This window comes from Sinohyriopsis cumingii, chromosome 17 (assembly GCF_028554795.1).
Source record: "Sinohyriopsis cumingii isolate HCF-2022 chromosome 17, ASM2855479v2, whole genome shotgun sequence".
In the NCBI taxonomy this organism is placed as follows: Eukaryota; Metazoa; Mollusca; class Bivalvia; order Unionida; family Unionidae; genus Sinohyriopsis; species Sinohyriopsis cumingii.
The window spans coordinates 32,202,260-32,274,348 of NC_142977.1; the positions used below are offsets into that span (position 1 = coordinate 32,202,260).

A 72,089-nucleotide genomic window follows, 5' to 3' on the forward strand; every position below is an offset into this window, starting at 1 on the left:
TAATAAAGTCATGTGAATAAGAACGTACCATATGTGCATTACATTGTAATTATATGACTTGATATGAAGGATCAAGGACTCTGATCCACGTTATTTTTGTGAACCATTCGAATGCAGCAACAGTGATAATGCATATCTTTTATCAACATTCCTGGATAATTATTTGTAAAACACGGGCCTTAAAAATACACAGGTTCAAATAAATCATCATCATCATCATCATCAGCATCATCATCGAGTTCGCATGCATGAGTGACGTGTAAGGCTAACTTTATCGATTGTAAACTTATTTTCTCTCTCTCTATGTCTCTATCTGTCTGTCTGTCTCTCTCTGTCTGTCTGTCTGTCTCCCTCTCTGTCTCTCTCTCTGTCTCTCTCTCTCTCTCTCTCTTTGTCTCTGTCTCTCTCTGCCTCTCACTCTGTCTGTCTGTCTGTCTCTATGTCTGTCGGTCTGTCTGTCTGTCTGTCTCTCTTTTGCAAAGGACTGGCACATTCGTTGCGATTGATTTAAATGATTGTTTTTATTTCCAAGCAAATGTCAAGCTGTTTAAGCAATGTCATATAAACAAGAACAACTTGGTCTGAAATGATTCATTTCTGATGTCTGCTGTAATGTGCCCACGACTGGATTAAGTCATACAATTTGGTTCCCGGACATGAAGTTTCGTTCACGTCACGGTGTCCATGGAGGATATAGGTGCTGGAGATTTTGTGATTAGCCACACCACATGCAATAAGCTGCTTCACTGCGTTTAGGGCGGCGTCATTTGGCACGTGATCCATAAAGTTCCCAATGATGCAAATTCCTGAAGAAAATGACATGGAATTAAAATTATACTTGCTGGTAGACAAGTAAACCAATAAACAGCTAGTACAGAATATTATACATAAATAACCTACGTTTGGTTGAACAACTGTAGATTTTGTAATATAAATTTAACTTTGTGATTAAAGTTGTCCACCTTTCGAAAGCGAAAAAACGACCTTGCTCTAAAACTGGTGTATTTGCGTCCTCCAGATGGCAAAATGAAAATAAAGCGGTATTTTACATCATTTAAATGCTAGTATTGATAGATTTAGTGGACGTTATTGCAAAAAGCAACACGATAGACCTAACAACTCCAGGAATAGATGTTGTACACGGTGATAGTTTCAATAGCCAGCATCACCATAGTCTATAATATTCAGAGGTGGGCAAACTTTCCAGTGCAAGTGCCGCATACACAAATTTACACCTTGTCGCGGGCCGCATAGTTCATTAAGTAAAATAATTAATATTTGAAATAGCAAAAACAAAAGGTTTTTCTAAATAACATCATAATTAATTTTCAGTTGTTAATATGTTGTTACTATTTGAAAACTTAAACTTCAAAAGAAGCACATTTATTTGATAAACGGAGTAACATAAACAGAGTCAGTGCGAATGATGACTTGTTCCTTGGCCGCATGAAAACCCTTGGCGGACCGCATGAAAGCCCTGGGCCTGGTCTATATTGACTATATTGTCTTCCTATAGTCTGACTATACATCCCATTTTGTTTGTACCCCCCCCACCTTCCGATTTCAATAATGAAAAGGTTTAACGTGATAAAAGTGCACAGTACTAAGTCAACTGAATAACTGATTTATAATTTATAACCTGAGTGTGACCAGAATGGCACAATTACGGACATCTCCTGCACCTATCATGTTTAACGGACTTTCCATAATATCACGGCACCATATTGCATACACTATGGGATAGTTTATATCCATCAGACAACATAATAACGTGATTTATACTGTTCGGTAACTGTCGGATAATTCCGTAAATTACATAACGTTAAGATAAAAATTAAATGGCTTGTTAAATCCACGTGAAAGGCAAATTTGTTGTTGTCATTCTTTTCCTTTGCTTGATTCGACATTGTAAATATCGGAAGCAGATGACTTATGTATGTACAGCTGTAGCTGTGCACACACCCCTTTGCTGAACATGGACTTGTCCAGGAACTGAAAATGGATCTCGAGTACGTCCGTCTATTATATTGAAAACTTCCGTTAAGTATGAAACGCGTAGGTGTTACGGTGTTATGGACACTATACTTATAGTCACGGTCGAAATTGCAAATCAATGAGTGAATTGACTAAGTTTTTCGCATTTTTTTTATCACATTAAAGGATTCCGTTATTGAAATCGATAGGCGGGTACAAACAAACTGGTTCGTATAGTCAGACTTTAGTATGCTGGTTACCTCAGTGGTGATTGCAAAGTTTCTGGTGGTGGTCATGCTGAAAGTGATGTAGGTTATAGTAGTAGTAATATTAGCAATCAAAATAACTTCTTTAACGGGAGTAACCATTTGGCTGCATTAGTATAATAATAATAATAATAATAATAATAATAATAATTATATTAATAATAATGATAATAATAATTATTATTATTTTTTATTATTACTGTTATTGTTGTTGTTGTTGTTGTTATTGTTGTTGTTAATGCCTAATGTAACACTCATTTCAGTTGTCTAGTTCCCAGGATTTTTAACATTTTTACTAAGTTCTTAAACTTGTATTACACAGTAGTAGCACTGATAAACGGGGGTAACTGAACTAGTTCTGAACATATATGACAGGTCTTAAGTTTCAGGATAAATATTCACGTTTCTAGCATTACATTGCTGGAATCAGTTGTAGCTAAGTCAGAGGATGGCACGGTTATTTAGGTTTATTTTGTTCATTTTCTTGTCGGCAGTACATTAAAAAATCAAACAGACGTGCACAATAATAGTTTCCAAGGAGGAAATGAAAATAAGATTTGGAACATTACTAACACATCGTATCTAAGAACAGTGGTACGTCTGCGGAAATGACCGCATACAATTAAAAGATATACCTAAGCCTTTATAGTAAACAACACATGATATCACGGCTGCTTGTCATGTTTGTAGATTTAATTTCTTGATTTGCTGGAATTAAACATTTGTAAATAAACATCAGTGTCTTGCAGGACATACGTTTGTCAAGCATTTTAATATTGTGAAAACTTTTTGCATCAAACTTCCTGAAATGAACTAATGAAAAACACTTAGACCAGACTGTCATGATGACTTTAACGTTATTAGAGAGTGATCTCATGCAAATAAATGATGTTAAAGTCATAATAATATCATATCTTTTACGTCACTAAGCGTCCTCTACTACAGGTAGGAGAACGTTACCTCGGTGGCAATAAGAAGGAAAAAGTACCTAAACGAAAATCGGCGATTGTGTTGTATTATTTTAGTCACATGGTGATCATTGAGTTGATCTTCGTGTAACGTGTTGTAGTATTGTGAAAGCTTTTTAACATGAAAGAAGCTGAAGATCACTTCTGCCACATAATCAAAGGATACCTTACCTAGACCGACACTGTTGTAGTTCAATGTATGTGCACCTATTTCATCCCAGCCTCTACCTTCGTACACATTACCATCCTCCCCGACGATGAAGCTGTAACCGATGTCAGGCCATTCTGTAACGGAAATTAATGTTTATTATCATATGTATGTATATATATATATATATATATATATATATATATATATATATATATATATATATATATATATATATATATATGCAATGATACATTTGTACCCATGGTACTTCACTTGTTAAAGATCTTCATGTTGTTGTTAGAGTTTACGAAAAGGATGAGACCAGTTCCAGTTGGTTGGGCAGTTGATAGACAGTACAATTACATCAGCAGATTGTAACCTATGTGTATTCTTCATGTTTTGATATAAATATTGATTTGCGAAACGTACTTATATCAACTGATATATACTGTGATTCGTACATTTACTTTTCGGAAGTATGGAAAATTGCAATTGTGTATCTGTGCATATCACATTTTCCCATCTCTAGTGGATATTCTGAAGTATTCAGGTGTCAAATTGAAAGCAGTCAAGTTCGGATTCATGTAACATGATTGTTATGCATCTTCTTTATTGGATAAACGTACTTGAATATATCCCGCGAATCAGTGGCGTCACTAGGGTTGGTGTCACCCAGTGCAGTAACTCATGGTGTCACCCACCTGGACCTCCTTCCTGCATAAAAATTCAAATATTTTATAGACAGTCATTTTGGTTTCACCTCCTCTGATGGTGTCACCCGGTGTGGTCCTCACCCCCGCACCCCCCTAGTGACGCAACTGTCGCGAATAAAGTGTTTTGGGATCTTTGATCAGTGAAGTTAGTAGTATCGGAAGTTTGATGCTTTCCTTCTTGTTGCATTTTGTATAAAAAGATATTTACAAATGGTGACGGTTTATTTTGCAAACACAGGTGTATATTTCATGTCTTAAAGGTAAATTTAGTAATAAACATTACTTATGACTATGATACTTGAAAAAAAAAGAAAGAAAAATAATTGACCTTTGTTGATACATTGAAAAGTAAAGAATATTCTGAATACTGTCCCTTGACCGGGTATAAACATTCGGTTTCTGCAAATGTTTCATTATGGGCATACTAAACTTTAAAGTCATTCTTAGGCATGTTCAGAATACTTTAACTTGTAACATAATGCCCTATATTTTAATAGGTCGCAAACAAACACTTTAGAGGCGCTACAGTGTAATGTTACTGGTAAAGTTAACACAATTATTTGATTGTTTGTTACCAGAGATGAGTTGGTTATGATATGCTTATGAATGAAGAACTGGTTCTAGCCAGTGTATCAAGTCACCCTCCGAAAGAACAAGGTTACTGTTAATGGACTGTGTGATTCATGTATTTGACTTTTTTAAGTATAGACAACTCGTTGTATAAGAAACTTGTAAATATGACCGTGATAACAAATAAATCTTGTAAAATTTGAAATTGTAAGATGTATATACTTCTAATTCAACTGAAGTAATTTTAATCATGTAGTTTAAACACTTGTTCAATATGATTAGTAGTCAGTGTGTATCAAACAACGTGCTACTTATTAAAGATTCTACAATAAGGAACAGCATTGCAAGTAAATGACAAGGGTAATGCTGTTAGGAATTTCTTGTCATATCATCCGCTCCAAGAAAAAGCAACATATTTTTGGAGGTTGAAACTGATTTCACAACAAATTCCGATTCTGGTGGGGATAGGTGTAATTGGTCATGAATTAATAAAGTTGATGTTGTTAAAACTTAGTAAAGCGTGCATTCCTGTCCATTACGATATTTAAAAGCTGCAAGTTTTTTTTTTGCTGGACTATGCATTCCAATACGGAGCATATCACCGACTTTAGTAAAAAGCATAAGCAATATTCAGAATTGACATACAGCTTAAACAACCTGCAAAATCAAACACGTGCCGTCAGGGGTGGATTAAGGCTCATTGGTGCCCTAAGCACTGACAAATCTTGGTGTCCCCCTACTTTCCACGTTCACCTGGGAAGATAACCCTAGGGTGCACCATGATCAAGAAACAGAACATTATGATCAATTTGCACTAGTTTTATCATTTTTTTTTACAAATCTTCATTTGTTTTTTTTTCTTTTCACCCTTTTCTCAACTTTATGGTGCCCCCTTTGGCACTGGTGCCTTAAGCACGTGCTTAGTCTGCTTAATGGTTAATACGCCCCTGCGTGCCGTCAAAAACAAGGGCAGCATTCAATACCAAAGGCAATTTTCATTATAGACTTTCATACGATATTTTAAGTTTGCACATTTTAAACTTACGCTCATGAAGATGGGAATTTGTCTTTATTGACAGTATTTTCATTGACTGCATACATGGATGCATACTTACGGTGAGTGTCCATATGATAATTTTGGTAGGACCTTAATACTCCCATGCATTCAGCCTTGGTGTGACAACCGGGCGAGGCCCCGTGATGTATGAAGACATATTTAGGGGTCCCTGGAAGGTGTGCTATGTGGACTGATGGAGCGCGTGCTCCCCATTCAGAACGGGTTACGATGTGAGGACATCCACTGAGCTGCACGCCACTATGTGCTCCAGAAGCTTGGAAATCATGACAAAAAAATGCATAAGATTAATACAAATGAGAAGAAGATGTATAATGTTTCTATAAGTTGCTTTAAAAATAAACTTTATTTAAAAAATACTGCATTATCTTAATAATATTGAGTAGTGTGAGACAAAAATTACCCCTCTTCATGTCCAAAGTAAATAGGCCGGTTCAATGTCCACTTACTTCGAGACAAATGGAAACGACTAAAGAAAGAGTCATATTATACTTGGACATTTTAAACAATATATTAAAGGCATTCCTGAGGGGGAAAGGTTAAGCACCGTCACTTTTTGAACTTTGCATTTTTGGGTTCGAGGCTTAGAATCAGAGCGAAATCAAATTAGTTGTCAGAATTCGTGGTTTCGACAGGTTCTAAATATTCTTCAACTACACATAAAACCTTTAACAAAAACGTGACTGTATTTAAAATTCATTATTCTAGTTAAATATTTTTTTTTTAAAAAACAAAACAATTTAAATAGAAAAAGTTGAAATTAAATTTAAAACTCAGACAGGTTCTTCCTAATCTAGAGTGTCCATAGCTATTGAGTAGTTCTGATATTTGAATTTGTTTCGAATGACTACAAAAGTACTGATCTTTGTCCTATTCGGACAGCTCTTTGTCTTCATTCGGCTCCTCCTGTGACAGGGTAAAATAAAACTAGTTTTTCAGGCACTACATTGTTTGTAGTTATTTCTGTAGTTTAGACATATTGTTCAGGATGAGAACGATAGAAAATGACTTACAACCAGTGCTGTCTCCAGTTGAACATGCTCCAATCGTAACAAAAGGCTGGGCCATCCAGGCATCCTGCAATTGAAGAGTATCGGTGCAGAACACTCACGCTTGAAACGACTCCATTTATTATCTTCACAAATCAATTTATATTGTAAACAACAAACAGTGATATATATTTGAAGCTAAAACTTCTCACATATAGTTTGCTCAAGGTATATATTTTTACGACTTGGTGTTTGACCAAGAAACGTATGTAAAAAATTGTGCAAAATATTAAGAACTTTTGTAAGCAAGGGACATCAATCTTTGCTTGCAGAGGCAATATATTTATAGTAGTAGTTTTTCTCAAAGTAGATTATCTCAATTCTATTATCGGTTTCCCTGCTAGTGTCATGTTTTTTTCTAGCTTAAATATGTTAATTTCGATTCTAATATGGCTGGAATGCTCACATTGGGTTGAAATTTTAAAAAAATTAAATTTGAAAAAGCAGAAGAAGAAAGAAAAGCCCACACACAAGCATTTAGATCAAAATGACCGAGACCGAATGTTCGAATTCTTATATTTAAAGTATGCTTGGGACTTAATGTAATGCTAAAGTTACAAAACTGTCACAGACCTAATGGGCGATGGAAACAAAATCGGGACAAATGTAAAAGGTTTGGCTTAGACAAAACGGGAGCAATAAAAATTCTGAAACTGTCATAGACTTGGATAAAGACAAAAACAATACTTAGGATACACGTAAATTCTTTGGTTAAGACTAATACATATTGCTCAAATTCCCAAAAATTTAAAAATTATTCAGTAGACTAATAGTTGTAATAAAACCACCATACTGCAATATACCTTTGCTGGGAATAAACAATATACCGAATAAAATAAAAATTAAGGCCTAAACTGTCACTACATTTCAGAAACTAATACTGAATTTAATGTAGAATGAAAAATCCTGGCCAAAACTTTTGAATTTGGATGATAATTAAAGAAGGGGCCTCGAATGGCCTAGTGGTCTAAGTTGCTTGTCTTTACAGATCACCAATATCTCACCTCTGTCCACGTGGGTTGAAATTTCGCTGTCTGCCAGGATGTGCATGTGAGAAAACTTGTCAGTAGCTTCCAGTGGGTTCAATAGTTCTTCCCTGGGTTCTTTAAGGTTGCTTCTGAGCCAGATACACTAGCTACCATGTATAGCCTATCATGTGCTGAAAAATGTCGGTGTCCCCAAAACAGCAACAACAACAACAACCATAGCAGACTAAAAGTAATACCAATATTCCTAAACTAATTGGAATTTTACAGAAACTAAAATCAATTTTAGAAACAATGCAAAAATTGTAAATATAAATTTTGTCCAAATTGTAAAAATATAGTTGTTAAAATTTACAAATATATACTTTTTAAAAATTAAAAAGTACAATTTAACAAATAAAAGAAATATACTAATATTAGCGGAAAGTGAAAAGAAAAACGGTATTAAAAACTGCCAAAATCAGTTTTAAAATGGTAAAGTAAATCGTTATTTTTAAATGTTGCGACTGAATGGTCATAAATTAAGTAACAGAAAAGAAGCAAAACCAACAAGATATGAAAAACGTAACAAACAGTTTAATTATCAATGTTATATATGAACGTCTGAGTAGAAAGTACAGTATTGTGAATCGAATCCAAAACAATCCTGAAAAAGTTATATTAAAGTCAAAAAGAATGATATGCTCCGTATACGTTTTAGAACCGGAAGTGTACTGGTCCACCAAGAATCGTAACGTTGTCAAAATGGCGATGTCCAAGAACTTCTTCGAACAATCCACACTAGTTTCTGAATGAAATTATAGTCCAAATAATGCGTACTATTTCCACACTATTGACAAACAAACACGCATTCTTGCAATAAAACACACATTTAAAAATAATTGCAGTGGAGTGAACAGGAGTCAGGGAGGGTCAGATACACGTACTTACAAAGAAACACACATTTATTATCTAATAACACAAACGTACGTGAAACAGGATATAAGTAATGCATTTAAGAAGTAGTATCACACATAGTTACAATCCACTAAACATTATTTACTTTCCAACACCCGTACACTTACATGTAAACGAATGTAAAGGGTATGTATAATATTTAATGGACAGGATCAAAGACAATCAAATACATATTTGTTATTATCCAACGCTCACCCTTACAATCAAAACAAAATGGGTTAGGGAACTGGTGTATGTGGTTATTACTAACGCACGCTCTTACAAACATATAATCAAACAAACGAACATAGAGGAAGCGGTGGACTCAGACGAAAAAACGATTTAAGACAGCTAATGGTGAAAAATCCATGATTATGCTTTGAAAATGTTTTTCCAAAGCAGTTGCATTTTTCAGGATTACCCATAAGTCTTCAGAAAACTGGATACTACTTATTCACAGATGCATCCTAAAAATCATATAAGAAAGTGTACGTAATACCAGTACTACTAGTACTAAAAATAAACAAATCAAGCAAAGTTTGATTTTCAATTACGTTTAGTATTTTCTCTTGAATAAAAATCGTAATAAAATTTCAGCCAAATTTACAAAGGTTCGTTTTTCTTGTCAGTGTCTTGCATTGAATTTTGTGCAAGAAATGATCTCTTCTTATATTCTTTTGAAAGTTCTTAGGTTATCACGTCTAATTTCTTCAGTTTCCTTGGCATTAAGGTATGGAACTATTTTCTCTTTCCTTAAAATGAGAGGTTCCTTCTCTTTGTCTTTGTGGACATTCTTGGATCCAATGCCGTTTTTTCTCGATACATATAACGGGTATCTTCACTTTTATTTTATTGGAGCCGTTGTGTTATTGTGGGTCAAAAACAACTCTTCTCCTCATTGGGACAACACATTCTTTTATCTTTCAATAATACAGGAAACTGTTGTCAAACCATGCAACCCTTGGGAGACAGTAGGTTTCAAGACTGGTGTAACGGAAAGAAAAATTGACTTGAACACACTACTAAACCCATATCCTAATTGTGTAACTTCTTATAAGTAGACTGGATACATGAGTTAAATGTCAGTTAAAAATCGTTTGCAAAATATAGTTGCACAAGAAATGTTCTTATAAATTAAATGAAATTCTTCAACGGACAAGCTGTGATGCCCAATATTTTTTTTCGATTACTTCGAAGTACACAGGCATCATATTGAGTCATTCATTCAGTTAGATAGGATATCGAAACTACGAGAAGAAAGCTTTGAGTTTGTAGAGTGCAAGTTGAGTTTCAACCCAGAATAGCAAACAAGCTAGGAGAAATATGTTGGATAGCGATTCGCTGTTGGAAAAATCCATTCTTGAACGATGGTTAAATGCTACCTTTATGTTGATTTTCAAGTGCTTTTTTAAACTGATCGATGAAGACATTCCATATCTTACCTTACGGGTGTCGAACATTAAATGAACATCATACAGTAAGTTTCAAATCATACTTAATGGGAAATGGACTGCACCTAGTGTTCTATTTTCGTAATAGCTAGTGAGATTTGAGACTTGAGTTGGATGAATAAAAGTTTTGAGAAAGTCATTTCAAAACAATGTTCGTGGTCCAGTTGTATTGCTTGCGGAACATATGCCCTGAAACGCTACGATGTCATGTAGGAATACGCATTCCAAGAACATTCACTAGATAATGTAAATGAAATAAACAAGTCCAATTCAATTGTGTTTGTCTCCAGAGAAGAAAAGACAAAATCCCAACGGTTCCAAAGGGCTGTTTTGACTTTATTTATTCTGGTTTGGACTACTATTTCTGCCGTAGCCCTTGCTACTCTCGGTGTCTTCTCGCAAAGGATTTGGAAAAAGATCACGAATCCAAGTGTTGAGTAGCATAATTTACAATTAAGTATCGTCTTGCTGCAAATTTCAAGTCTGCGATAGATGGTAGAATGGTAATATAAAATCACAACGGTGAGACAAGAAAAGACAACAATCTCTTATTATGTTCGTTGATGTGGCTCTTAGAAATGAAATAACAGGAGACGACAAAGTGCTTAAGGTACAAGTTGACAATTTGTTCTTCTTTCTGTAGGGTAATGGCTCGCAATTGTATAATATAAGATTCAAAATTGGCTAGATAGTTTGACTTCCTGGATACAAAATATTTCAACTTTTTGCATGTTCTTTGATCGAGAATGATTTCGCTATCGTATGCACCGTCTCACATCGTGAACACTCGTTGCAACTCAGATTCGTAAAAGGTTTCTTTTTTATATTTCTCCGTTTATATCTTCATGTTTATAGACAGGCGAGTGACATTCACTAATCCATCCAGTAACACGAAATAATTATCATATCCCGTTGGGAATATATGCTTCGTTATAAGTACGTTTTGTTTTTCCGATGTGAATGCAATCTCCATTTTACTGGTATGCGTTGATGCTGGTCAGTAAAACAGTGCACAATTTAGAAAGTGTGGACATATGCTAGAAGATGTGGATGCTGGTAAGTTAGGCAGTGATGGTCAGTAAGTGTGGGTGATGATCAGTAAATTTGTGGACCCTGGTCAGAAGGTGTATTTGCTGATTAGTTGATGGGATGCTGGTCAGTAACACTGTTTATTGGTTAGTAAGTACGAAAAGTGGTTAGATGATGTGGGTTTAGGTCAGTAAAGATATGTGTTTTTCAGTTGGTGTTGGTGATGTCAGTAAAACTGCATTCGTAAGATAGCATTGTTACGGACATCTATATCACATACATTTTTTTATAATAATGTTTTCATCTAAGCAATTTATTTAACGGCAATATTCGTATTATTGGCATTCTAACACTATAACACGCGCTTTAAAGGTGAGATCATGTCCGGTAGTAGTGGAATGTATATATTTAAGTGATATCCAAGTTCGTCAACAACAAACGGTCCAAATAGGCCATAATTGTAGAATGGACGTCAAAATAGCATCGGGTGATCCTAGGATAACATCTGTACTTTAGATATGGCATGACAGCCCTAGCTGATGATTGGTTAAATTACAAAATAGTCAAATGTTGTGCCTTTTAGATATTTTGCGATATGAAATAATGTAAACACCTGGAATCTTTTCTAGTGATTCCGATCTGTTTATTTGCTGAGTATGTAACGATTATATAAATGAATTTTGATACACAGTGTTATTATTCAGCTGTATAAGTCTGATAACTAATGAGATGAATTATATTTATTTGTTTATTGTTCTATGAACTTGCAGAGTGAAACATTCATTCTAAACAGACAGCACCTTACTAGCTTATTGTGAAATTATTCAAGGACTTGGATATATCTCAATTTCGTTAGAATACCGAGAAACATCTAGGGACATTTGTGACATTCAATTTTCATTGGATTTGCCTTGAAGTAGAAACTTTCGGCTATTATAACAGCGTTACTCTTTGGTGCTAGCACATAAGCACATTACTTCATTCATCGGGAATACTTCTGAAGCGTTTCCGGATTACTGTGAAATTGATAGTACATGTAGGAAATAATAGAAATGTATACCATACTGAAAATTATTTTTCATTTTTCACTTTGGTTGATTTATAGTTTAGGGAAATAAGTCCTTTATTTTGTATTGCATAATGTTTGTTGGGTTTTACCTTTTGTCATTACATAATTTAAACCCATAGGACGTAATTGCATGGATACCGGGTAATAACACTAAGTACTATATTAGTATGAGTGGGTGCTGGTTAGCAGGTGTGGGTGCTGGTCAGTTAAACTGTGTATGGATTAACAAGAGTGGATACTGGTCAGTAACACTGCATATCAGTTAATAAGCTTGCATGACTGTTTGTGATATGGTTGTTGGTCCGTAAAGACAGCGTTCGCCAGTATATGTGGCTGATAACCAGTAGGTCAGTGCGAAATGATAAGTCAGGCAGAGATTAGTTTGTTGGTGTGATTTAAACATTATGTTTCTCTTTATCCACAGATGGTTTATAGTGATGTTAAACCTACTGACAATGTTATATTTCCATACCTCAAGTGTTATTTTTAAAAGTGGACGTGTACCACAAGTGTCATATTTGAAAGTGAACGTGTACCACAAGTGTCATATTTGAAAGTGGACGTGTACCACAAGTGTCATATTTGAAAGTGGACGTGTACCACGAGTGTCATATTTGAAAGTGGACACGTGCCACAGGTGTCATATTTGTACCCTGAGCATCATCGTATCTTGTTACTGATAAACACCTACCTGTCCATGATAGTCCACGTTAACCCACGTGTAACCATCTCCTGCTTGTATGTGTTCTTTGTACGTCAGACATTCATGGATTGGTAACGTCGTAAGTATTGGGGCGTGTAAACTTGATCCAGACCTTACGTTCACAGCATCTGTTGTGCATGCGCATTGTTTAGAATGTGCCTCTTTCACGCATGATAATATGAGCAGAGATGCCAGAATTCGCGGATTCATCTGACAGATACAAAAAAGATTAAACCTGAAGCAAAACATGTTAGTATCACTTCTGTCGTCTATTGGTCCGTCTTCACACACGTTCGATAAGAATATGATGACTATTATATGAACTATCTCTTGCTTGCTAATTGTTTTTGTCAAATTAGATTTCTGATAGTTTATCACTTTAAGTTGTGTGGTGAATTAATCTGCAGTATTCTCAGCTGTTGTATCTTTTCATAACTATACCCACATGTACTTAACACAATACTCCTCTATCTATATATTTTGCCACCTTCACGTTCAACTTGTGTTTTCTTAAATGTAATAGCTATATACCTCTAAATAATGATCGAATTAATTTACGTTTATTTATTTATATTTGCTAACATACAGAGAATGTCTTTGCATTAGGATTTGCTTATTTGAATTTTCACTAACTTTGTTTATTTTTTATATAAGTTTGAATACTTTCAAAATCGTACAATAACTTTTAGAGTACTGATGTGTGTCACAAATACGCCTATATCTATCTATCTATCTATCTATCTATCTATCTCTCTCTCTCTCTCTCTCTCTCTCTCTCTCTCTCTCTCTCTCTCTCTATATATATATATATATATAGAGAGAGAGAGAGAGAGAGAGAGAGAGAAGTACTATCTTAGGTTTCTACAGGAGGGTATTTGATAAAATTAACATAATTTCTAAATATAAAAAAAACAATTAGCTAACAGTTTAGATAATATTTAATTCCTACTCGACGACTACTCGAACCCGGGTCTACGGGTTACTGCAGCCATATCCTTGCCTGCACGCACCAACCATCATACCATTTAGGCCAATTACACATCACCAAAAAATTATTCTACAAAGTCGGTGGTATATTATTCGTCCTGAAGGGTCAAGGGGTTGTACTTGTTTGTCGTATATTTGTAATTCTATACTGACCTCTATATACAAGTACGAATTAAAAATGTGTCTTTGTAACTGTCTGCGTACTATTACTGACTAGAGTAGGGCAGAGTTGAGTGGAGTTTGATTTGGTGTTGGACGGCACAGCAACAAAAGTGGGTTATTTAGTGATTAGCCAATTCTGATAAAATGACTTTCTCTAGGACATACCATTGTACCAGAGCTGGGCTAATACGATGATATGATTCGAACCCGCACGTTCTGGGTCATAAGACCAGCACGCTACCCACTTATCCACCGCAGTTCCGAACACCATTATTAGCTTTTTACGACACGCAGAAGGGTGTATCGGTCTGTTCTATATCCCAGAGCCCACTGATAGTTTGGGTTGGTTTCCTGGAGTTAGATAGACGGACGGGCAGATATTGGACTGCTGAATAGACAGTTGTTGTTGTTGTCGCTGTTGTTGTAGGGTTTAACGCCATTTTTCAGCCCACGAGAGGCTATGCATGGTGGCCAGTATTAATGGTGGATGAAGAACCCAGGAAAACCCCGGAAAGAACCACCGACCCACTAGAACCTACTGGCAAGCTTTCTCACATACCCACATTAGCCGAATCCGAGACTCGAACCCACGCAGACAGAGGTGAGACGGCAGTGATCTGTAACGGACAGCGTTTTAGACCACTCGACCACTCGGGGCCCCTCTGAATAGACAGAGTAGAAGCTTTATTTTCATAAATTAATGTATATCATATTCTGCAAACATAATGATTGTAGCCCAATTTGAATAACGTGTGAAATATTGCAGGAACATATTACGAAAGTATTAACGTTTATGTCCAGAATCGAGCGCAAATTATGTAGTATGTTATAATTCAGCGTCGTATGCTTCAACAGGTTCATACAGTTGAGGTATGGTGTATACTCTCTATTGCGCCGACAACAACAGCAACTGCACACTACACGTAGACCTGCCCTCGCATGATGCGCCGTTAGTACTGAATCTATGCAGTTTGCTACGAGTAATCCTGTAGAACAAACAAAACCCGGATCTACTGGCGCATTATGCGACGGTATAGCCGGGTCGATGTTTGTTGCTGTGGGACGAAATTAGTACGCGAGAATATACCTGCAACCATATTGTCTGCATTTTGACCCCATTTATACGCGAGTACCTATGGTAAACTTTGAAACGCAATACTCAACTTTAACTTTTGATACGAAATGTATTAATGGATTTTGCCAATATCGATATAAAATTCCATTCATTATCATGATAGTTTATATTTATGCGATGCATTTAGTTACTAATATGTGTCAGATAAAAAATAAATAATGAAATGCTGAAACACAAAAGTGAGCAGACTATCCGTAAGTAATTATCGTATTTTAATATCTCTGAGAGGACATTTGCACTTTCATTTGTATTGCTTTTTGTTTCAAGTTTATCTGTTTAGCCTGTTTAAAGTTGTCCAGAAAACAAACATGTGTATACTTTCTATCATATTGCTTACCTCTTCAGCTATCGTGTCCTATATGCTATACTTAGGAAATGTTCGCCTCAAGCTTATCTACATTTAGAAGTCACCGTTCTTACAAACATATCACGAAAATGGCCTTAGTAACAATACAACAATGAATATCAGACACGAATTGTCGATATGAGGAGCAAAACGGAGGAAAGGTCAATACGATACCACTTATCAACAAAATAACAAGAAGAACAAGACGTATGATACTACTGCTACTACTACTAGTAGTAGTAGTAGTAGTTGTAATAATGATAATAATAATAATAATAATAATAGTAATAATAATAATGGTGATGTGGACTTAGTACACGCTTGACAATATTAGATAAAGCATAAAAGATATACAATAATAAGAGTACAAAACAAACACCATTTAAAAACAAATCAAAAACATGCTGACAATAACTAAGGAAGTAAACATCATTGAAGTCTATTCTTGTGGTCGAAACAGGTGAGTTTTAAGAGCATGATGATGATGATGATGATGATGACGACGACGACGATGATCATGTTCACCACCACCACCATCATCATCATCATCTTCATCATCATCATCATCATCATCATCATCATCATGAACATAGCATAGACAACCAGGATGAAAAAGGCGAGTGGAAGAAGAGGAGAGATGAGGCTGAGAGAAGACTCACTTACACATCCAGTGTAATTTTTCTGTCAGAGCTTCAACATAAGCAGCTAACGTTTATTACCACTGTAGTCTAAAGTGACTCGTTTTGACCTATGCACTATTATTATTACTCTCAATGGCAAAATTTTCGATGCGATTTTCCTTTTTACGTTATACTAGTCTGTAAGAAAAACAAACAATCAACTTTAAATGAGGACAGTCTCTATCAAAGTAAATATTTATGCCGATTCAGTGATTGTAAACATTAAATATTTATTTAAAACTATGAAAACTTTCATCGAATACCAACCATTAGCCTTATTCATATGGCGAAAACAAAATTTATTCAGAAAGGTTCCGGGTAAATAACGAAGCTTTTGATTGGTCGGTAAAGGGCCATGTGTTACATGGGAAATATTTAGCAGTTTGCCTTTCAACACATAAAAAATTAAACAAGATATTTGGTATAATACTAGACTCTGTATATTGATATCTTTTGACAGGTTATAACTCATCTACAGATTTGGGAACGGGTCAAAAAAGCCTATGACGCGCTAATTTATGATCTGTAAATAAGCATAACAGCCTTACACCCCGGGTTCTGTGTTTGCATTGAACCTCTCTCTTTGAGAAACTCTTACAAGAACGAAGTATTGTGTTTACAGGGTGTAGCGTTTTCGTGACGCACTGTATGGGTTTTCGGGAGGGTGGGGGATCGAGCAGAAAGCTTACTCGTGCTGAATGAATGAGCAGATAGAAAATTACTTGAGTGTGGTTCGCAAAACCAAGAATGTAAAATTAGATAAGAGAAAATAAACGACGGAAAGAGATTTTGTGGTTTTCTTGCTCAGGTTCAGAGGGGTAAAATAGATAATATTACAGACGAAATGGATATTGAAATATCATAAACTAGCATGAATTCTTCACTAAAATAACTGCAGATTCTTATTTATGAAAAACGAAAATGACTTACTATGCACATATAAAATTTCAGGTACAATTAAAGTTCTAGAATATTATGTCTCTGTATGAATTATTTGTAAAGATACATATGATAATACACTCAGATAAAATTCAGTGTGTTTAGAAATTATAAAAATGTTGGAAATATCATGAAAAAAGTCTTGAGCAATTGGTTTATATATATTACCATAATGCCGTCATGTTGATCATTTAGCAAAACGTAATGTTACAACTAAATTTTGATGTATTGTTTGATAAAACAAAATGTATATATTGACCGATTAGAACATGTTGTTGCCTCCAGTGTACAAGAATGATGAACAAACCCCTCTCTTCCCTTGTGTATATAAGTTAGGGAAAGATAGCACATGTTAGCACAACGCTAAGCCTCCCCCCCCCCCGCTTTCTTTTTGTCAATTGCGGACAATTAACATGTGTTAATTTAAAGAAAGACAATCAGCCGACTTTCTACTGTTTTCTCTTATGTCATTCAACTTCATATTACGTCTGATACGTGACGTAAGAGAAGTGTTGGAGCTATCCTGGGATATTGTTCTTGTTCCAAGCATAAACCTAGGAACATGCAGAATATTAGCATCTTGGCTGGTGCCATGGGTTACGCTTCTTGACCCTTTTGCACCGTATATTTCGTTAAAGTTCTCATATTCCGGACACGTAATTCTGTACAAGCGGTTCTCGGGTGGCAGACCTAAGCTTAATTGTGTATGCAATCATGATAGTTTCCTTTTCTACTGTGCATGTATGATATAATCTTATTCTTTGTAAATTCTAGATTTTGCCAATTTGTTCTTTGTAGATTTTTAATTCATTGTACATGTGCAATGCCTTCATAACAAAGTCATTGTAGTGATCGTTGTTTTGATGTTCTATCTGATTTTGATTCTTTTTTCTTTAGCCTGAAAATCGCAAAACACGTGGTACCACGGGTTGTTCTATCTTTCTTGCAAACGCATACCTACTATCTAAATACAATTACAAATAGTCGTATTTCATTCTTATTAATTTGGTCATTATTGTTTGTGATTATGGAATTAGTTTTTTATTGTAAAAGTTTTCGCTACCAACATGGCTGTATACAACAATTACTTTTGGAAATTAATTCTTCGCATGTCGAAAGTTGAAATGTATCGATATATTTTGGTTAATTGATTATTTTATTTGTTTTAGAAATTTTATATAATATTTTAAATAAAGGAGTTCTGGAAAGATATTAAATAGGTAGTCCTGATTTGATTTTTAGTACAAGAGAATCATTCTTATTGTTTTCATATGTAGTTTATGGCACAGAATGTTGCTTTGATTTCATAAAGCATTCATGTGTGTACATTCTTGGTCGTCTATTCGTTAAGGATAGTATCGAATACGGACACCTCTTGCATCCATGCCAAATGTAACACCCTACTCTGACTCTTTACAGATTCTTGAATAACAGTAATAAATTGGATTATCCATACATACTATTTTCATCAAATTAAATGCGGACTGTATATGTCAAAGATAGACATCAGCTTTCTAGCAGAACTTTGATCGGTCATGATAGATTTCTTGCCCGGTACTATCCCTATTTTAATTTAATGTGAAGATTACTTTACTCGGCTTAACTTTAGAAACACATTAACAAATAAATAAAATATATGTACTGATCAGTTCATCCACATTACCCTAATAGTTTCCTGCATGTAATGATATAAAACTGTGAAACATTGCATTCATGTGCTATAAAAAGAGGGTAGAAAGGGTATCGTCCTGTAGGGCGGCTATTGTTATTGCTGATGATTTTCTAGGAAGTTATACTGTTAATTAATTAATTAACTACTCCACTTCGGTCTAGAAAACAAGCACCTCGTGGTCTTCGTTTTATAAGTTGTTGTTGTTGTTGTGGGGTTTAACGCCATATTTCAGCACACGATAGTCTATGCATGGCGGCCAGTATTAATGGTGGAGGAAGAACCTACCCACGAGAAGCTACTGGCAAGCTTTCTCACATACCCACGTTAGCCGAATCCTAGACTCGAACCCACGCAGACAGAGGTGAGATGGCAGTGATACGTAACGGAGAGCGCCTTAGACCACTAGGCCACTTGGGGTAAATGTACGACTCAAGAACTATTGAACACCCTTGTAAAAAATAACTTATTTTACAAACCGTAAGATGATTATTACTTAATAAAATGTATTTTTAGTTTAGATCAAAGCTTGAATAACCAATCAAACAAACATGTTCAGATATTAGGCAGCGAAAACTGCTATTCAAATTACAGGTTGAAGAAAACGTTCTAATTGTAACTAATGTCCTATTAAAATAATAGTTGGAACAAAATTTCAAATTCAAATAATATCTGAAACAAAATGTCATATTCAGATAACAAGTATAATAAATTAACAGCCTCTGTTTGGATCCATTTCTTCCCGTCACCTCACATGCGAATATACGAAGAAGCCTAATCGCATCTAGATGGAATCAATCGGTACATCTGGCACTCTTGTGATGAAGTACAGAAGTCAAACCTAATCGCATCTAGATGGAATCAATCGTTATATCTGGCACTCTTGTGATGAAGTACAGAAGTCAAACCTAATCGCATCTAGATGGAATCAATCGGTATATCTGGCACTCTTGTGATGAAGTACAGAAGTCAAACCTAATCGCATCTAGATGGAATCAATCGGTATATCTTGTGATGAAGTACAGAAGCCAAACCTAATCGCATCTAGATGGAATCAATCGGTATATCTGGCACTCTTGTGATGAAGTACAGAAGTCAAACCTAATCGCATCTAGATGGAATCAATGGGTACATCTGGCACTCTTGTGATGAAGTACAGAAGCCAAACCACAGCATTAAAGTGCTCAATCAAAACAGTGCGCTGTACTCATCTGTTCAACATCAGTATCGCAATGTTATATTTAACTGACATAGCGACAACCTGTGAAAATCACCAATCAGTCAATAAAATTCATATACACTACATACCTTATATACTCTTTAGAAAATGACAAGAATTTGTTTTAGGGAATGGAGCTTTACCTCCCAAAATGAATTTTCACGAATTCAAGATAAGACAAATTCGTTTTAGCATGCTTACTGTTGAAACCATCTCCGATTATCTTGAGCGACAATATTCTCAAATTAGCTACTGTGGCAGCCATATTGGATGCAAGATCCGCATCCTTTTCAGTTAGGGCACACAATACACGATCAGAAAACATTTAGTGAAAATCCGATGTCGATGTTGATTTTCTAAGTGGTCTTGTGGCGATAACCGAATGCCGATGTGCTATTCTGTTCAATAGCAATTTAAAGTGAAAACCCCATGCTGTTATTACAATCAATTTAGGAAGTACATCAAAACATTTTCAAGATAACTGCCGTATGTATGTATTTTTGGATTTTGTTTTACTTAGCTTTAACAATTTTAGTCATATCGTTACAATGCCTGTAGTGTGACAATTTATAGTGATGTCTAGTACTGGGGCATCAAACTGCAGACATGTAAGCATGATGTCCCACCCAGTCACATTTTTCTGACACCAGTCCAACCAGTCCTAATACTAACGTATTAACGCTGAGCGCCAAGCGCGGCAGAGGTTAGTACCATTGTTATAAGTCTTTGGTATGACATGGCCGGGGTTCGAACCAGCGACTACCCACATTAGAGGCGGACGCTCTAACCACGGACCCTTTTCATTTAAAACCAAATAGAATTTGGGACCAGTTGTGTGTTCGAGCGTGTGAGTGTTCGTCTGTAAAGTTTAATGACACTCCGAGTAGTTTAGGAGTGGCAGCGATACGGTCTGACAGACGTAATATGTTGGACCACGGACATCGGTCGAACTATAATAGCACATGACATTAGCTCTAATAATCTGCGACCAGTTGAGCTCTGTGTGTGTGTGTGTGTGTGTGATTAGGATTGTTACGTAGCTTTAACAATTTTTCAGTCATATCGCTACGATGTCTGCAGTGTGGCAGTTTATAGTGATGTGTAGCAATGGGGCATCATGCACTGGGGCATCAGACATGTAACATGATGTCCCACCCAGTCACATTATCCTGACACCAGGCCGGCCAGTCCTAACGCTGACCTCTTAATGCTAAACGCCTAGCGAGGCAACTGTTAGTACCATTTTTGTCAGTCATTGGTATGACTCGGCCCGGGTTCGAATCCACGACCTCCCGCTTCCGAGGCGGACGCTCTAACAACTTGGCCACCGGAGCTGTCGACCAGTTGAACTAAAGATATTTATAAATGTACTGGAGATGGGACAAGAGACGTCCCAAACAGGGTAAACTAAATGCGTTGTGATTTGCGCATCTGCTGAATATAACAGCTCTTTAATACCCGTTAAAATCACAAATGAGTGTCAAACATTAAGCGTGAAAAGATATGTAAACTGCATTCACTAATGGCAGAATAAAACGAAGTCAGCAAATATAAAAAGCTAGAAGCGTATACTTATAGGTCATTACGACCTTGCGAAATGAAGTATTTTGCAGAGATAAACGAGTTCGTAATTTCCGATACAAATGCAGAAACCTTGTTTTATATGTTCATTTTGTTTAACTACCTAAGGCTTAACAATGAAAGACGTTACAAGAAACAATATCATTGAACTGATGCTTTATTTCAAAATTAATTTACAACCGTAAATTTATCAATAAACGGTAATAATATTCATGCGAACATAACTCCGCCCTGCGACCTTTTAACTAAGTCGCTCGCTCCACATCAGTTTAAAAAAAAAGAATTGCCGTTTGGTCTACTTAAAATCGGCATATTGTGAATTAATGCGCATTGATTTTATTTCTTTGTAGATTCAACTCATTGTTACTTTTCTTATTATGTGGGCGTGATTGTTGGGTCTATTCAGCGAAATAAGGTTAATGGATTGCAGCTAGAAATGTAGGCTACTGGAAATTCAAGTATAGCTTCTGTTTGTATCAGGTTTTGCAGGACATGTCTGTCGGATTTGAATAACTAACTAAGAAAGTGCAATTTGAGGAAATTCAAGATGTATACATGTAAGTATATTTATTACCATTCTTATTAACAGCTAAAGAAAACATGCTTATGCCATGACACTTGCATCTCGCTGTTGAAAGAACCCCAGCTATGACCTGTATCTTACAGTGTCATCTATCGCTAGCCTAACATTGTATAAAAATAGTTACACGTGAAAAATTGAAAAGTAGCTTATGTTTGAAACTCCATTTACCGCAGCATAAATAATACTTTTTCGTCGTTTAGGATTATTGGCTCTGAGTCTCTATGTTTCCTATTAAAACCTTCATTTTCACTATTTTCTAGTATTTTGACAGGCTTGTAAAACGGTACGTCTCTGATAGATATACATGCTTTTCTATGCTATATTGTTTTGACCCTAGAAAGCACTCGTCATAGTCTTAATAGTCTCAACCATTCTATTTGCGAAAAGGTATAAATAGCTGTCTCAATGATCAGAATGGTATTTTAAATCATTGCATTTCTCACTTTTGTTGTTGTCATAGCGAATATCACGTTTATTCGTTTGCTTCTTTGAACGTTTCGTTTCTGATTATTTGAACTCGTCCATATCATTAGCTTTATCATCTATACTTTCACACGGACGAAACAGCTTCTTTAGTTCTTTCACAAACAACAATTAATCAACCAGAACCTAGAGCGTCTATTTTACGAGTAGACATGATTTGTTTACGTAGTAGTATCTATTACACTATTCTATATTTAGGCACACCTGTCGTGTAGGTGCGTGCAACATGAAGTTTTTCAATATCGTAAAATACAGCACAATTTTGACAATATAAAGTGAGCGGAGACAAAAAAAGTGACATATAATAAGACGTAAAATCGTCATTTGTGACGTCATGAGCTGTTATTACATTATTTCAAATTTTAGATGTAAAATGGGTAACGATTTAATATTGAATTTACGAAAGGAGCTGAATAATATACAGCTTTTGCGAGCCTTGTCGAGCAAAAGCTGGACATTATTTAACGAGTGTCATAAATTTAATATTAAATCATTATCCATTTTAGGTTCTTTTATCACATAGACATCCAACCTAACCTAGCAATTTGCTTACCTCCTACCGCAGAACAACTCGATAACTGTCTGCGTTCATTGCTTGACAAACATGCCCCAGCTACCAAGTGCAGAGTATCAATTCAAAAGTGTTCTCCATGGTATAACAGTGTTAGGGACCAGCTTCGCACTGCTAAAAGAGACCGCCGTAAAGCTGAGAGGCTCTGGCTTTCCACCAGACTCACTATTCATAAGCAAATCTATGAAGTCGCTAAGAAGAATGTCACAAATATAGTCCATGCAGCGAAATCAGCCCATTACACTATCAAGATCATGGAAAGTTCCAGCTGCAAAGAGCTCTTCGAGATTACTAACAAGCTAATGTCAGGAACAAATCAACACCACTTCCAACTACCTTCTCTCCAGTCGTCCTTCCGGATATGTTTACAAATTTCTTCCGTGACAAAGTACAAACCATTAGAGATAAGCTTGACAACACAATTTCAGTTGACTCGTCGTCACCATACAGTTGGGATACACAATTTGAGGGTAACCATTAGCAGCATTTGAACCTGTCTCTATGGATTTTGTACGTACAATCGTGATGAAGAGTGCACCAAAGTCATGTGAACTTGATCCAATTCCAACATCACTGCTGCTCGAGTGCTTAGAACCAGTATTGCCTTCACTAATTGATGTTATTAATACCTCTCTCTCATCAGGGAAATTCCCATCATTTTTCAAAACTGCCATTGTAAAGCCTCTGCTGAAAAAACCAACACTAGACCATAACGATTTAAAGAACTACTGCCCAGTTTCTAATCCCCCATTCATATAAACAGTCTTAGAAAAGGTTGTTCTATCCCAGCTTGTATCTCATCTAAATTCAAGCAGTCTTTTTAGCAATGTACAATCTGTATATCGCCCTTGCCACAGTACTGAAATTACTCTTCTAAAAGTAGTTAATGACATTCTCTCTGCGTTGGATAGCGGAAAGATTACAGTCCTCACCCTCCTTGATTTATCTGCAGCATTTGACACAATAGACCATGATATATTACTTCACCGTCTCCAGCATGTATTTGGAATTCATGATACAGCCTTACTGTGGTTCAAGTCCTACTTGGTCAACAGGACACAAATTGTATCGGCAAATGGAATACACTCCAGCCCAGTTGATCTATGTTGTGGTGTTCCACAAGGGTCTGTTCTTGGACCTGTTCTCTTCATTCTGTACACCCAGCGGCTCGCAAGTGTCATAGATCGTCACCCAGTGTCTGACCAATTGTACGCTGATGACAGCCAAATATACAAATCTAGCCACCCAACTGAAGTTGATGCTACCATCCAAGGTGTAGAGAGGTGCAGTTCTGATGTGAAATCATGGATGACATGTAACAAGCTGCAGGTGAATGATGATAAAACTCAGGCCATTCTGATCACGACACAACGACTTTCTCGTTCACATCCTTTACCTCAAACAACAAATATCAGCAACACCAACATTAAATTCACACAATCAGTACGAAACCTAGGTGTTACTCTGGACAGTACTCTCACATTGCACCAACATGTCATGAACATATGCAAGGCTGCATATCTTGAGCTGAGACGCATCAGCTCAGTTCGCAAATATCTGTCAGTTGATGCCACTACAACACTTGTGTGTTCATTGATACTTTCAAGACTGGACTATTGTAACTCAATTCTGTCTGGTTCATCTCAATATCTGCTCCAGAAACTTCAAAAAGTTCAAAACACAGCTGCTCGGATCATACCACGATCAGAGCACCCTCCCCGCTGCTCTGTACCCTACACTGGCTATCCATTCGATCCAGAATCAAACACAAAATTTGTTCTCTGTGCTACGTTTCACTGTCGGAGTCTAGTCCAACATACCTATCCGATCTCACCCACGTGAACACACCAGCAAGATAGTTACGCTCCTCCTCTGACAATCGCATACTCATTATTCCCACTATGAAAACAAAGTCATATGGACAGCGTTCTTTTGCATACCAGGGCCCAGCAACGTGGAATGAATTGCCCACTGAACTTAGACACAAAGACACAGCCATCACATTCAAGAGGGCTCTCAAAGCTCACTTATTTCGACTGCAAGAACAAACTTAAAAGACCTAATAATGTTTCCTACCTTAAATATTCTCAGCATGTTTTTTAATGTTTTTCTAATTTCATGGTGTTTGTTTTTTGTAATCATATTATACGTTTTTTTATCTTATAGGTGTTGTCTAATGTTGTAAAGTGCTTAGAGCTTCTGAAGATTAGGCGCTATACAAAGTCCTCATTATTATTATTATTATTATTATTATTATTATATAATGTGTGACACAGAATATCGTATATTAACAAGTAATGTAGATTCATTTATTGACAGTTTGCATGCGTCATGTGGAAAATTAATTATAAACGAAGTTAATACATAAAATGACCCTTAAATAGTGTTCGATTATTAATTCTTCTCAAATAACTATGTTATCAATGATATGTATCAACTTATCCTAATGCCACATCCATTAAACAAATTTTCACCTTTGTTTAGCTACCATTTTTTAGATTTATTTTATTAATACTGTTTCCTACCTGAAATATTCTCAGCATGTTTTTTTTATTTTTTAATGTTTTTTTCTAATTTCATGGTGTTTATTTTTGTAATAATATTATTATATGTTTTATTTATCTAATAGATGTTGTCTAATGTTGTAAAGCGCTTAGAGCTTCTAAAGATTAGGCGCTATACAAAGTCCTCATTATTATTATTATTATTATTATTTATTTCAGTAGAAAATATTTTGACAGAAATAAGAACGAATTATTTCGTTCATTCTGACAGAAGCTGTACCTTTCATTTGTTGTGGGTAAAAAATAGTCCCAAGCAAAGTTGAAATAGCAAAAGTATATTATACATTTTTGATAATTATAAAGTAACGAATAAGCGTGCATCCTAATAAACAAAACATTTTACAAAAGACAAACATTTGTCAACACAAAATGTCCAATGCGTGTAATGTCACAATATTTGATAGGGTGCACAGTACCAGTTTGAATTGGCCTACACAACACAGTGACAGTGTCTGAAATTCCACATCATAGCTAAACATTGCATTGCTGCTATAGTTTGTGAAAAGAAGATTACTGAATGCAGAAAGGCACATATTTACTGTAATATATTTGTGACCTGATATTTGAATTATTTGATTTGGAAAATTATATTGTAAAGAAGACGTAAACAAATTTGTTTTTGAGTCGGACTTGCATCACCACGTAAATATGCTGTAGTTGGATAAACTTCTGTCAGTAGGGGAGACCGGTTTATGTCTACATTGTCTGTGAACAAAGGCGAATTTATTTAATTCAGTAAGTTTACATTTAAACCAAGCTTGGATACAGATATACCACCCATCCATCCCCACCCCTAACCTCGTTATCATCTAAGCAATACCGGTAGTGTTACTTGTTGTTATGGTTCTTGTCTTGGGGTTGTACCATTTTTATATGATATGTTATATATGACATAACAAACCCCTGTGGGGGTAAATTGGCAATATTGAAACAAAAGAGACCTTTTTTTTCCAAATTCCCTTTCGCAAGTCGAATAAAAAATGGCATTCTAAAATGTTCAATGAAAACAATAAATTCCAGAAGGCGGAGTTTAAAAAGTTTTCCCATGATCACAGCCAATCAGCAAAGAGAATACTGCACAATAATTTCACGGGCTTATTTAGACCAATCAGAATCACATAAAGTGATATGTTTACATGTAGAATATAAAAAATATGAAAATGCACACACTGTAGGCAAAGTGTACCGACTATGTGATAAATTATTATAAATATGTTAAGTGGACTAATACAGCAGTAATGTGACACAAACAAATTGTGTATAGTATAAATTCCATTAAATAACTGTTTAATATGAAATAGACACAGCGTAAGTATAGCGGGCACATATAATTACTTACTGTGTAATAATGGGAATGCTAACATCGCGATAACATGGAGATTTCTCACAGTGTGTTGGTTTGTGCGCATTCTAAACTCCTGTAAAAGAAACTATGCTACAATGCACATATCATCTTGGACTTTTAAAACAATTAACGTCCTGTTTTTCACATAACATATTTATTTGATAATTCCAAGCTGTTTAACTGGTAACTGTTTAGCAGAAGAACGAAAATCAAGAATACCCAACTGATCAAAAATTTTTGGGCGTTCTCAAAAGCTCAACTCCTTTCCAATTTTTTTACAGCTTTCAGTTGACAATAATGTTCTAAAAACTAAATACCTTGAAAAGGAATGCAGTAATTCACGTTGATATGAGCTCTCTTTACGAGCAGAAATGTATCAGCCCTAGTAGACTGGACACGCGTTGAAAGTTCGTTCTTGATTCTTTCATAAACAAAATAAATCTGTTCATTTTCCGACAGAAGGAAGTAGAACATATCAAAACATCTTTGTTTTGCAATGGAAGAGGCAAAGAATAGTTCAAAACGTATGAATTCTCTGAGCAAACTAGAACCATCTGATTGTTCAACTTCTGTACCTGACACTTAAAGACATTTGTGGTGGAAATTTATGGGTTAAGCTGCGTTCAGATTAATGTAGCCAACAAAACCATAGAGAACATTAATATTGCTGCATCTTACACTGATATATGCTGTATTTGTTTAGAAATTCAACATGTATACGTCTTGCAGGGATATCGTTTATTACGATTGCAAACAATCGCTGATACGGTTTACTTCTGTGCGAGAAGCGGCTTACTGCGTTTTATGATTAGGTTAACAGCACTTCCAGATACCATATTCGTTGACCCGAATTTCATACCTTGTGTTAGACATGTTTAAAAAGCTATAAATTGTTTTTATTATCTGATATGCAAGAAACTATCTTAACAGGAGACATAATGTGCTCAAATCTTAGCTGAGGTCGTGTCACTGTCAATGGGATACAAATTTTGTTGCTGTTGTTGCAGTGAGCACTGGACAAATTGGCGGTCACTCGCACAGAATCATGCAGGACAACAAAATGAGCATGGGTCTGGAATATGAATTATCTACATGCGTGTACATTATACTGGTTCTTGCATCTAGATATCTGAGAGCAACTGTACCATTCTGCTAACTCGGAATAATTGCAACTTTTCATACAATCAATACAAATGAACATACAAACATGGTTCGGCTGAAGTAAGACTTCAAGCTATAGATTTAAATTTCGTAAAATGTTTCTTAGTGTCAGCTAAGTAATATGCAATATTGTAATTTTCCTTAACATACTTTTGGGAAGTGAGCGTGATCAGCCTCATCTTACGTCCATACCGAAGACTTTTTCAGCAATATATGGGTAGCTTATGACATTGTGGGATTAACATAATTTTAAAGCAGTTTAGATCATGAAATTATTCATTTAAAGGTAAACAGCAATTAGAAGCCACGGGAAAAATTCTGAAGTCTGAATGTAATCTTTTACGTTACATTTCCTCAAAATCGTGATAAAATGTTTTAAAGAAGTGGCAACTAAGTGACACAATTCATTGTCTTGCTAATGCCTCATGAAAAATTCTGCTGAGGGAACAACCATTTTCGAAGCTTGGAAAATAACGTTAAATTAATTACGGATTCAACATTACCTATCAGTGAAAAAAAATACATAAGCTAAAGAACAAAGATTGCGATTGCAATAAGATTGCATATACATATATTTGGATAATTACATTTATGTATGACATTTATATGCATTGTAAATGTTCTATATGGGAGATCCTCTTTACCTACCCTTAGGTTAATGGTTTCAAACATCATATGGTATGCTCTAAGGAGCTGAGAAACAGTTTAGTGTATGATATATCGTTTAGTGTATGATATATCGTTTCAAAATACTTTCTTGCTGGGCTGGTTTGTTGTTCAAAATGTTAACTTTCCTTCATCTTATCTCATTAAGGACATAATTCTATTTCAAATAGGGATAATTTCGTTGCAATCGCGGTAGTATCAATTCAAATTTTGTCTTTCTATTATGAACTAAAAGTGCGTGGGTACATTTAGAGGACGCACAAAGTCATAAGAAAAAGTAAATATATGCGGCAGATTGGACTAGCAGTATTTTTTTGTGTTGTTTTTTTGTTTTGTTTATAAAAATAACATGTCAAAGTAATTTTATGAACTACCAAAACATAACAATAAACAATCAAAGCGTATCATTAAACTGGATAACAGTGTATGTTATACTGTGGTAATCCGCAACATATATCTATGACAACCTCACGGATGATAAAAGTGAACAAAACGTTATATAAGTCGTTATATCCACTTTTATACTTACACATGCGGATGTACAATTATGATTGGATATGATTTTTTAATATTCAGCATACGAGGCCCACAAAAGAGTAAAATAAAGATTAGACATCAGTGTTATAATCAGTATACTTTGATAGTTTGTACAGCATTTCTTACTAAAAAATAACCAGGATAAATGTTTGAAACGGAAACGGTAAAATGTCATTGGGCCAGGTTCAGTAAAATCATTTTAAGATAGTAGGAAACCGTATTATATCCGAATTTACTGAGTTTCACTTATCCAGTTTTATAAGGGTATTCCCGTGTCTTGTGCCCCTTTAAACAATACACAATTTTTAGTTGTTAATACAAGGGCATGAAGTTATTGGAGGATAACAATTAAATTTGAAGGTCAAAATTGGCATTGTGTTACTCACTCAAAATGTAAATAAAAAGTGAGTAGAGTGGCACACTACTGCAGCTTTTAAGATTCTAAAGTGTTATTGAAGCGGCGAGTGACAGAGTGCTACCATCACTTGCAATAATCTCTCTTTTGCAAAGTACAAGTGATTCATTCAATTAAATACATTTTTATTGATTTCTTATAGTCCGTACTTTTATAAAGAAACCATTAAACAGGTAAAGATCACTTTTTGCGTAAATTATGCCTGATGTTTGCTGTAATGCGGCCATGATTGGATAAGGTCATACAGTTTTGTCCCCGGACATGCTGTCTGGCCCACGTCACGGTGTCCATGAAGAATATAACTGCTGGATATTTTGTGATTAGCCACACCACATGCAATCAGCTGTTTCACTGCATTTAATGCAGCGTCATTTGGCACGTGATCCATGAAGTTCCCTAAGAAACAAACCGCTGAAAGAGATGGATTAGACTGTAAATAGTACATTTCATTTCAAAGCAGACGACCACCCTATACCTTACCATCCGTGTGTGTGTGTGTGTGTGTGTGTGTGTGCTAACTGGTGGAGCTGATGGTGAGTGATCTTGTAGAAGTACCAGTCAAACTATGCGAAACATCAACAATGCTAATAACACCATAGAATCGTTATCATCGGAATTATCAAATAACTTATCAGGCACTGTTGGCTAAATTCCTTTTCATCAATTATTTTTTTAAACAAAGTTCAATTCTGCAGATACGTGTTTTAGATGCCATTTTTTCAAATCTCAAGTACATCTACTTTAGGCAGAGTTGACTTTATTCCACATCTTGTAACGTAACGTTCTATTAATGGTGACAGAAATAACGATCACTCCAGAAAACTGTAAACTATGACACATTTTCTAGAATATTGAATCAATGCTTTTTCCAGGCGTTTTATTGATAGTATTAATAGCTGAAGTAGTAATAGTAGCAGCAGTAGGAGTAGTAGTATTTATTGTCGTTATTTCAATGTCCTTTTCACTGAAAATTTCAAGAGTGTTACGGTATAACGATTTTCGCGCACACACTTCTTTAGTCAATATCAACGTAAGTCATTAATATCGCAAAGTCACTATTATTGAAATCCCAGTACAATATGAAGGCCTATAGGTAAAGTACCAACAAGGTAACGTCGCCATATTGTTTAGTGTCCGAATGTTGCCAACCTGTTTAGTGCATTTCTGTAATCAGCAAAAGGAATTTGAGAAATCGTTACATACTTACCTGATGATATTATTAAGAATATTTAGCATGAAAGATAAGAAATAACATCATTGTATAATAAGGGTGTGAAATGTTACCCAGGCCGACACTATTATAGTGCAACGTATGTCCACCAACATAGTCCCATCCTCTACCTTCGTAAATATTACCATCCTCTCCCACCAGAAAATTGTAACCAACATCCGAATATTCTGTAATGAAAAGTTTGAGATAATATAAATACGTAGTGTTTCTGTTGAAATTTATTTTCCTTGTTGGCTCGATACAGACCTGTTCTTTAGAAATCTTAAATGGCATTTTGTTTTCGTCTCCTACTCCACTTTGGCAATGTGAAATCGAACTTATACACATTAAAAACAGGAACTTTGAATATTGGTTAGTTACTTTTGTTGGTCATAAATTATTTCGTAGCCATCTGTATGGGACTATTCCTGAAATACTAAGGGGTGCATTAATTACGGTAAATAAAGACCACCTACACTAGTAAAATGAAAACTTGGCCACACTAAACTCCAACATATTAATAGGCTTGTAAGATGGAAACCACCACAACTAGCTCATTTAGTAAACTACGATTCAAATGTGGTATTCTAATGATTCAGTTTAGTAATTTTAAATTGTCTCCTATGAACAAACTTATATCCGGATGAGTATATTAATTCTCCGGTTTATTAAACTAATCAAAATTGGTAACATTAATCCGAGATTTGTTAAATGGTAAAATATTTTCTTGTTTAGTATATCCAGAAAGAACCACAATAGACGTAGCATTCCTTAATTGGTCGCGTCTTTTATTCATAAAATGACAGGTCAGTACTTTTTTCCCTATCAATTGCGACTGTAAATTGAAAAAATAATGTCCTTTTTAGCCGCTGAAGGGACACACAATTGTTCTGTAATATTCCTCAAACACCATTGCCATTATTTAATCATGAATGGAATCAAAGTAAATAAATTAGAAATAAAAACACACAGTAAATACTTACGGCGGCCGTCCATATGATATGCTTGGGTGGACCGTACTTTGGCAATACAATCTTCCTTGGTATGGCAAGGTGGCGAAGCTCCATGGTGTATGAAAAAATATTTAGGAGTCGCTGGAAGGTGTATTAAGGGATGTGTAGGGGCCCGAGCTCCCCAATCAGCTCGGGTTACGATATGGGGACAACCGCTTAAATTAACATTGTTGTGGACTCCTGGTGCTTTGAAATAGTAAAAATGGATACCAATGATACGTTATTACATGCAACATTTTCGCACCTCTAATATACAATCTCTTTTGAGAACAACTACTTAAAATTGATTATGATTAAATAAAACCAATCATTTGTCTCTCTTCATAATATGTGTCCATGTCGGCTGAAAGTTAGCTATATTTTGGAGAATGCAATTATGAAAAATTATTTCTTTATAAATTCTTTGACATTCAAAGCAATATAGTTTGATATTAGCCCCTTTGCTTAGAATAGCTTGATAAGACTGCATCGGTACTAAGCTTTTAATACAGCAGGCAAACTTCCTTTGAGTCCCGACACTACGAACAAGTAGAGATCGTCTATCTAAGGTCCACGCTTTCTGGACTCGGACTCAGTTCTCCTGTTTCTCCTGATACACCAGATTCACCAGGATGAAGAGTGAGCTTTATTATTCTTATAAATGTTTGTGCAATAGACAATACCAAGCAACGTGTTCATTCGTCAGGATGACGCCAGACCTATGATGTATTTAATGAGCAAAATTCTAAGTTAAATAGTGGCGATTTCTACATAAATTGTACCAGACAATTGTTAAAATGAAACTGGACCTACGTCACCTTAATGTAAAACCGCACGCTAAATTTCAGTTTAATCCATGAAATCTTACACAAGCTTTTGAGCAAAAACGAAATTTAATGGCAATGTTCTCAGTCAAAAATGAGCCATAACTCAGCAAATCTTTACCAACTAACAGCAAATATAGAATATGACGTTCGTACTCTTACTGAAGAGAACTATATAAAATTTAGTCCAATTCAATGAAGTCCTTAAAAAGCTATTGAGCAAACATAAGTTACACGTGTTTATATGGTGAGGTCATAATACTCTCTCTCTCTCTCTCTCTCTGTATATATATATATATATATATATATATATATATATATATATATATATATATAATAGATAGTCTCTAACTGGTGCATTGAAAGTATGGATTTTTTTGTACTTATATGTGTGCTTCTCTACATACTTCATCCAGTTATACCGAATAATATGCAGACAAAAATAATTACTAATATTTACTTTCCAGATTAGGAACGAAACTAATGTTAAGTTGGTTTTGATATGACGTCGTCAGATCCTTGAAAATGGTGAGCTTAGCAGTCATATGATCTGAGTTTATGTTTACAACCAAAGTGATTTTCCTCATCGCTGACAATAATTGAACAAAGCATTATTCTTAAATCACTGCAGTTGATCTGTTTCTATACAAAAGAAGACGCGTTCTTAACACGTATTCTTGGCAGCATTGTATAAGTAGTATACAATAAGACTTACAGTTAGTGTGGGGTCCCGTCGTACATGATCCAATATGCACATAGTTTTCGGCAATCCACGCATCCTGTAAGTGGGCAGAAACGTAATGACAAAGAAAAACCATTTTTGATATAAAACAGTTGCATATTATCTGTATTCAACAGACATATTGAAAAATGCAAGATATTCGTGATGGCAAAATCGTTTCAAATATGAAGATGAATACTTTGGACACCACATGATACTGTGAAATAAATCCTAACTAAAGTGAATCAAAATATTGAATAAAAAGTCCTAAATACTATGATGCAAGAAATTATAAAAGTCCTAAATAATATTGTACAAAAAATTATAAATACTGTACAAGTCCTAAAAATATTTCAAACAAATTCTAAATAATACTGCTTAGAAGTATTAAATAAAATTGTACAAGAAATCCTAAATAATATTGAACAAGAAGTCCTAAATTAAATTGAACAAGAAGTCATAAATTATAAGGCCTGCGCAATTTCCCTCGTTTGCTTCTTTGTTTTATACTCTGTCACTTTCACACACACACACACACACACACAAACACACACACACACACACCTGACCATGATAATCAACATTGACCCAAGTATAACCGTCCGCCGCATGCTTGTTATTTTTGCACGTCAGACATTGATAAAAACACAAACACACATACACAAACACACCTGACCGTGATAATCCACGTTGACCCAAGTATAACCATCCGCCGCATGCTTGTTATTTTTGTACGTCAGACATTGATGAACTGTCAACGTTGCAAGGGTTTGAGCGTGCAGACTAGCTCCAGCTCGCAAGTGTACGCTATCCGTAGAGGTGCAGGCACACTGGTCTGTCACAAAGATAGAATGTAATAATTCTAATATTATCTTTATAGACTTTAGTGAGAGATTGCCAACAAAATATAAGGACAAACTAGAAGTAAATTCTTTTTTTAGAACATTTAGGCTGCATTGGCATGCACACCAGAGGAAACACCAAATAAATTTTCAAAAGAAAGAAATACTAAAAAGTAGGGATGTTTACCTTTTATAACAACAACAGCAGAGATAATAATAATAATGATAATAATAATAATAATATTATTAATAATAATAATAGTTTGATCCTTTTCACCCGTTACCACTTCGGAGCATTGTAATTAAACGTCATTCATTGTATAGTAGATAATTCTTATAACGATACAATATTATGGACCATAACACACTTTGCATATTTAATGACTGATTTTAATTGTAACTCACTATTATTTTTGTTGTCTAATTTATTTTCCTCCAAGGACAAACTTTAGTTTAAAGAATACAAAAAAGAGTATATTTGATATTTTTTGGAAGCAATTGAAAACTGCACACCTTTGCATTAACAAAGAGTTAGAAGTTTACAGTATATCTATGTGAATCTGACTTCGAACACCTCCCCCATCCCCGAGAAAACAAATCAAACAACAAACGTCACACCAAATTAAGATGACTGAGTCACATAGTGTCTATAGGAACCATATTTAAAGGATATCCACCTTTATCATGGGAGAAAGGAATCAAATGATTTTATGTAAAGCCAGTGAAACACTTTGTTTTGGTTTAGGTCTTATATTCCTTCAACGACGTGCGGTCTAAGCAGCTCATTAAATAAGAAACAAGGCAGAGGAAAATGTGAAAAAATGGTCAGAAATTACCGATTGATTTGCTTTGATTAAGCGTTGTCAAAATACGCTTATGCGCAGTTAAAACACCAAACCGCAATATGAACATAAGAAAACAATACAAAATACAAATATAAAAATGTACAGAGTTCAAGGTTTATTCTGACCTATAATAGATAAGACAGATTTAAATAAAACGAACAATGAATACTACCTCTGTCCCATATTTTTATGAAAGCTTTCATAAGAAATTTGTTATTAAATAATTTACTTCAATCACCGAGTGATTCATCAGCGTAACTATGTAGACCTACTGTGGCATTTTAGGTCAAGTCTAAATAGAGGCATCAACATTGCATGGCATTAGGAATTTTTGAGTCAAATGTGTATCTAGGCATCAACATAACAAGGTATTAAGACCTTTTGAGTCAAGTCTAGATTGAGGCATCAACATAACATGGTATTAGGACCTTTTGAGTCAATTCTATATCGAAGCATCAACATAACAAGGTATTAGAACCTTTTGAGTCAAGTCTAGATTGAGGCATCAACATAACAAGATATTAGGGACCTTTTGAGTCAAGTCTAGATCGAGGCATTAACATAACAAGATATTAAAACCTTTTGAGTCAAATTTAAGGGATTGGCCGGTTTTTACCTCCAACTCGATTTCTTTCCTAAGAAGTCACTAACTGAAATAAAAAGAGAGAAGTCTTTTATCGAACTATTTAAAAAGATATTGGAAAAGTCGGATGTATTAAATTACTGTGCTATTTGAAGTATTTGCAGTACCTGCTCTTTTCTTCAAGTTGTCTTTGTTGCAGGGCTCTATTTTAACGTATATTTTTGGAATCCACGTGATCTGTTAAAATAATAACAAAAATATTTCCAAATTTGTAAGTACATAAGTGAGATTAAAGATATATTATTTAAGGTAAAAATTAAAACGAATACATGTTAAATTATTGAAGAACCCTCAAATTTGCCTGTTTCGTAGTAGCACCATTTACTTCGCCTTGGGGGCCCCGAGTGGCCGAGTGGTCCAAAGCGCTCTCCGTCACGGATCACTGCCATCTCACCTCTGTCTGCGTGGGTTCGAGTCTCGGGCTCGGCAAATGTTGATATGTGAGAAAGCTTGCCGGTAGCTTCTCGTGTTTTCCCGGTTCTTCCTCCACCATTAATACTGGCCGCCATGTATAGCCTATCTTGTGCTGAAAAATGGCGTTAAACCCTATAACAAAAACAACAACTACTTCGCCTTGTTAATAAATTTGATAATTCTCTTAATCCAGCGATACCAAAATACTGATACCAACATTCATTGAATTTAAACTTAAGACGCTTGTTTTACATTACACAAATTTCAAATATTTAGGCTTCTGAATTACATATAACAGCAAAATAGAGAGATGTGGAGGGAAATGTCTGTCTACCCAATATGTACGAACACTACGTTTCCAAATTAGGTGAGGAAAATACGTCGAAACGTTCGCCCGCTCCCATTCCTTGCTGATTGGTAGCATCTAGCTGATCTATTCCGATCTCATCTCGCTTGAGTAAATGTTGCCGTGATTGAAATTCCAGTGTCATAAGATGCTTGACGTAATCGGTTATGTAAGCACGATATGCAATTAAGATAATTTTCCATAGTTTTGTATTTTGCATAGGGTTGAATGTAAAAATTTTAAAAGAGTTCCCGAGCATTTAAACTTAGGGATAATATGTTACTTTAAGCAAAATCTAGGAATGCTTATATTGGTTTTAACTAGTTTTATTTTTGCCTTCAGTATGTTCCAGAAAATATAGATATCTGGGTTAATATTATTACCACTTAGTTCGAAGGCGAAAGTATACGAATAGAGTGAATGCCCGGTTTTCAATAGTGCAACATGTACATCAAAAGTATCAGATGAAACAAGAAAAAAAAAAAAAAACGTCAGAAGGTCGGATTTTCTACAGGTACTTCAATCTACATACAAATGTGGCTGTATGCATTAGTGTAGTGCTCAATAAAGAAGTGAGAGAACGGAATAATGAAGTGAGGGAACACATGTTTATTCAGATTTGGGGGCGGGGGGCGAGGGTACAATTTTGAGCACAAAAATGTAAGGGAACGCCGTTCCCACGTGTTCCCAAATCACTACTCCTCTGGTTGCATGAAAATGTGCGTGTCAGATCAGGACCTCTGGTTATGTTTCAAGCATTGTTGCCAGATCACATGTGGGATTCGGACGGGTTCGGAATAATTCCTGAAAATACGATCGAAGTTTTAGCTTGACAGATTGAGACTTTTATGTTGGATTTTACGAGGTAAAAAGGTCTCAGCGCAGGGAAGTTTTCAGTGCAAAGAGGTAACCTGAATATGACGAAATACGACTAAAGAATTCAATTATGTGTTGGAAAATAGAGATGGTTATGTGACTGATTCTTTCTCATAAAGAACACTATAGCTTCGTAAAGTGATCGGTTCCAGCTCTCAAGTAAACATTTTGTCATCCCCGCCAAACAAAGATCTTCTAATGGTAGTACCTTTCCCAAAATTTGAGAAAATGATTTCATCGGCTGATAACATGTTATAAACACCAATTTATTGACAAGATGATTCCATCTTTCGCGTTCCGTTGCTGATTGACAAATGCCATCTGCAACAGCACCCGATTGCAGTGCGATATTCAATGATACCCTTTAAAGCTTCCAGTTGGAACATGGCTAGGTCTGGTTGCAAAAAAAGATATATACATTTCTATTTAGGTAGAAGCATCTTTGAAGGTTTACTTTCCCCAATTTTTGTGTTATCGAAGTACATTCCATTGCTAATCAATGAAGCATTTTATCAAACGCTGAGATGGCAAGATGGCAGTGATCTCATTGAGCCACGCGAGAGTCTTCTGAACGAGACTTGTATACCTAATGCAAAACCGAGAGTTTGGTACTCGATACATATCCACACAAATAGACTGTTGGAGAAGAGTTTTGCAGAGAAGAATCATAAAGGTAATAAACTAAACATTATATGTTTAAGTTATTCGTGAAATGTATTATTATATAAACTCGATTCTCATATAAATGAAGGAAAGTCAATCAAATTTGATGAAATCCAATGTATGTTTAAAGTGTTAGACGAAACTGGGAACTAATTTATGTTTTCGTGCTTCAATTTACGTTGCATTTTGTGTTAAGTCACAGTGAAGTGATGTGTTTCTTAGTGATGCAAGCCCTGAACCAGCAACTATAACACTTTAATTAATTGTTCACTTTTCATCGTCTCCTTTCTATAAAACTCTATTAAATATCACTGGTCCAGATGTTAATGTCACGGAATTGCATAAATTCTTTTATTTATTAAATACATGTACTCGGATTTCTTTTTTGTGTACAGCGATACCCGAGGGTGATTTATGTATAATGTACAATATTTCGAAATAGTGAGTTTGGTTCATCCTATGCCGCACGTGCGACGTGCTTTTAATGGGAAAACCGAATGTTTCCAGCGCACAGACAATGTATAACGACTTCGTCTGTCTATGAATGCCTCACAGTAACATTAAATCGTTACATTACGGAACGTCTTGTCAGTGAACGGTCTACTTTAAGGACTTGTACATCTTCAGCTGTAGAGGTATGTGTTTTATTATTTTTTATTGTACTACCACGTTTATTTTTTGTATGTTTGCTATGTAGCTTCGGTTTACGTAGTGTAATGCAAATATTTTCCATTCTGGTTTGTGACTTAGCAAGGGATTTATATTAGCAAAATAAAGCTGCATTTTTAAGAAATGTTTAGTACCGTAGGATTCTTGTCGGGCACGGTTAGGTTTACTTCTGAACCTGTTTTTTGCTTTGTAATTATTGTGCCGATAATGTAATCTGTATAACTTAACGTATATAACATCATTACGTATTATCGTATATGCCCGTGTCATAAATAGTTCACGGTGTTAGATGTATTTTCAGCTGACTCGAGTGACCAGAGTGATCAGCGTTAGAGCTGACCAGTTATCGGAGTGATCGGAGTCGACACTAGAAGTCGACCATAGCAGTTGTGAAGCTGGACCATTGCAGCCGTAGAGCTGAATAAAGTGTTGCTGGTCGAGTAAGAGGTAATAAGGCGTTGCTGACCGAGATTGGTGGGCGCTGACTATTTGATTGACGAACCTGGAATACTGACGGCTTGATTGGCCAGTGTGACTGGTAGCCGAATGTGTTGGTGGTTGAATGTAACTCCATAAATGTAATGTTTTAGGCGTTGGCTAAATTTTTGGGTTTGTCAATCCCAGTGTGTTTTTGGGACTATAAAGATAATTTGTATATCTGTCCCTTTTTGTTTACATAATTTCACTATTTGAGTCAATGTTTCACTATACGAGTAAAATACTACATTTCTTTACTATTTGAGTAAAACACATCGTTCTTTCATTGTGAAATCATTGTGAATTATTCACCCCTTGTCCCTGTACTGTGTAAGGTCATTTATTTGTATTTTCGTTATTAAGTCTGTGCGTTTTATGTTCATTGATCCAATATTTGGATCATATACACGTACATATTAATCATAATTAATTGCTCATTCAAGTCGTTCGTTATTAAACATTGTATTTGTATTGCCATCAAAACTGTTCAGATGTAAATCCGAAATCACACCCGGTTATCTTGTCATAGCTGAAAGCACTGACAGTTTCTTTTACCTACGCCAGTAAAAGCGGCTTACAACCAGCTTTAGCCTCGTATGACGTGCATGGATCTTTAGAACCTGTCCTGGTCTTTTTCAAACTAATTTTTTAACGTATCACGTTACTTCATTATGAACATAAGATGACGTTATTTTATACACAAACATGGACAATTCCTTTGGCTGAATAAGACACCCATTTACATCTGCGTATGTTTAAGCTGATATAGTTTTGGCAAGAATGATTGCCGAAAGTAGGTCCTAATAAATTGAGATGGGGCGTGATGTTATATTGAACTGATATTACTGAGCCATGATACTTTCCCAGTTTTGGAGATGGTACATTGGCACTACCATATTGTCTAATCCTCCGCTGGGACCAGATAGGCGTCACCGATTTTACAGCATCACTTTTGTTTTAGTTTGTGTCAATCGGCGTATCTAGTTTCCATTACCAATTCTGTTTTCATTTCTAAATGTGTATAGTGCCTCCTAGCTTCCAAAGTTCCTGGCATATTGTTCTTATTTCCCTTCGTTTCTTCTAAAGGGAATGTTTAACTTTTGTTACTGCATCTACTGAATTCCGACTAAGGCCGCCTAACACATTCGGGTGTGTAGGGTTGCAAACCATAGACAGGTAGTTTGACATGCATCTCCTTCGAAAAAACCAATAACTTACAAGAGGCATCGAATGACAATACCCCGAGAAATAGATGAACAAATAATAAAATAAATCTAAAGAAATGGTAGCTAAACAAAGGTGAAAATTTGTTTAATGGATGTGGCATTAGACTAAGTTGATATATATCATTGATAACATAGTTATTAGAGAAGAATTAATAATCGAACAATATTTAAGGGTCATTTTATGTATTAACTTCGTTTATAATTAATTTTCCACATGAAGCACGCAAATTGTCAAAAAATGAATTTACATGACCTGTTAATATACGATATTCTGTATCACACAGTATTATAAAATAATAATAATAATAATAATAATAATAATAATAATAATAATAATAATAATTAGGACTTTGTATAGCGCCTAATCTTCAGAAGCTCTAAGCACTTTATAACATTAGACAACACCTATAAGATAAAAAACATATAATATGATTACAAAAAACAAACACCATGAAATTAGAAAACATTAAAAAACATGCTGAGAATATTTAAGGTAGGAAACATTATTAGGTCTTTTAAGTTTGTTCTTGCAGTCGAAATAAGTGAGTTTTGAGAGCCCTCTTGAACGTGATCATTGTCTTTGTGTCTACGTTCAGTGGGCAATTCATTCCACGTTGCTGAGCCCTGGTATGCAAAAGAACGCTGTCCATATGACTTTGTTTTCATGGTGGGAATAATGAGTATACGATTGTCAGAAGAGGAACGTAAGTATCTTGCTGGTTTGTACACATGGGTGCGGTCGGATAGGTATGTTGGACTACAGTGAGTCCGACAGTGAAACGTATAACAGAACAAATTTTGTATTTGATTCTGGATCGAATAGATAGCCAGTGTAGGGTACAGAGAAGCGAGGAGGTGTGCTCTGATCGTGGTACTCTTAGTAAGATCCGAGCAGCTGTGTGTTGAACTTTTTGAAGTTTCTGGAGCAAATATTGAGATGAACCAGACAGAACTGAGTTACAATAGTCCTGTCTTGAAAGTACTAATGAACACACAAGTGTTTTAGTGGCATCAACTGAAAGATATTTGCGAATTGAGCTGATGCGTCTCAGCTCAAGATATGCAGCCTTGCATGTGTTCATGACATGTTGGTGCAATGTGAGAGTACTGTCCAGAGTAACACCTAGGTTTCGTACTGATTGTGTGAATTTAATGTTGGTGTTGCTGATATTTATTGTTTGAAGTAAAGGATGTGAATGAGAAAGTATTTGTGTTGTGATCAGAATGGCCTCAGTTTTATCATCATTCATCTGCGGCTTGTTACACGTCATCCATGATTTCACATCGGAATGCACCTCTCTATACATTGGATGGTAGCATCAACTTCAGTTGGGTGGCTAGATTTGTATATTTGGTTGTCATCAGCGTACAATTGGTGAGACACTGGATGATGATCTATGACACTTGAGAGCGACTGAGTGTACAGAATGAACAGAACAGGTCCAAGAACAGACCCCTGTGGAACACCACAACATAGATCAACTGGGCTGGAGTGTATTCCATTTGCCGATACAATTTGTGTCCTGTTGACCAAGTAGGACTTGAACCACAGTAAGGCTGTATCATGAATTCCAAATACATGCTGGAGACGGTGAAGTAATATATCATGGTCTATTGTGTAAAATGCTGCAGACAAATCAAGGAGGGTGAGGACTGTAATCTTTCCGCTATCCAACGCAGAGAGAATGTTATTAACTACTTTTAGAAGAGTAATTTCAGTACTGTGGCAAGGGCGATATACAGATTGTACATTGCTAAAAAGACTGTTTGAATTTAGATGAGATACAAGCTGGGATAGAACAACCTTTTCTAAGACTTTTGATATGAATGGGAGATTAGAAACTGGGCAGTAGTTCTTTAAATCGTTATGGTCTAGTGTCGGTTTCTTCAGCAGAGGCTTTACAATGGCAGTTTTGAAGATGAGAGAGAGGTATTAATAACATCAGTTAGTGAAGGCAATACTGGATCTAAGCACTCAAGCAGCAGTGATGTTGGAATTGGATCAAGTTCCCATGACTTTGGTGCACTCTTCATCACGATTGTACGTACTAAATCCATAGAGATACGAAATCCATAGAGACGGGTTCAAATGCTGCTAATGGTTGCCGCCCAAATTCTGTATCCCAACTGTATGGTGACGACGAGTCAATTGAAATTGTGGTGTCAAGCTTATCTCTAATGGTTTGTACTTTGTCACGGAAGAAATTTGCAAACATGTCCGGAAGGTCAACTGGAGAAAATGTAGTTGAAAGTGGTGTAGATTTGTTCCTTGACGTTAGCTTGTTTGTAATCTCGAAGAGCTCTTTGCAGCTGAAACTTTCCATGATCGTAGTAGTGTAGTGGGCTGATTTCGCTGCATGGACTATATCTGTGACATTCTTCTTAGCGGCTTCATAGATTTGCTTTGAATAGTGAGTCTGGTGGAAAGCCAAAGCCTCTCAGCTTTACGGCGGTCTCTATTAACAGTGCGTAGCTGGTCCCTAACACTGCTATACCATGGAGAACACTTTTGAATTGATACTCTGCACTTGGTAGCTGGGGCATGTTTGTCAAGTAATGAACGCAGGCAGTTATCGAGTTGTTCTGCTGTAGTAGGTAAGCAAGTTGTTAGGTTACCTTGGATGTCGTGCATTAGTTTAGTTCTATTTATCATACGGAGGTTTCTCTTAGTAGCAGATAAAGGTGGAGGGTTAGGGACTGATACGTCAAGATGGCATATAATGCAGAAGTGATCTGATGCAATGTCATGGGATACCAGGGAGGACCGTAGAATGTTATCATCAGGTCTATGAAGAATCCAGTCTAAAATGTGACCATGTTTATGGGTGGGTTGGTTAACTGACTGTTTGAGGTTGAAAACAGTAATGGAATCTATGAGTTTTGATGTATTTGGGTTTCCGGGACAGTCAAAGTGAAAGTTGAAATCCCCAAGAATAATTAGGTTGCCACCTATCGATTTTCCATAGTCCAGGAGATTCGGAAACTGCTCCAATAAGAGAGAGTCAGCCTGCTTGTTTTTTCTACTAGGATGAGGGCTGTACGGGCAGAAAAAATGGACTGACCTTTGCTCCAGTGTGAATGTGGTTTGGACTAGTTCGAACGATGTATGGTCGAAATTGAATGTTGTGGTGTGGTTAAGACGTTTTATCATGGAGTTCTTTGTGATGACAGCAATTCCACCTCCGCGAGAATTACGGGGGAACGACTTGATGGAGTAACCAGTGGGTGTTAGATCCGCACACTTGGGCTCATCGCCTGATGTTTTTAGCCATGTTTCTGTCAGGAAAAAGACGTCAATATTCTGGTCGTTGATAAAATTAACTATTTCTGTGCGTTTTTCCGGTGGTCCTACTTACTGGGCATTGAATAATGCAATACGCAGAGGTATCTCTTGGATAGTTGACACAAAGGTTGACGAATTAATGGGGATTTGAATTAGGTTATCTAAATTAACGGTCGAATTTTTTTTAAATTGTTGAACCGAAATAAGGGAGATAACTGGAAATCTTCTTCTTGTTTTACGCCGGCCAGCTTTGAAACAATGTTTCTTTTCTCGCTTCTGTTTACATTTAGGTAATGATGATTGTAGTCCCAATTCGTTTAGTCTAGAGCACAATGTAGTGTGGAGAGCCAAGGAGTGATTAATTTAAGCAATTAATGAGGGTCCATCGTAGCATAAAGGGGTTGACTGGCGAGTATCACGTGATGGCGGTTTGTTCAAAAACAGTGGAGCAAGACAGCTGAGAAAAAGTCTAATTGTTCTCATTTCCAAAACAAGGAGATGAAGAAACACATACGAATTTAACAGCCAATACATAATGAACACAATAACGTAAATGAAAACAGGTAACAAGCACAAATATCATGAAAACGGCACTAAAAAACGGAACAGCTGCTTCAAGCCGGTGAAGCGATAGCGGCCATCTTGTTTCCCATCTGTTACACTCAAGGATAAATGGTATGCATATTTTATGAAACACTACTGACTTCATATTGTAATATAAATTTTAAGTAGCGATTTTAGCTGTCATCACAATCATAATTGTCTTGAAACGATGGGGAAATCAAGCATTTAAGTGTCGATTGAAAACTGCAAATAAGTGACACCCGAAATGTGGGTACAACTTCTGTTGCTAAAATAGACTGCACGCTTGCCAACACAAAAATCGTCTCGTCTGAATGCAGAAGTACACAGGACAGAAACCAAGATCCGTACAAGTAAACTCACAATCAATAAAATATATATTGCTTAATGTTGTCACTCTCTGAAGTCTCTTGGACTGTTATGTCATGTTGCTAGTGTGCCTCCACTTCAGCAATGTTCGCTGTGTCTACCCAAGCAATAAATGTGTAAACAAAAATAAAATTATCTTCGTTTTCTTATGAAAAATTCATTGATTTCACTAAACGCATAAACTTAACCACTATATGTACATTTAAAATTACAATACGTCTCTGACCTAAATTTAATGTAAAATTTCGTAACTCCTTTTTATTTATGTCGTAATGAATCCATTATTGGCATTAACACATAACAGAGAAATAAAACACAAATTAAGGTATTTGCCTTAAAATATATAACAAAAGATATATTCATTGTTTTATGAGTAGGTGGAAGGAAAAAGTTCACTCACGAGTGAAAATACGTTGCATTGTAACTCGTGTTTTCGCCGTTAGTGACAAAATATGTTTCCACTTCACTCGTGAAATATTTTTGTATATCTACCAAAAATCGTAGATATTTTCTGTACCGTTCATCAAGTTACTTGTCTTGACGAATACATTGTTATCTGGAATGGTACAATTCTCTCTCTCTCTCTCTCTCTCTCTCTTAATTGCGTACGTATCACGATACGAATAGCAATAATCAATGATAGAACGCCACACATGCAAAATTAAAATAATCATTCAATATTGGAGTGGAAATAAATTTGAACATGTGTGGACATTAATACCTTCATTGTCTCCGTGCTGATATATTGTTTTCTTTAACAGTAAGTGAATATATCACGGTGTACTTCATACAAAATATATTTTTTAAATGTTTAATTACAAGCGAAACATGTACACACCTGTCCATTGTAATCAATGTTCGCCCAAAGAATTCCATCTGGCCCGATCTGGTCACGCTCCTTGTAAGACAGACAGTTTCCATCGGATAGTGAAGCCACAACGTGATCGTGGAGACTTGGTCCAGCTCGGACCTTTATGGGTCCTTTCGCACATGCGCATTGTTCAGAATGCACCATGTAGGCACATGTGGTTAAAAGGAGACACCCCAAAAGCATCTGAAATAAACAAGAAATTTACTAACGCCCTGTATTAAAGTGCTCTAACCCTGCAGCTAAATAAATTAAATTTACTAACGGCCTGTACAAACTATCTCCAAAAAATGGGAACAGCAATGAGTAGTTCTATGGCACCTGCTTATGCATCTTTATTTATGGGAAAATTAGAAAATGATTTTCTAAATAGATGCCTCTTAAAACCGTATGTATGGTTAAGATTTTTAGACGATATCTTTATGATTTGGAGTTATTCATTAGAAGACCTTTATTATTTTATAGACAGTTTAAACAAATTAGGTCCAACAATAAAATTTACATTCAATGTCTCGAACTAAAGTGTCATTTTTGGACGTAGATGTCGTGAAAAATGAAAATAATGACATTACTATCATGGTTCGTGTTAAAAATACGAATATTCATCAATATGTTGAATATCCTTCATGCCATCCTAAATCATGTAAAAATGGGATACCATATAGTCAAACAAAAAGATACAGAAGAATTATTTTGGATGAAGCTGTTTTTAAATCATCTTTGACAGAGTTAGGTCAGCATTTTTAAATGGAAATTACCCTATTGACATCATTAATACTGCTTTCCAAAAAGTATCTTGTCTTACACAACTTGAATCTTTTCATTGTAAAATCAAAAGTAGTAATGAAGATGTCATTCCTTTTGTTATTGAATATCATCCAAGTTTGCCTAATATAGGTGAGATTATCAATAAATATTGGGATTTATTAAACTTATCATGTAAAATAAGTGTTGAATCGCTACACTGTGGGGTTTGCACGCATTGGGGTGGGGTTCTTCCAATATAATTTAACTAAATTATGATGAAAGTTCCACCCTGGCTCGTGAGGTTAGAAAGTTAAATTAGTGACGAGGTAGATTTACAGCTCTGAGCCCCCAGTCAGCAATGCCGACGGTTAAATTATAGAGAACACGAAGATGAAATTCAATCAATAACAATTTAATAAATGTGATAATTTAAAACGATAACTTCCAATCACTCGTCTTTCCCTCGACCAAGTGACAGCCTAATTCATCCCGTGATTTACAGTGTGAGTTCGATTTTCCCCCTGTCCTTGCATCTACTCATCTCTCTCTTTCCCGCTAATTCCTTCCTTCTTTCCGTTCTTCTAACTCCTCCTTTGTCTCCGTTTCCCTCTCTACTGTCTCCTCCTCCAATTTCGCTCCCAGACTTCAACTTCTCCTGACTTCTCTCCTTTCTTCTCCTTTCCTCCGTCTCTACTATCTCCTCCTCCAATTTGCTCCTAGACTTCAACTTGTCCTGAGTTCTCTCCTTTCTTCTCTTTTCCTCCGTCTCTCTATCTGAGACTACGGGACCAAACTGTAACTGGTCTATCCCTCAAAGCTTCCTTATTTGAAGCTCTCTGTACTTAGAATTTCCCGCTCTAAGATTTTCCCGCCAATAACGAATGGCTATTCGGAGTTACGCTAACCTCTACTCTGGGTAATTTCTCTCAGCGAGCGAACTCTTGCCGGAAGACGCGGAGATCTCATTCGACCCAAATCAAGGTCTCTCCCCTATCTCGATTCTGATTGGGTGGCGCTGTGACCCTGTCCAATCGTCATAGCGGCCAGTTCAACCTGTCTGTCTGTTTGCAGGGAAAAGAAGTTAAGACACTCCCATTTTTTCAGGCAACTTCTTTTGATCTTGGACAACATTTCCACACCTAGGTGATAATTGGCTATCTGTGGCTTCGCAACTCCTATGTCCGGCTTTCCATTTCTAACTACGGCAATCTTACGTAACGGATTAGTGCTTGCCTTCGGCAATGTTTAACATCAGACAATGGCCTGTCAGAATTACCTTGATTATACATGTTTCAAACTGGGGCTACTCTGGGTCGGGGTAAACATGACATACACGAAAGCAAACCCATACTTGCTTATAAAAGGGACTAAGAAAAATCTTAAAGATTTCCTAACTAGTTCTAAATTAGAAAAAAAAGCATCATATAAAATAGGATCATCAACTAAATGTAATAGACCTAGATGTTCACACTGTTCATTTATTAATGAAAATACTTCTTTCAGTACTAATACTACGAAAGAAACTTTTAATATGCGTTGTGTTGCTAATTGTACAACATCAAATGTTATTTATTTGATAACATGCAAAAAATGTGGCATCCAAAATATTGGACAAACCAGTCAACAATATATCTAAACGTATGAACCAACACAGATCAGATATAATAAAAAATTATATCGATCAATCATTTTCACCTCATGTTGCCACACATTTTAACAAAATTTCCCATACCTTGCAAGATTTCTCCTTCCAACCTATTGTTAAAGCTGATTATGAGATGGAACGTCTGCTAAATGAAACCTATTGGATTCACCGTCTTAATACGGTATATCCAAAAGGTCTAAATTCAAAAACACTATATGACTTTCATTTATCCTGTTTTTTTATGTTTTTTGCTTTTTTTTGTTATGAATTATGTCCCCTGTTTACAATTAAATACGAATATTTTTATATTATTCTACTTTGCAGACAGAATAACTTAACTGGTAAAAGTATAAACTAATATCACGAAAATTAGTTTACTAATTCTTTGCAAATGAAAGTGCACTTTTAAATTAATTCTAAATATGATTAATTATTTATAAAATACTTGATAATAAGCATTATGCACTCCATAATGTTTTATTATATAAATTGAGTTCTGATGAAATCTCTAAAATTTGTCAAAAATATATCAAGATATAATATATATCATTATTTATTATTTTTTTATTTATTTATTTATTTTCTGTATCTTTAATGACCGTGCATTATACATAATAAAAATATTGATAAAACTGTTTATCTTTATTTAATCATAAATTATATATATATATATATATATATATATATATATATATATATATATATATATATATATATATATATATATATATATATATATGAACGGCATACTACATACATACATTTAAATGCATATATTAACGATATTATATACGTTCTTTGTATATTATGTCAACTTTTACCTTACTTTTATTCAGCTGACAAATATTTCTCAATAAATATCAGTATAATTAATATGCTAGACCACACCTTAATTTGTATAAGCATTATAAACTTTATCACAGGAATTAGACCAAGAAGTAGTATACTTTAAAACACAGTCTTAAATCATTGTTTTTTTCTTCTGAAACACGTACACATAATTATGTTTCGGAATATTAACAAATTTCCTTAAATCAGAAGATACTTTTAGTGTGTGTGTGTGTGTGTGTGTGTGTGTGTGTGTTTGCGATTTTAAAGTAGCTATAACGATTTTTCAGTTATAATGCTACGATATCTGCAGTGTACCAGTTTATAGAGATGTCTAGCACTGGGGCATCATGCCGCAGACATGTAGCATCATGTCCCATCCAGTCTGCTGTACGCCAAGCGAGGCAGCTGCTAGTACTATCTTTATAAGTCTTTGGTATGACTCGTCCGGGATTCAAACCCACGACCTCCCGCTCTAACCACCTTAGACCAACGGATCGGTTACTTTCAATATAAGATTTGATGTATGTAAATCACTTTATAGCGCAACTCTAAAATTTATCGTTATCGATAACATGAGTATACTATATATTTGTAACTATTTTGGGCCAGAACTTCACTGACTTTTCTGGTTCTACTTTTGTTGTAGTATAATTAATAAATATGAGGTACTGATGGGATAGGTCATCTTGTTGATTCCAATTTCATATAGTGTCATTTTGTTTCGCTTTCGTTTAGGCTAATTCTGATACTTGCTATCTCCATTTTATTCTTTGCTGTTTCGTCTTTAACCTATATTCAATTTTGCCGAAGCTGCTTGTCTAAAAAATATGTGACATGATATAACAAATAAAAGATTATGAAATATATAATTTTAACAAAAGAAAAAAGTAAACAAAATACGAGGCCACTATTTTCTAAATAAATGCTAAAATCACAAAATGTATATTTTGTGAAAATTAAAATTAAGGTGATGATCGGAAATTAGCTTCACATGACCTAGCATGTATACAGATTTTAAGAGCCGCAGGCATTGTCTCTCTCCGACTCATATACATGTGCACTCAAGGCAACGAAGCACAATAGTCGGGTTATAGTAGGCAGACTATTAGGTGGACAAGATCCTCTCTACGACATGGCACGCAGCGAATGGGTACAAGGTATTATAAGAGAATAGCACCAAACAAAAGGGCATTGGCCATTATGGTGAAATAGCATTACCCAAAAATGGCAAAATGGTACTAAATGAATAGACATTAGCCGAACGGTTATTGTGGCACTAAATGAAGAGGCATTAATAAAAACGTGGTGAAAAGGCTCAAAGAGAAGAGACACTAGCCAAACTTGTGAAATGGCACTATTCGAATGGGCATTGGCCAAAATGGTAAAGTACAAAAATGTTGAGCCATATTAACACTAGGCGGAATGTCACACACCCTGACTAAGAAAAGTTGCGTAAGACCGAATCTATTTTCTTTCATACTACTTACCATCGCCATATTTCTTATCTGCATTGCTGACTTATGAACGTTCGAAAGCTTATCTAAAGTCAGGTGTCGACTTCTTATCAATATCTCACGAAATTGAATGAAGCCTGAGTACCACACACACAGCAAAAGCTAACCAGCCTGATAATCATAAACATATGGAAGTAATGTTAAGGTGTCATTACTGTGGATATACTGCTACTACTACTACTACTGGTATTACAAATAGGAATAATATAATCAACAGAAGAAGAATAAGAAGAGGTGAAGGAGCGGGAGAAAAAAGAAGTTGTAATACTAGTAATAGAAGATGATGGAAAGAAGGATGAGCAACAGGCCATATATTCATTTCAGAATTCAAGGTCAATTATTGTAGCATTGAACTAATCACTTGATATGACATCCAACGTGCCATAGCTATTCAAAACCAGGGTAGTCCAAAATCATATTTTTTATATGTGGGACATTTTAAATTTTCAGAAGGTGTACTTCCTCTCCTTTGAATGATATTATTTAATTGTATGTGTTTCAGATGACTACAGAAGAGTTGCGGTTATCCCGCTACTGAAGAGTAATATTGGTAACCAGACGGACACAAAAATTATAGACCAATAACTCTTGAACGCATTGTTCTAAAAAGACGTGACATCACAATTTCCGCTAATTAGTTTGGTTTAAAAAAACAAAACAAACACCCACAGCATTCAACTGATTTATGCCTCTATGCCTTTAAGCAAGCTGTTAACTATTGTGTGTGTGTGTGTGTGTGTGTGTGTGTGTGTGTTGGAATTTTAATGTAGCTGTAACAGCCTGAGTTTATCGCTACGGTACCTGCAGTGCGGCAGTTCATAGTGATGTCAAGCACTGGGACATTATGCCGCAGACATGTAGCATCATGTCCCACACAGTCACATTATCCTAACACCAGGCCTACTAGTCCTAACATGAACCTCTAAATACAGAGCGCCAAACGAGGCAGCTGCTAGTACCATCTTTATAAGTCTTTGCCAGTCAACTATTATGTAATATACAGCACCTTGTGTTTGAATGCTTTTAGACGCTAGAAAGGTATTTGAGATGGTTAGTCATTGGACACTCTTTAAATAGTTGCTTGATATTAAAATAACAGTCTGCATAATTCATACTGTAGTTAACTGGTATGGCAAACAGTATTACTGTGTGCTTTGGGGATGCGCAATGTCAGCACCTTCCGTGTAACGAATTGATAGAGGCAGGGAGGTGTTCTTTCCCCTTTGTTATTTAATATATACATGCACGAGCTAAATCGTAAGCTGGGCCAGTGTCACTTGGGATTACATTTGACACCAAATGTGTTATTTCTTAAGAAGTTTAGTTGTGCCCGTGAAATGTCATTGATTTAAGGAAATTGTAAAAGGCATGTGAAAAAATACGCATTTGAGAACGATATCATCTATAATACACAAAGGTCGTGTGCATGATCCTTCGATCAACTTCTTTCAAGTTACCATCTCCTTCTCTATGCATCTTTACCTCCGTGATATTATATATTTTAACATTAAACGTGGTTGGGTCATATTTTAAATTCCAATCGATCAGATGATGAAGATATGTATATTTTCTATATTCGAATGTTTTTACTTATATTTAGAAATTGTTTTTTGAATATCAGATTCAAGTTATTCAAATATCATTGCTGTGCAACGTATTGTGGTCCTCTGTGGACAAACTTTAATGAGTGCTTGGAAAGAAAACTTTTGTTATAAAAATAGTCCTTCTTTTTTAATTAAGCCTTGTAAGATGGAACAATGCTTCTCATCATCATCATCATCATCATCATCATCATTGGCGACTCGGTCTCGAAAGACCATGCGAATAGCGCCCTTGGGGTGTTGCCTGTCTCTGTTGGCAACGTCTGCTGTGGCTGTGCAGGCCTATACGTGAGTGACAGTCCCTACTGCAGTTGGTGCAGACATACTGGGAAGTCTGCATTACTGTGGTTGCTGTTGCGTTCTTCTTTCTCTTACGTTTCTCTGCCACCAACTGGCCTCTCCTCGCATCAGCGACTGATATGCCATTATTTACCATCAGTCTCCAGGTGCCTCGGTCCTCAGCCAGCTCTTCCCAGCCATCGGGTGAAATGTTGCATGCCTTCATGTCCCTCTTGCACACATCTTTGAAACGGAGTGAGGGGCGTCCGACTCTTCTCGTGCCAGTGGCCAGCTGTCCATATAAGATGTCCTTTGGCAGCCTTCCATCCTCCATGCGTCGGACGTGACCCAGCCATCGAAGGCGGCGTTTAATTACCAGGGAGTACATGCTGGGGTACTTGCACGCTGCAGGATCTCGCTGTGTGGAACACGGTCTTGCCAGCTGATTTTCAGGATGCGTTTTAGGCACCGTATATGGAAGGAGTTGAGCCGGCGTTCTTGCCTCATGTAGGTACTCCACGTCTCACTTCCATATAGAAGGGTGCTGAGAACGCAGGCCTGGTAGACTCGGACCTTGGTGTGCTCTGTCAGCGCGTTGTTTTCCCAATGATGCGTGGGTGCGTGGCCTGGGCCTGACGTCCCGCTTGCCAAAGGAAAGTGAAGCGTCTCTCATAGCCTCACCTTCCCAGGTGTAGTGATCGCCGCAGGACCACTGTCTCGCTCTGCGGGGCAGGAGGTTACCTGCATATGGCCTCTCCTACACTATTGTGTCCACAGCAGCACCTTCACGCGGTGCCCCTGTTTTAACAGAGCCTGCTGTGTGGCGCGACCGAGTACCCGGCGGTATAACTGGGTGGGCAGACTGGGCTCATTAGCCTTGGCAGGCAAACAGTCTAAGAGAAGGGAAACTCTGACCCCAAACCCGGGCAGATGAAGCTCGTTAACCTTGTCAGGCAGTTCATCTAGGAGAAGGAAACTCTGATTCAAAACCAACCAAGTCCCATCCATTGGATTATGGCTCCACTGCCTTGTGGATATCTTCGGGAGAAGGAAAGGCTACGGGAGTAAACCCAGACAGAAAATCAGGAGTGGAGCCCCTAAGGCGGCTGGGGGTCGACTACGACCTCCTTCCGGCAGCTCCTGCATCCAAACTGGTGCCAAATGTCATGCTCAGCATTCCTTTGGACCCCACCAGCAAGGACGAGAGGGGGATCCTGACGTCTGGGCAGCCCAGGATCTCCATATTCCACGCCCAGGCTTGCGCCCTGGAGAGGACACTCCAGTCTCGCTACTGAGTGAGGAAACAACACGGAAGCTGACAGTTTACGGGTTATAAGTCCCACCCGATTGGCGTAGGGAAGGGACGCCACGGGTCAGCTTTGACGGTGGGAGGGATCATCGTGTCCCACTGGCCAACTATCGCCCGCCTCAAGCCGGGCAGCCCCCGGTCAATAAGGTGTTGACCCGCCATCGTCTGCCTGCTCCAGTGGGTGTCTGGAGCTCAGTGTGTTGTTCAGCATGACAAGCAGACGGTAATTCCACACCAGACAAAAGAAACAAGAAACCAATAAAGAAGACTCCAGCTCTTCGATTTGCAAGCTGGAATTTGCGCACCATGTGTACAGGCATCTCCGACGACCTCAGAGAAGTGGACGACACCAGAAAGACGGCCATCATCGATAGAGAACTCACCAGACTAAATATCAGCATAGCTGCCCTCCAGGAAACCAGGCTTGCCTCTAGTGGCTCCCTCAGAGAGGAAAACTACACCTTCTTCTGGAAGGGTCGAGAACCTGAGGAGCCCCGTCAGCACGGAGTGGGCTTTGCCATCAAAAACAATCTCCTGGCCTCGGTCGTGCTTCTAGCATGATTGTAACTATAACGTATTCCGTTTTGCAGAAGTAATGAAAAAGCATGTGATTTTAATAATGACAAGAATATATTTTAGTAACAATTATCTGTGTGGAACAATGCCATTGGTTTCAGCTCTCTAACGGTAAATAGGTGGAACATATTATTCGTTAAAAATCTTACATAATTTAACCTTTAAAAATGACGGACAGAGTCTTTTTGTAGATTTGTCTGTATATTTGTTCATAAGATTTGTATTCATTTATGTTTAAAATATTTTAATTTTATATTTATATAATTTTATATTAATTTTATATTAATTTTATATTTATATTCTAATTTATTTCCAGTTATTTAGTATGCAGTCTGAAATAAAGAATTCTTATGTTATTTTATAATGACTACCTAACCGTCAGTCCAAACACTGGCTGTTTTAATTTGTATAATATTATGACTAATTAACTGTGTTATGCTACCTAAAGTGTCTTACTTACTTTCGATACAAATGATTAGCAGAAAACTATTAGAATTTAATGAACTGGTCGAAAATTAAAGCTTATATTGTATGTATGTATGTATGTATGTATGTATGTATGTATGTATGTATGTATGTATGTGTGTATGTATGTATATATGTATGCATGTATTGTTACATGTTTAGGCTCTTACAAAACGTAACAAGAAAAAAGTGAAGACAACAAGCCTTTGTAAAATTTAACACATAATTTATTTCCGTAGAAAAACAAGGTAAAAAAGGTAGGAATCAAATCCAAAAATAATCCAAAAATAATCTAAAATTAAAAAATAGAAGTCCTAGTAGTAAAAAGTCCTAATGAAACTGAGTTCGAATCAAGATGAAATCCAAAATAGAAGGTGATGACGTATGTTGTTGTCAGCGTCGTACTGATGTGTCAACAGTTCTTTGTTGAATCACAAAATATGATATTCGAATGTGTGAATTTTGTGTAAATTTCTTTCACTGTCCTTGTAAAAGAATTTATTTTGAGCACTAGTATTTCCAGGAAAAAGAATCACTTTTCTTTTTAAAATAATGAAATAATTAGCACCAAAACTGGTCACAATATAAAACACTTAAATTCTTCAAGTGAATATTCTTTCTTAAAACAACAATACTAGTAAAGCTACAATGCAAAACAGATCCCCGGATGTGGGCCAATCCTCTGGAAAAAAACCTAATTGATACATGTTATTTGTTACGTAATTCAAGTATGGCATCGATTTCACTTATGAATTTTCCTCTGGGTAAGAAGTTAAAAAGGAATATATGTTTACCACAACTGTTACTGGTTCTGAATCAAGGTCAGGAAATAGGTCAGCATTAGATAGAAAGTTTATATTATTTGTTGTCTACTACTGAACTAAATTTCTTGACAATTTCAAATTCTGTAAATAAAATTATATTACAATGGCAAGTAATGGAAAAAAGTTTGAATCTAACAAACAAACAATTAAATTAAATCAAAACAAATATAAATTAAATCAAATATAGATAACATTTCCTCCCATTAAGAAAAACAACGATTTATATAATACAGCTTTCAATTTTTGCATAGATTAATTATATATGAAGTTTTAATAAAGAACAAAAGAAGAACTGTTATGAATTATACAAAGTATACATAAACTAATACATTTCTATTCCCGGGAAAGTGCATCTGCTATTGAATTATTTTTACCTTGTTGTGCCTGATGTCAATATTATATTTCTGTAACAAACAAACTCCACTTTAGGAGTCTTTCAATTTTATTGTTCATCTTGCCTATGAAACAAAGGGGTTTTTGATCACTAAACACAATAATCAAAGAAAGAGCTGAACTAATGTAAAAATTTCAAAATGTTGTAATGTCAATATCAAAGCCAAACATTCCTTCTCGGTTGTTAAATAATTTCTTTGGTGCTTATTTAATTTCTTAGAGAATAGCATACTGGATGATCAAGTCCATTTTTATCTTCTTGAATTAATACTGCTCCAATCCCTACATCACTAGCATCAACAGACAGTTTAAACGATTGACTGAAATTTGGAGCTGTCAAAACTGGCGCGCTATTAAGCATGGCTTTTAAATTATCAAAAGCCTCCTGACATTTTTCAGTCAAAAGAAACTTGTTTTTCTTGCTCAATAAAGTTATCAGAGGTTCAGCAATTATTGGAAATGTGGAACAAAATTTCCGATAGTATCCAGCCATACCTAAAAATCGCATCCGTTGCTTTTTGCTAACAGGCACGGGGAATTCAGAGACATCCATGACCTTAGCATCTATAGGTTTAACTTGTCCATGTCCCACGGAATGTCCTAGAAATGTTACACTAGCACGGCAGAACTCACGTTTGGATAAATTAATTGTCAAATTGCAGCAGTTTGTTTGTCAAAGAATTTCTAATTGTCGCTAAATGTTCTTTGCAGGTGTCGTTGTAGATGATGACATCATCGACGTAAGCATCACAATTGTTTAGACCAGAGGTAATCATATTCATTAGACATTGAGAAGTACTTGGCGAACCTTTCATCCTAAACAGCATCACTTTATATTGGAAAAGTCCATCTGGAGTCACGAATGCCGAAATTTCCTTTTATCTTTCCGTCAGTGGAAATTGCCAAAATCCTTTCAGAAGGTCAAATTTGGTGACATACTTGGCATTTCCGATTTTTTCAGTGCAGTCATCTATTCTTGGTAATGGAAATGAATCTGTTTTAGTCACATTATTCACCTTCCTATAACCAGTACACATACGGAAAGTTTTATCTGGTTTAAAAACTAGTAGATATGGTAAAACGCCAGTCAGTTTTACTGGGCTGTATGAAATCATTCTCCAGCAAATACTGAGTTTCGTTTTTCAAGTACTCCTGTTTGGGACGGATCATCATGTATGAATGTTGTTTCACAGGTGTGGAATTTACAATTTCAACGTCATGCAAAAGTTTGCTTGTTCTTGTAGGAACATCTGGAACTAAGTGCTCATATTCAAATACTAACTTTAAGTTCATTCTTTTCTTGCTGTTGCAAATGTTAAAGGTTTTGGTCCAGATCATTCATAATTTCTGAATTCCGAAGATTTGTCACTCCAATATCAATAGAATTCGATTGCATTCCGTCACTTAAATCTTCACTAAGTGGGACAGCTACAATTAAATTAATTATATGTTTAGCCTGGCTATCTCTCTCAATATACTGGCACTTCTATAATATATTTACTCCCCAGTAGTACTAATATTATAAAATAACTCATTCATTTTCTTCTTAACTTTTTAAGGGCTGTAATGCCTAATCTGAAGAAAAGTTTGAAGAATGAGCCAGGGAGACAGAACTCTATATCCAGACTCAAAAGCTCTCTTCATTGTAGTTTTGTCAAACCACAATTTCCTTTTTGACTTGAATTGCTGGATGCCAAATTTAAGCATAATAAGCTGGAAAATTCCAGACCTAAGATTTGATCCTTGACCCGATTGGACAGATTTGGGAAGACCAAATTGAATAAAAATTCTTTATCAAAGCTTACTATCGTTTTAGTTGTAATATTCCTCAAAGGAATTACCTCTGGGAACCTTGTTCACGCACACATTATGGTCAACAAGTACTGGTTACCTGACTTGCTCTTAGGTAAGGCATCAACACAATCTACCAGTATTCTGCTAAATCGTTCTCAAATGCAGGAATATGTTACAGATGAGTCTTATGTATCTTCTGATTGGGTTTTCCTACCATTTGACAAGTATGACAAGATCTGCAGTATTTACAAACACCACTTTTAATGTTTGGCCAATAAAAGTGATTCAAGATCTTGTGATAAGTTTTATTAATCCCTTAATGACCAACTTAAGGAGTTTCATGTGCCATGCTAATGAAGTAACAGACAGACAGGTTCTACAGTGGCTTCAGTTTCACATCATGTTCTCTAAAAGAGGCAGTAACTTAAAATTCTTAGTAATATCTAAACCTGAGTAGTGAAGTGGGGCACTATAGGGTCTATGGGAATTAGCATTAAAAACACCCCTGGGTCGATATAGGGTCTATGTAAATTTAACATGGAGAAAAATCGTGGGTCGATATAGGGTCTATGGGAATTAGCATTACAGACTTAACCTGGGTCTGTATAGGGTCTATGTAAATTTAACATTAATCACCCTGGGTCTGTATAGGGTCTATGTAAGTAGTGAAAGGGGCCACCCTACGTACAATGGGAATTAGCATTACAGAGACCCCTGGGCCACTCTACGTACAAGGGAAATTTAACATGGAGAAAAATCGTGGGCCACTCTACGTACAAGGGGAATTTAACATGGGAATAAATCGTGGGTCACTCTACGTACAAGGGGAATTTAACATGGGGAATAGAGTTTGGGTCTGTCTAGGGACTAGGGGAATTTAACATATGGAAATTGAACATGGTGAGTCTGTATAGCGTCAAGGGGAATTTGAACATGGTGGGATTGTCTAGGGACAATGATGGTAGAGGGTCAAACACAACAGAGACAGAAACATACATACACTAGTACAAGCGTGAGATTTATATATAAAGCATTACCAAGACCTGAAATCTTGCTGGGGTGTTCACAAATTTGCATAATTGTAATGATGCTATAAATAGCTATAATCAAGGAAATGCTCAACGACAAAATGGATGTGACTAAAAGTAACGCTAAAATGACGAAATTGTCCCAGAATTTAAAGGAAAATAAACATATCCCCGAAAATTAAGTTACAATGGTTTAGACTAAAATGGATAAAATTAGTAACTACTTACAATATCAACTTTTGTGACGATCGTCGATAAATACCTATGTATCTATAATCAGCTGAAATTCCTATGAAATCCCACTATCTATTTATAGCTCCAACTTGTGGGTTTTTCCTTTGGAAAATCCCACTATCTTTTTATAGCCTCAGCTTGAGTGACGTTCCTGTTTATGAATTCTAGTATATATGTATAGCTACAAAATGTGGAAATCCCCAAGTCGATATTTATAGTCTCAAAATTTCCAGCGTCAGTGACGTCACTGTACTGAACACTAGGGGATAAATGGCAACAGTGTTGCAAGTGGCTGACCTGAATACGCGCTACTGTAGGTAGGTAGGTAGAGTGTATCTGATAGGGATAAAGTGAGTTTTATAGGGACAAACAGAGACCAATACACATACACACACACACACACACAACATACGCGCGCAGACACTCACACACACACACACACACACACACACAGAGGGAAGAGGAAAAAACAAACCCCAAATATACTATCAACACAGAAGGGAGATAATGCAAACCCCAAATAAACTATCCACACAAACGTACGCGAACGCATACAAACCCCAAATATACTATCAACACAGAGTGAAGAAGAAAAAGTTTTTTGAAAGCACCTAAGCCCTCACCTGCAATGACCAACTCTGCCAAACACCTACACCCCACCCCTCCCCACCCCCACTCCCAACACTACAAAACCCATTTAACCCGTTATTTTATGGCATCAGTGTGTGATTTAGGAAACATCAAGACACAAAATGATGGATGAATAGACTGACTATTGTTTACCGACTTGCATGCCTAAAGAGCGTGCGTGAAGGAAAACATCCTTCCATTTCAATTCTAACTAAAACATGATCCAGAGGGATAGAGAGAGGTGAAAGAGCACAATTTCATAAAGTGTGAGTAAAAACCAAAACACGCCATCCTTATTATACAATGTCAAGACCAAGAGACACTTACGTTTTCTTTCTGGTCTATTCTCTTTTAGAAGGTAGTATGAAATTTCACATCAGGGCCAACGCATCGGCTCACCTTGTCAATTTTTTCCATTTCCATGTCTTTACTGGCACAAGTTCTTCATCATCTTCAATTTCTTCTTCTTCTGAATCCCTCTTCTCTGTTTCGTCTTGTTTTTGTTTCTTCTCTTTTCTCGTAGGGCACTCTGAATTCCAGTGTCCTTTCTCCTGACAACGATATTAGGTATCTTGACTTTTGTCTCTCTTTCTTAGACGAAGCAGGTATTCTGGAGATAAATACCCATTTACCTTTGCAGATATAGCAAACTTCATTAGCACTTACACACTTTCGTTTGACTCTCATCAAATCAACGACCAAAAGAGTAAGTTTTGTTGCCACTTTCGCATGTGAATTATGCTTTCGTATGACTTTTAGCAAATATTTGACCAGCAGGTCGATCTGTGCTGACTCTTCCATCTTCTTGATCGTTTGAGAGCGGAATGAATACTCTGACGCTAAGACACTCTCCTTATATACAGAGACCTGCCGCGTATGTAACCTAGTCAAATGTAATTTTGCAATAAGATGAAACGATTTCATTGATGAAGTAAAAGGCAATGATGTACCGTATCGCCTCACACAAAACCTGAAGTGTTAGTTCAAATCCGTGTCAGCGATTTCGAAGACGACATAACTGGGCTTTAATCAATGCTCTCCAATATGCCACAAAACCACGAGTCCTGATTCACGACAAAAGAAATTTCGTTCGGTCCATAAAAAATAGTATCACATCTGAGAAACGCAAAAACGAACTTCCAGAAAAACTGAGAACGACGGCTTACACCTACAACGTAAATGTATGAGTTCAAGTAGTGCGTAAAACTTAGTCAAATTAAATTTTTATAGTCAAGACGAAACGATCTCTTTTCGAAGAAGAAAGCAGACACCAAACGACAATGGCGATCCGTGTCACACAACACTTTTCAAAATGTGTATTATCAGAGGTTTGTTCTAGCGATCTGCACGGTTAAATTAAATGTTGATGTATTTTGCAATAAGACGGACACAATTTCCATGGGATCGCCCATGCTACGATTGTTCGTGCATTAGTTTAATTTTTAAAAATATTTTTTTTATATAAATCGCCTATAGGATAGACCCAGTAAAGCATGGCCATTCTCGTCACTGTCTGAATAGCTACTCAAGTCAATTCGAAGCGAACGCGGTAAGAAAATAAGTATAGCCAATGAAATGGCTTACAACGGGTGATGCATTGTTTTGTTCTAGAACTGTGTGGCATAATAATCCCTATGTTCTTGCGTTGTTACCATTACAGTGCAGACACTGAAATGTGAACTTACAAGCCCTCTTTGTGTGTGTGTGTTGTACCATTTCCTCTTACCACATCAAACTACTGAGCGTCACAGTAATGGTTCGCGTTTTCAAGCTGGCCATTTCTTTATATCTCACTTAAACATTTTGACATAAACACTCACACTCACATCGGTAGAGTCAGAACAGACGTGTTACAGTATTGAGGGGCATGTTATCTTTTTTTTTCAAACTAATAAATTTGGGGTTTGTATGAAGTAAAGAACCGAAAGTACAGTGAAACTCAAGGATGATGACCCAATCTGTCTCTCTATTGATGCGTGTATTTACTTAAGAAGAAATATGACCTCTAAAACACAAAGAGATACGGCAAGCATGATTAGATTAAACACAACGATGTTTTTTCCTTCACGCCCGTGTAATTTAGAGTTTCAATCGTCTTTGAAGACAAACTTGGTCTCCTTTTGTAGGGCTTGAAATAATAAAAAAGCTGAAAAATCTTAAGCACTTTGCTATAGATAATTTCATCAACAGACTAAACAACATAAATACCGTTACAACAATAGAAAGCCTTAAATCTTCTATCAAAAAGAAATGCATGAAAAAAATTAAAGATTAACGATAACTAACCAATCAAACCGAATTTAACAAAGGAAAGGTAGGCGAATGTACTCTGCCATGCACCATCAGCTTGAAAAAAATTATAAACAGAGAGAAACCTGAATTCAAAATTCAGTTGTTTTTTTTTTCTTCAAAATTATTTCGTTTCTTTTTTTTTCTTTTTTTTTTTTTTGGAACAAATCTAAGCACTAATATAGAGTGGAAAAGGGAAAATGCACATACAAGCTTTGATATTTCTGAAAAAATGAGGGGATATTCGTAACGTTCATAACTACCTACATATGCTTGGACTTGTCTGTGACTTATCCACAAAACAAGATGTACATATTTCTGGTCAAGCTGCAAGTGTGTGCGTGTTTTTGAAAATGGTAAAACTTGGATATACAATTTTCTCGTGACACTTATAAAGTGAAGAGTCTGTGCAAGTGTCAAAAGCCAAAGTCATATAAGTTTTGTATTTTGTACGGCTTGTAAAGATTTCCACTTTAGGAAATGTGAAGTATCACAAGTTATTATCACAAACAGAAGTGGAACATAGGGGCTTGCAAGAAAGAAAATGACCCAGACAGTTGGTGTCATCAAGAGTGCTAGAGACGGTACCCGAACTTGCTTGCTTGCTTACTTGAATTAAAGTGATTTTCGCTCTAATGGAGCATGTATCACTGGTTTAATAACGCACCGCGTGATTTTTAATTACTCCTGGGGAAGGAAAGAGAGCCTCATCCCCCAGGCTTTTATGTACTCACAGACTATTTTTAAATTTAGCCACTCAGGTGTAGGACTAACTAGTCCTTAACAACCTGACTGAAAGGCTTTACACATGAGTGGGAATTGTCTCACCACACACTCATTTTTTATGTCCGAGCGTGGTAAAGGAGGAAAAAAGGTGCTCAGCAAGACAGCCATGGATGTTAAGTACTCACCAAAACGCTAGCCCGTACTTATTTCAAATCAAGTCGTGTCACCAAAAAAAGACGACGTGTACGACATCAAAGGCATTGTCAAACGCAGAATGCCTCAATGCTAACTGGCTAGGTCTGCATTTCTTGCTCCCGCTGCTGTTGCTTATATTTCTTCCCTCCACACCGAGTTCTGGGCCTAATTCGTTTAATTTCGTTGTACCCGAACTTACATTATCCATATTATCACCAACAAAAAAAAAAACAAAAACGCACAGACCTAAAAGAAACACTCACTCACTTTTTTTACAGAACATTACTATTTGTAAAATTATGATAAGCGACGGAAACGAACAACTTAGAGTCACACTTTCTAACCAAGATAAAGAAATCATGTGCTGATAGACTCACTTCTGTATTTTTTCTTCTTACTGACTAACATATCATAGGCAATGGAATGTTATTTCTTTTCGAGAGTATGGGGTAGCCCTGAAATTATTTTTTGGGAACTTGACGCTATGGCGATCGCTTAGGTTATAAGATGGCGGCCTCCTCTGATGACAGGCTTTCTCACAGGATAAGGTCTGCTTCTTCGGAAAAGACAAGAAGAACTCTTTGGTGTCGATACGACAATCGACAAAGCCTCTGTCAGGTTCATGCTGCTGCTGTTGCTGCTCTCTCTGCCGTTTATGAAGTCTGTACTTCTCCATCCATTCCACTTTCTCCTTCTTGAATTCCTCCTTGAAGAGCTCTTCTTTCAGGTCTTCAGTGACTTTCAACATTATGTTATTGTCTATCTCTTCAGGTCTCGGTATCAGACTTGTCATGACCCTATGCAAATTCACATAGGCTTCGTTCAACTTGGCTAATCTTGAGCACATCTTCGTAGCAAGATAAGTTAACAATGGATGGGCAGACTGGAGACTGCCCCGTTTTATGGTCAAAGCGCGGACGTGAAGGAAAACATTACTACACGGTTTTCGAGCCGGAACGTTCAAATAGTGTTATGGGAGGGATAGAGAGAAGTCAAAGAGCATGAATCAAGATTCCTATAGCCAAATAAACCACAAAGGCATTTTTTTCTTCAAAACACAACATTTTTTTTATTCATACTAACAAACAACTCTAACATTTTTTAACAATAATCCAACACTATAACATCAAACATTTTTTTCAAATACCAAACATTTTTTTCAATTCACACTCTACTTTAAACATGGCTGACAACGTTGTGAATGAAATTGTGATTTCCACTGTTGGAAGTCATTAGGCCATTGATGGACACTACGTTTCCTAGTTAGAGACAAAAGATAAGCATACTGGTCACAAAACCATCGATCTACTTTCACATCGTTTCTTGAAGAAGAACGAGGATGAAAATGAGTCACTAAATGTTCTAAGGAATAGCCCAGACTGCGATGATGCAGAAAATACACACAGTACTGTTCACACACCAAGGAATCTGTGCCTTGTAATTTCACATTATTGAATCGGGTGGTCTAAGCATTTCTTCTCATAAAGTCGATGATATCGTCTTCCAAAAGGGGCAATCCGTACGAATCGAAATATTTCACACATCCTTCTTGAGGAAAGTAAACGGCTACCCAGTGGGTTCCTGTCGTCCGTGTTAATGACATAAGCTTGATGGTTTTGAGGTTTGCGATGAGGGAGTTCATCTTTAGCACAGACGACAGGATTCCAAGAAGCAGTGTACGAACTGTGGTTCAAAAGGTAATAAAGTTCTCAGGTATCCATTTTTTTTGTTTTTTTCTTAAGTCATCAATTCGATCCTGACTTTCTGCTTGAAAATGTCTGACAAGTAACCGTTTTCTTCGCCTTGTCTCCCAACTCTAATCCAACAGAGCTTCGATGCGATGGATCTCCTGAGTTGTTAATGGAGGACAATAATGTTCACGCAAGCCTTTATACCACTGTTGTAACACGTCTTCTTCCGAGATGAGACTCCAAGCTTCGTCCAGATATTCGTCCAATTTTTCTTCTTGACTCAGCATTAGGTATTTATCGTGTTGAATTTGACTGGGATGATCGTTATGACATCCATAGCAATCTTTCTTGATCAATTCCTTAATTTTTTTCTGTCAAGACTATAGCATAACAGGAAACTATATGTGATTCTTGTTCTGGCCATCTAGACTTCATCATGATGACTTCTTCGTCTTTGTCTTGGGGTTCTCCTTCCTCAGGATCTTCACATTCCAAGTCCAAAGAATCCCTACTATATAAACATTGATAAAAGTCTTCCATGACTTCTAATAGTGTAGAATGACTTCTCACAAACTGTTGGTTTATATCGTATTGTCAAATTCAGCATACACGAGGACATTCACCGTATTATCTGCGCGTAGATTTTCTGCAAACTGAAATTCCACACGCATCTGGCCGGATTTTATAGGGTGAAAATGTCACTCGTCGCTGTCTTGACTTACAATTCGTTAGAGAACCGTTTTCGAAAATGGAGTTTCACTGTAACTTTCCCTTTGGAGAAGGGAATATTTTGTCCCAGATCTCCTTTGATAGCAATATTGACAGTGTCTAAATACGACTTACTGACGGGTAAATAGTGAGGATGTACAAATTCACGGTGTACGTGATAGGTGTTTGCACCTTCCTGGTCATTGTTTGTGGTACTATCCACTTTGAAAGGAATGACACGCAGTAACGGCACAGAGGTGTGTCCCACCACATTGTACTCCACCACATCGGAATACACAAAGATCAAATTAAGTCCTTGGTTCAGTTCTACCGGGTTTCCAAAAGCTCTGTAAAAATCCATATTACTTTTGATCTTGGGGCTCATATTGTTTGCGACCATTTCTGCATGTCCACCCAAAATTTCAAACAAACTACCATTGAACCTGAGGGACAATGTGTCCGTATCTTGAAATTTGATCACGAGACGATGAGCCACTTTATGGTACTCAATCTTCACACTTTTTTTGGCTCTGTTCAGTGCTTTGCCAAAGGCTAAGTTGAACCTGTCCGCAATAGTGTCCACCAAATGTTCACCACTAAAATAATAACCTGAAGGAATTTTCAAGGTGTAGATAATGAAGGCTGGATTGCTTTCTGCTCTTGTGTCCCCTAAAAACCCAATTTTGTTGATTTCTTCCTCCAATTGGGCATTCAGGATTTCCACCTCGAAAGTGTTTTGCTTTTCGGTGATGTTTTTGATTTGTGTTGGGTGAATGATTTCCACTAAAGCCACTTCCCAATGGGCTTCGTGATCTAACTGGATGGTCTGAGGTAATTTGACCGTGTAACAGCACAACGTGTTGTTGGGAAACACCTCCATGGAACTGTCACTGGGTAAGGTTAAGTAAAATTGGTTGTTATTGCTCATAATTCCAGAGTTTTGTGGCTCTCCGAGGCGATACTGGAAGTCAGAGGAGTGTCTCCGCCCAAAATGGATTTGTTGTTGGAGTGGTGGCTGGCACTGACACTGGACACAAGGTTCCCGTGGTTCTCGTTCGAGGAGAATTTCAGGGAGGGATTAGGAAGCAGGTAACCGATGTAACTGCTCAATACAATGGTCCACAATTGTTTGTCTCCTTGTTGCAAACTCAAATTGGCGATGGCTGCCCCGATGACACAATACACCACGAAGATTTGGCAGAAAAAGACGATTTGCGTTTTAGGCACACGTTCTCTATACCTCACCCACAAGGGTTGTTTTTGTAAATCTTGCAGAGAAGAATTGGGTGAAGGAGTGATCGCAGTAGCTGAATCTGTGTGAAAGGGAATGATGGTCACTTCTTTTTATAGTCGATGACGTGCGAAACGTCGATCCAAGAATGATAACTGGTCGGATATCCCTTCCAACGTACTTTGACTTCTTTGACACGTCGTTTGCCCACTTTACGGTTTCTGCCAGTTACCACTCCACCCACCTCGAGAACACAAATAACATCTAGTCAACAGCCGACTATACCTAACAAACAACCCGTCCCGGAAAGAGTGGTGGCAAAACAAAGGGCCAATTATGTTAGACAAACGGTATGGCAAACTCAGATGTAATTATCGGAGGCACTACGTTCTTTTCTCACTCCGATACTACAGGCAATCTCAGCTGAAAGAACAACCACAACAACAATAACAGCGACAGACACCATAGCAGCGGATTTGAAACTATCTACCTCAACTGAAGAATTAGTATCAGAACCAGAAAAGGAAATTGAGGCGGTTGAGGAGGAGGAGGGGGACGCTGACCCTCGTTGAAAAGTACACCGAAATGGGGCTAGATCAAGCATTGTATGACGTCAACATAGCAGGGCAGTTTATTAGAGCCATACAATACGTTGCCTACAAATCTCTAGACACCTTTAAACCAAGACCTTCTCAATGGGGATTAGGGTCAGAGTTCTTCCCCAATTCTACAGACAAACCTACACTGGATACCCCCTCAGTCAACTGGTAGAAGCCGCTGCTTACATTACCGCCCATCATGGCTACGCATTTCCTGATATCAAGAATCATGAGACTAGGAGTGCGGGAAAGAACGTGAAAGCAAAAGAGAGACGTGTTACCTTCTAACAGAAAAAACAGCCTTTTTTAGGGCTCCAAAAGATTGCTTTTTATTAACTAGGGAACCATATTTGACTTGGTATCCCTCCTTGACTAAACTATTCTCGAAACAAACCTGACCCATTGGAACACTGCAACAAACTTAACTTTTTAAACCTAACAGTGACCAAACTGGTATATGTCGCTTAGACATAATAATTTAAAAAACATCAGTATGGCTATTTTTATGTACACTAAGTACTAATATTAGACAGATATGTTAGGAAATTTAACAGACTCGTTAGATTTGAACTAATTGCACAGATGGTTAACACATTATTGGTACTTATTATTGTCGATTAGCAAAAAACGGGACTTGATTTGAAATAAGTACGGGCTAGCGTTTTGGTGAGTACTTAACATCCATGGCTGTCTTGCTGAGCACCTTTTTTCCTCCTTTACCACGCTCGGACATAAAAAATGAGTGTGTGGTGAGACAATTCCCACTCATGTGTAAAGCCTTTCAGTCAGGTTGTTAAGGACTAGTTAGTCCTACACCTGAGTGGCTAAATTTAAAAATAGTCTGTGAGTACATAAAAGCCTGGGGGATGAGGCTCTCTTTCCTTCCCCAGGAGTAATTAAAAATCACGCGGTGCGTTATTAAACCAGTGATACATGCTCCATTAGAGCGAAAATCACTTTAATTCAAGTAAGCAAGCAAGCAAGTTCGGGTACCGTCTCTAGCACTCTTGATGACACCAACTGTCTGGGTCATTTTCTTTCTTGCAAGCCCCTATGTTCCACTTCTGTTTGTGATAATAACTTGTGATACTTCACATTTCCTAAAGTGGAAATCTTTACAAGCCGTACAAAATACAAAACTTATATGACTTTGGCTTTTGACACTTGCACAGACTCTTCACTTTATAAGTGTCACGAGAAAATTGTATATCCAAGTTTTACCATTTTCAAAAACACGCACACACTTGCAGCTTGACCAGAAATATGTACATCTTGTTTTGTGGATAATTCACAGACAAGTCCAAGCATATGTAGGTAGTTATGAACGTTACGAATATCCCCTCATTTTTTCAGAAATATCAAAGCTTGTATGTGCATTTTCCCTTTTCCACTCTATATTAGTGCTTAGATTTGTTCCAAAAAAAAAAAAAAGAAAAAAAAAGAAACGAAATAATTTTGAAGAAAAAAAAAACAACTGAATTTTGAATTCAGGTTTCTCTCTGTTTATAATTTTTTTCAAGCTGATGGTGCATGGCAGAGTACATTCGCCTACCTTTCCTTTGTTAAATTCGGTTTGATTGGTTAGTTATCGTTAATCTTTAATTTTTTTCATGCATTTCTTTTTGATAGAAGATTTAAGGCTTTCTATTGTTGTAACGGTATTTATGTTGTTTAGTCTGTTGATGAAATTATCTATAGCAAAGTGCTTAAGATTTTTCAGCTTTTTTATTATTTCAAGCCCTACAAAAGGAGACCAAGTTTGTCTTCAAAGACGATTGAAACTCTAAATTACACGGGCGTGAAGGAAAAAACATCGTTGTGTTTAATCTAATCATGCTTGCCGTATCTCTTTGTGTTTTAGAGGTCATATTTCTTCTTAAGTAAATACACGCATCAATAGAGAGACAGATTGGGTCATCATCCTTGAGTTTCACTGTACTTTCGGTTCTTTACTTCATACAAACCCCAAATTTATTAGTTTGAAAAAAAAAGATAACATGCCCCTCAATACTGTAACACGTCTGTTCTGACTCTACCGATGTGAGTGTGAGTGTTTATGTCAAAATGTTTAAGTGAGATATAAAGAAATGGCCAGCTTGAAAACGCGAACCATTACTGTGACGCTCAGTAGTTTGATGTGGTAAGAGGAAATGGTACAACACACACACACAAAGAGGGCTTGTAAGTTCACATTTCAGTGTCTGCACTGTAATGGTAACAACGCAAGAACATAGGGATTATTATGCCACACAGTTCTAGAACAAAACAATGCATCACCCGTTGTAAGCCATTTCATTGGCTATACTTATTTTCTTACCGCGTTCGCTTCGAATTGACTTGAGTAGCTATTCAGACAGTGACGAGAATGGCCATGCTTTACTGGGTCTATCCTATAGGCGATTTATATAAAAAAAATATTTTTAAAAATTAAACTAATGCACGAACAATCGTAGCATGGGCGATCCCATGGAAATTGTGTCCGTCTTATTGCAAAATACATCAACATTTAATTTAACCGTGCAGATCGCTAGAACAAACCTCTGATAATACACATTTTGAAAAGTGTTGTGTGACACGGATCGCCATTGTCGTTTGGTGTCTGCTTTCTTCTTCGAAAAGAGATCGTTTCGTCTTGACTATAAAAATTTAATTTGACTAAGTTTTACGCACTACTTGAACTCATACATTTACGTTGTAGGTGTAAGCCGTCGTTCTCAGTTTTTCTGGAAGTTCGTTTTTGCGTTTCTCAGATGTGATACTATTTTTTATGGACCGAACGAAATTTCTTTTGTCGTGAATCAGGACTCGTGGTTTTGTGGCATATTGGAGAGCATTGATTAAAGCCCAGTTATGTCGTCTTCGAAATCGCTGACACGGATTTGAACTAACACTTCAGGTTTTGTGTGAGGCGATACGGTACATCATTGCCTTTTACTTCATCAATGAAATCGTTTCATCTTATTGCAAAATTACATTTGACTAGGTTACATACGCGGCAGGTCTCTGTATATAAGGAGAGTGTCTTAGCGTCAGAGTATTCATTCCGCTCTCAAACGATCAAGAAGATGGAAGAGTCAGCACAGATCGACCTGCTGGTCAAATATTTGCTAAAAGTCATACGAAAGCATAATTCACATGCGAAAGTGGCAACAAAACTTACTCTTTTGGTCGTTGATTTGATGAGAGTCAAACGAAAGTGTGTAAGTGCTAATGAAGTTTGCTATATCTGCAAAGGTAAATGGGTATTTATCTCCAGAATACCTGCTTCGTCTAAGAAAGAGAGACAAAAGTCAAGATACCTAATATCGTTGTCAGGAGAAAGGACACTGGAATTCAGAGTGCCCTACGAGAAAAGAGAAGAAACAAAAACAAGACGAAACAGAGAAGAGGGATTCAGAAGAAGAAGAAATTGAAGATGATGAAGAACTTGTGCCAGTAAAGACATGGAAATGGAAAAAATTGACAAGGTGAGCCGATGCGTTGGCCCTGATGTGAAATTTCATACTACCTTCTAAAAGAGAATAGACCAGAAAGAAAACGTAAGTGTCTCTTGGTCTTGACATTGTATAATAAGGATGGCGTGTTTTGGTTTTTGCTCACACTTTATGAAATTGTGCTCTTTCACCTCTCTCTATCCCTCTGGATCATGTTTTAGTTAGAATTGAAATGGAAGGATGTTTTCCTTCACGCACGCTCTTTAGGCATGCAAGTCGGTAAACAATAGTCAGTCTATTCATCCATCATTTTGTGTCTTGATGTTTCCTAAATCACACACTGATGCCATAAAATAACGGGTTAAATGGGTTTTGTAGTGTTGGGAGTGGGGGTGGGGAGGGGTGGGGTGTAGGTGTTTGGCAGAGTTGGTCATTGCAGGTGAGGGCTTAGGTGCTTTCAAAAAACTTTTTCTTCTTCACTCTGTGTTGATAGTATATTTGGGGTTTGTATGCGTTCGCGTACGTTTGTGTGGATAGTTTATTTGGGGTTTGCATTATCTCCCTTCTGTGTTGATAGTATATTTGGGGTTTGTTTTTTCCTCTTCCCTCTGTGTGTGTGTGTGTGTGTGTGTGTGTGAGTGTCTGCGCGCGTATGTTGTGTGTGTGTGTGTGTGTATGTGTATTGGTCTCTGTTTGTCCCTATAAAACTCACTTTATCCCTATCAGATACACTCTACCTACCTACCTACAGTAGCGCGTATTCAGGTCAGCCACTTGCAACACTGTTGCCATTTATCCCCTAGTGTTCAGTACAGTGACGTCACTGACGCTGGAAATTTTGAGACTATAAATATCGACTTGGGGATTTCCACATTTTGTAGCTATACATATATACTAGAATTCATAAACAGGAACGTCACTCAAGCTGAGGCTATAAAAAGATAGTGGGATTTTCCAAAGGAAAAACCCACAAGTTGGAGCTATAAATAGATAGTGGGATTTCATAGGAATTTCAGCTGATTATAGATACATAGGTATTTATCGACGATCGTCACAAAAGTTGATATTGTAAGTAGTTACTAATTTTATCCATTTTAGTCTAAACCATTGTAACTTAATTTTCGGGGATATGTTTATTTTCCTTTAAATTCTGGGACAATTTCGTCATTTTAGCGTTACTTTTAGTCACATCCATTTTGTCGTTGAGCATTTCCTTGATTATAGCTATTTATAGCATCATTACAATTATGCAAATTTGTGAACACCCCAGCAAGATTTCAGGTCTTGGTAATGCTTTATATATAAATCTCACGCTTGTACTAGTGTATGTATGTTTCTGTCTCTGTTGTGTTTGACCCTCTACCATCATTGTCCCTAGACAATCCCACCATGTTCAAATTCCCCTTGACGCTATACAGACCCACCATGTTCAATTTCCATATGTTAAATTCCCCTAGTCCCTAGACAGACCCAAACTCTATTCCCCATGTTAAATTCCCCTTGTACGTAGAGT

The 72,089-nt window shown here is 36.6% G+C and overlaps 1 protein-coding gene across 1 annotated transcript; it reads right to left on the reverse strand.

The window, feature by feature from the left end:
• Positions 1–502: 502 nt before the first annotated feature.
• LOC149778366 (peptidoglycan recognition protein 3-like) lies at positions 503–50,619 on the reverse strand. Its single transcript, XM_089938327.1, has 13 exons — positions 50,544–50,619; positions 45,804–46,019; positions 36,168–36,237; positions 34,402–34,565; positions 33,725–33,788; positions 32,177–32,392; positions 31,268–31,381; positions 30,186–30,394; positions 12,929–13,150; positions 6,731–6,794; positions 5,758–5,973; positions 3,380–3,493; positions 503–806 (listed from the first exon to the last, which is right to left on the reverse strand). The coding sequence occupies exons 1-13, from the start codon at positions 50,565–50,567 to the stop codon at positions 592–594; spliced, it is 1,908 nt and encodes a 635-aa protein (XP_089794453.1). The 5' UTR covers positions 50,568–50,619; the 3' UTR covers positions 503–591.
• Positions 50,620–72,089: the final 21,470 nt, after the last annotated feature.

Coding starts and splice junctions, on each gene's coding strand:
- LOC149778366 (XM_089938327.1), bottom strand. CDS start 50,567: ATGCAGATAAGAAATATGGCGATG. Junction 36,238..45,803: donor ACATTGATTACAATGGACAG/GTGTGTACATGT, acceptor TTATTTTAACAG/ATCACGTGGATTCCAAAAAT. Junction 807..3,379: donor CTACAACAGTGTCGGTCTAG/GTAAGGTATCCT, acceptor CATTTTCTTCAG/GAATTTGCATCATTGGGAAC.